Source organism: Lolium rigidum, chromosome 3 (genome assembly GCF_022539505.1).
Source record: "Lolium rigidum isolate FL_2022 chromosome 3, APGP_CSIRO_Lrig_0.1, whole genome shotgun sequence".
Taxonomy (NCBI): Eukaryota; Viridiplantae; Streptophyta; class Magnoliopsida; order Poales; family Poaceae; genus Lolium; species Lolium rigidum.
Window position 1 is genome coordinate 87,470,069 of NC_061510.1, and position 62,055 is coordinate 87,532,123.

At 45.2% G+C, this 62,055-nt stretch overlaps 2 protein-coding genes and 1 pseudogene across 4 annotated transcripts; 1 reads left to right on the top strand and 2 right to left on the bottom strand.

Annotated features, from left to right (window-relative positions):
- Positions 1-6,763: 6,763 nt before the first annotated feature.
- LOC124697332 (endo-1,4-beta-xylanase 5-like) lies at positions 6,764-10,044 on the bottom strand. 2 transcript variants are annotated; one of them, XM_047229940.1, is made up of 6 exons: positions 9,825-10,044; positions 9,668-9,699; positions 8,678-8,834; positions 8,314-8,588; positions 8,086-8,232; positions 6,764-7,738 (listed from the first exon to the last, which is right to left on the bottom strand). In XM_047229940.1, the coding sequence occupies exons 1-6, from the start codon at positions 9,922-9,924 to the stop codon at positions 6,764-6,766; spliced, it is 1,686 nt and encodes a 561-aa protein (XP_047085896.1). In that variant the 5' UTR covers positions 9,925-10,044. The 2 variants fall into 2 exon arrangements, with proteins under 2 accessions (XP_047085896.1, XP_047085895.1); XM_047229939.1 differs by having other exon boundaries at positions 9,798-10,044.
- Positions 10,045-37,603: 27,559 nt separating this feature from the next.
- Positions 37,604-44,386, bottom strand: LOC124695147 (annotated as a pseudogene).
- A 4,769-nt stretch (positions 44,387-49,155) lies between these two features.
- Positions 49,156-52,939, top strand: LOC124701909 (26S proteasome non-ATPase regulatory subunit 4 homolog). 2 transcript variants are annotated; one of them, XM_047234007.1, is made up of 11 exons: positions 49,156-49,260; positions 49,358-49,471; positions 49,572-49,677; positions 49,932-50,046; positions 50,126-50,335; positions 50,427-50,733; positions 51,217-51,346; positions 51,618-51,715; positions 51,808-51,876; positions 52,431-52,510; positions 52,713-52,939. In XM_047234007.1, the coding sequence occupies exons 1-10, from the start codon at positions 49,249-49,251 to the stop codon at positions 52,488-52,490; spliced, it is 1,221 nt and encodes a 406-aa protein (XP_047089963.1). In that variant the 5' UTR covers positions 49,156-49,248; the 3' UTR covers positions 52,491-52,510; positions 52,713-52,939. The 2 variants fall into 2 exon arrangements, with proteins under 2 accessions (XP_047089963.1, XP_047089964.1); XM_047234008.1 differs by having other exon boundaries at positions 52,434-52,510.
- The last annotated feature ends 9,116 nt before the right edge of the window (positions 52,940-62,055 follow it).

Sequence of the window (62,055 nt, forward strand, 5' to 3'; positions counted from 1 at the left end):
GTCCTATCTATAGTCCCTACTTAGGGACTAATGTGTGACTGTGCATATTTGTCCACAAAAAGAAGAACTGGCTCATTAATTGGGACATGAGTTCCAATTTATCCTTGTTCAATCAGCTCGGACTGCTGCACTATGTTTGATAACAGTTATTTTGAACACCTTTTTATAGTCAAGTAATTCTAACATTTTCTCCATCTTTTCCATGCTAGTAACAACCTCCATTCTTTCAATGCCTTTTCCCTTTTCCTTAACATAGTACATTGTACTTTCAATGTTATAAACATAGACAATGTGTTAGAGTACGTCATGGGCCTAGGCCCGTTAGTCTTATGGTTTGCTTAGGGGTCAAGTAAGTCTTGCTTGGGAGCCAAGTAAACCTCTCTATATATGGAGAGAAGATGTATCAATCTAATCAAGCAAGAATTAAGAAGGATATCCCTTCCCTCTTGCCACCGGCCGTGGGCAAAGCCCCCGGCCGGCCCTCTCGCGCCATCGCAGCCATCTCTCTCCCTCCCAAACCCTAGCAGCCACATAACACTTGGTATCAGCTTTCCCGGGTTCGATCATGTCCAGCCCTCCACCGAGTTCTTCCCACCCGCCGACGCTGCACTCCGACGTCCCCGCCGTTCTCTCCCCGGTGGAGATCACCGCAGCAATCCGCGATCTCACCACTGCTGTCCAGGAGATCCGCCTCTTCCTGGCCGGTCCCTACGGGCTGCCGTGGCAGCTGATGCACCAGGCGGCCTCCGCCGCGATCGCTGGGCCGCTGCTGCCGACGCTGCTGTTGTTGTCGCCGCCACCCGACGCCGGGCTGTTGCAGTCCCCGCTGCCGCTGTCCACCATCTCCGGGCTGGGCCCTACCTCGGCGCCATGGGTCCCTCTTCACCAGCAGTCGGCCGCCTTCTTCCCCACCGGGACGCTGCAGTAGCAACAGCAGCAGCTGTCGTCGCCGCCGCTGCAGCTGCTGTCCTCACCGACGCTGTCCCTGCCATTCGGTGGGCAGCTACAACAGCAGCAGCTGCCGTCGCCACCAACACCGCAGCAGCGGCTGCTGCCGCCACCGACGCCGTCCCTGCCTTTTGGCGGTGTGGGAGCGACCTTGGCCTCGGGCTCTACATCGACACCGCCCGGGATGCCCTTCCACCAGGTCTGTTTCCCTCCGTCGCCGTCACCGCTTCCGGCTTGGATCGCTATCCGCCACGTGTTGGCGGCGGTGAGGCTGCAAGCTGCTGCGCGCGGCCTCCTTGTGCGTCGGCGTGTGCGGGAGATGCGTGATCTGCAGCTGCAGCTCCTTCAAGTTGCGCTTCATTGCGCAACGGACCTCGATCTCGTCCGCTGTGTCGGGGATCTTGGGCGTACGGTTTCCCCCACGGGCGGCGGACATGCTGTTTTTCCCGCGGGCAGCGACCTCAAAGTCTGCGCCATCGACAGGTCATTCGGCGGGGAGAAGGCATGGTGTCACCGACAGGAGCGCACCGCGTAGCACCACCGCATTCCGCCACCGGCCGCCGCGCGGGCTCCTTTTGTCCCGCCGGTTTCCATGGGATCCGGGTGGTCATGCAGGTGCACGTCCGACGAGCGGACGGTGTCCACTTTATGTTCGGGGGTCAACAATAAAGCGTCCCAGTCCATTTCAGGTTGAGAGTAATAAAACAAGCCGAGATGTAAAAGGCTCGTTTTTAGGTGTTAGGTTTGTGTTGCGTCGAGTCATGGTTTGTTTAGGTTGCAGCTCGAGGACGAGCTGCGTGTCCAGGTGGGGTGTAGTGTTAGAGTACGTCATGGGCCTAGGCCCGTTAGTCTTATGGTTTGCTTAGGGGTCAAGTAAGTCTTGCTTGGGAGCCAAGTAAACCTCTCTATATATGGAGAGGACATGTATCAATCTAATCAAGCAAGAATTAAGAAGGAAATCTCTTTCCTCTTGCCACCGGCCGTGGGCAAGACCCCCGGCCGGCCCTCTCGTGCCATCCCTCTAGTAGCACCATAACACAATGCCATCAAATTCAGAACAGTGATATCGAAACTGCACATAGTTTTCTCTAGATTATCTTCACCAGAGAAATTAAATCTGATTTCCCGTATGTCATCATCCAAAGTGCACATACAATATTAATGGATAAGTACATTGAACAACCAAGCATTGATACATAGGACAACAGTTTTCAGTTAAGGAAGATAGAGTTCTTTGTACTCGCAAAAAAAAGGAAGATAGAGTTAATCCTAGCCCTACTGTTAGTTAATCAAGATAAATAAATTGGCTATATTCAGTTAAGCAAGATAGATACAGTGAAAATTTTCCTACTGTGAGGTAAGCACCATATTTTCTGCCACTTTCTTACAGTGTTGGGCACGTGTGTCTCAAGAATTATGTTGCAGAGTTTCACTATGAAAAAAATGAGTGAGAAAGTGAAAGGAGCATCTGCATGGTTTTCAGCTAGAAGAGCTTTTTTCTATTATTATTTTCATATGAAATTTGCTGCTGTTATGTTGAGTCTAGACTGCCTTCAATAATGGAGACAAAGATACAGTTAAGTGCCAATCTAAAGTACACTATTGTCACTCCTAGGCCATGTCCTATGCAATTCACTAATTTGTACACCACTGTTGGTATCCTTCCCAATAATATCTTCTTTCAAATGTATGATTTGTGTCCGTGTTTACTATTTGAACCCTTAAAGCCGGTATTTATCTAAGTAACTTCTGGATTGTGAACATTTCAACTATCCAAAACCACTAACATGAATTGGAACGATGATACACAAAGTTTATTTGGCCCATACATTAATGCTATTTTGAGGATAAATTAAGTGCTAATCTCAAGGGTGTGATGTGTCGTCACCTGTCACCTGTCATCCACCAATTCAGAGACCCTTTCTCTCCATTTACCACAACAGATAAAACTTCTTCACCTCAAAAATATATAGCACTTCCAGTCCAAGAGCATCACCAAAAAACATGTTATGAACGATAGCAACATAGCGGAACACATGTGCAAAATCGCCACGTCTACCACAGTAAAATCAAACGCTATGCAGCCGGCGTGGCGAAGCACACATATCTGTCTAGTAATATATAAAGTTGGGTCGTAGAAAAGAAACTCCCAAGTCCATACAATCATGTGCTTCAGTTAAATGGCCACATGCACCTAACAAAATATACGGTAGTACATTTCTTTGAATTCTACAGGTGAAGCGAGAGAAACGAGGGAATCCATTTCTTACTACTTGAGTATTTGTAGTTTCCATATAAATTAATTGTGATCCGGTGTTTGCCCCTATTGTTCAGAGATGCAAGCATCAAATTGCACTATTCATGCCTTTGAGAAGCATGAATCTCACCGTTCAATTGGACATGTACATTGTAACTTTTCCACGAAAGCATAGGAATAGAAATACATCCACTTGTGTAATTCTTTTTTCTCGTTGGGCCGCATAGGATTGACCCAAGTTGAGACACATTTGTAGTTTCCATATAAATTAATTGTGATCCGGTGTTTGCCCCTATTGTTCAGAGATGCAAGCATCAAATTGCACTATTCATGCCTTTGAGAAGCATGAATCTCACCGTTCAATTGGACATGTACATTGTAACTTTTCCACGAAAGCACAGGAATAGAAATACATCCACTTGTGTAATTCTTTTTTCTCGTTGGGCCGCATAGGATTGACCCAAGTCGAGTCACATCACGTATTCACGGGAGTTGCCATTGCGTTCTTCTTGATGAAATGACTCTTCTGAAATTGCTGCATGAGGAGGTGTGGGAAAGATCTGCAGCTTGCTAGATGTTTGATAAAATAAATTCCGCACCACCGCGGACGGCGGTGCCTTGTGGGGGGGGGGGGGGGTTCCATGGCGCATGCAAAATCATAGCATGGTGATCTTGTGTGTTTGTTCCCAAGTCTTTTACTGTTTCCTGCACTGCCTCCAGGATGGTTTTACGTCCATTTTTTTTACTCATTTGCTAAGATGCTAATCTAACTATGAAGGCTGAAACAATACATGTCACGCAGGGACGGAGCCGTCCATTAGCCTTGGAGGGGGCATAATCATGTTGGAGGGAGAAAAGCGGCTTAGAATTACTAAGTACGGGCATCATTCTTATGGAATTTATGAAGAAAATGAGATTGTTGGGGGTGGCTTAGCCCCCGCTCGTCCCCCTCCCCCTGCACCCCTTTCATCCGTCCCTGATTGTGCGGTAGCACCACCTACATATAACATATCGTGATGAAAAGATTAAAAAAGGAAGTTCAACAACTCTAAAAGCGTGCAAAATAGAAGATCTACGACCTACCACACAGTCTATAGTATATTGAACGGTAGCACCACCCACATATCGTGATCAAAATATAAAAGCATTTTAATCATGATGTTTTTTTCCCAATTTGGTGGATTTTTGTAGAGAAATAGACTTGGCCCTTTCTCTGGTGGCCCGTGTTGACTTGGGCCAACTACCCCACGATCCGTTCCCTTGCCTCTCTTCCCGGGGGATCCTATGCATCGCTTTGAGCGATGCTGACCCCAATCGCTCAAGGGAACGCTTCCTGGGCCAGGCCCATTTACCTTCGCCCGCACACTCCTTCCGTCCCTAGTAGATGATGTGCTCCGGTTTTCTTTAGGTTTTTATTTTAACAAATATTTAGATTCTGAAAAAATATTTAAATCGAACAGAATTAAAATTTGAACAAACAATTTTAAACGAACAAAATTGTTTTTTGAACAAAATTCAAATTTGAACAAATTTCGTATTTGAACAAATTTCAAATTTGAAAAAAATCGAATTTGAACAAATCTATAATGTGCACGTTTTTAAAATCTGAACAAAAAACTAATCTGAACAAAATTCGAAATCAGCAAAACCAACACAGCAAAAACCAAAAAGAAACAAACAAAAACGAAAAAACCTAAGACCCCCCGAAAAAATCAGAAAACAAAGGAAAAGCCCGTACGTACTAGCGCTAATGGGCCGGCCCACCCCGTCCGTCGCTTGAGCGGGAGCGATTCGCTCCCGCTATGAGCGGCGAATAGGGATCCCCTCTCTTCCCCTGGAAATCCTATACACCGGCCAGGTTGGTGCCTACCAGGCACCGCACACCCTGGTCGAGAGTATTGGGCCTGACCAATTTTCATCTTTTTTTTTTCGTTTTCTGTTTCTATTTCTATTTCTGTTTTTTCTTTTTTGTTTCCTTTCTTTTTTGTTTATTTTTCTTTTTGTTCAAAATTGAAAAAGTTCAAATTTGCAAATAGTTTAAATTCAAAAAAATTCAAATTTTGAAAAGTGTTCAAATGAAAATTGTTCAAAGCTAAAAAATTGTTCATATCCGAAAAATGTTCAAATTTTGGGAAAAATCGAATTTTGAAAAAATGTTCATTCTAAAAAATGTTCAAAATTTTTCCAATTTGAAAATTGTTCAATCTAAAAAATGTTCAAATTTTGAAAATATTTAAATTTCAGAAAAAACTAAAATATTTTAAAAAATCGGGTCTAAAAAGAATCAGCCGAAAAAAAAGAAAAAGAAACGAAAAAAGAAAAACTGTATTACATGATGTTATTGGGCCGCGGCCCATCTGGCTACTTTGGGCATGCGCGGGGTGTGCGGTACCCTGGAAACGCCGACCAGGTTGGTGAATATCACCTTCCCTCTTCCCCTCCTGATCAGTTTGTATGACCGAGCGAGAGAGCCAGAGAGACCGAACGATAGCCCCTGCTAGCGGCGGCCTGACCTTAAAGTATATGGGCTGGGCATGGCAGGTGAACGGCTGAACGATGCAGGGACTCCGGAGGTCGGCCAATTGTTGGGTGTCAGGCCTGCAGTGCGGCGCATTTCTCCAGCGGTCGGCTAACAACGGTGCATGGGAGGCTCGCCCATGATAAACTGCGACAGAGCGGCTAAAAGGCAGATTGAGATTGATCTAGAGACTTAAAATGAATATGAAGGGGAAAGGACCAGCAAAGGGGGAAGGTACGTTTTCTGATTTATTTTTTTGCATTTAGGTAGAACACTTGTGCTAATTGATGAATTGAGTAATTGGAAGCGTTACATCGATTTGTCCACAACAAGATGTCTGATGACACTTAATAACTTGATGATGGGCAACATCTTCAACTTTGTAGTTGCTAACCCCATATGCCACGAGGTAATGTTGCATCGAGTGAGGGATGTTTAGAAGTCCGGACATTCGCAAAATTAAGGAAGATTTTTAAAATGTGGGTAGAGATTTGACATTAGAATTGACTTCTTGACCACATTAACGCATTATTATCGGTACTTTTTAGGTTCTATTTTTATTTAAATATGTTCATATTTCTAATGTACCAAGAAAATTGTGTTTAGATAAGTCTACATATATATACTTGCTAGACTAGTTTTTTTGCATCAGATTGGTTAATGCTTTTGATTTCATCTGACTTTAATTTCTTTTGCTCACTGTTGAACTTGGTCGCGGTGGCGATGCTACAAAAACGGCAGGGAAGGTATCCATCGGGACGAAGAAACCGATGAGGTAGAGACGGCGATGCAGCTCCTATCACACAGATTTACAACTCGTTCTCGGCGATCAACTTCTTTGGCACCCGCACACGGCAGCACGTCGTGCCATGGGGAATTCACATGTTAGACGAGACGAGACAAGCTCCCAATGACATAATGATGGAAGCTATCATGCACATAACAACCACTACACTAGTATAATTAAGCGGCACTACCAAGCATGCAACTAGTAGAGGTAGAAGATGCTACCAACTGCAAGGTTGGACAGCTCCATGCAATCAAATCTGAACGGTGATGTGCCTGGTCTCGTCCCCCGGAGATAGCGAGAAGGTGGACTGTGCCGAGGTGTTGCCGTAGTTGACGGTGACTACGAACTCGCCGAGGTAGCCACTGAAACTGTAGGCGCCGTGCGCGTCGCTGAGCCCGGTCGCCTGGCCCGTCTGCCACTCCTGCAGCAGCCGGTCGACGACGTCCCCGACGGGTAGGTTGTTGAGGTTCCAGTCCGTGAGGCACATCTGGTAACACCCGCCCTGGTGCAGCGCCGTCCAGAGCATGACGCCACTCACCGCCGGGTGCGCGTACGCCTCCCTGAGCACCTGCTCCAGGTACACGGCCTGCGTCTGCGCATCGAACTTGTTGTTGATGTCGACCTCGGTGAACCAGATGGGGAGGTTAAGCGTGGCGAGCTTGTCAAGGACGGCCCTCATGTAAGGGATATTTGGTTTGGAGAAGTGGCCCTCGAGGCCGATCCCCTCGAGCACGGCGCCGGCGGCCCTGAGGTCCTTGAGCCTGGCGACGTAGGCGTCGACGGTGGAGGAGACGTCGTCGCAGGTCTCGACGACGTTGTACTCGTTCATGAAGAGCGTGGCGAGCGGGTCGGCGTCCTGCGCCACGCTGAAGAAGTCGGCCGTCGCGTTGGGGCCGAGGCGCTGCTCGTAGAAGTTGTAGTGCAGCATCTCGTTGTTGACGTCCCAGTGCGCGAACTCGCCGCGGTACCGGGTCATGAGGCTCTGGATGCGCGTGTTCACGGCGGAGCGGAGGTCCTCCGGGGAGAGGCCCTTCACCCACCGTGGCGTCGCGTCCTGGTTCTCCCAGAAGATGTTGTGGCCGCGCACCATGACCCGGTGGGAGCGCACGAACGCCAGCATCTGGTCCGGCACGTCGAAGCGTAGGAGCCCCGACGCCGGCTCCGTCGAGTACCACTTGAGCTCGTCCTCGAACACCGCCGCGTTGAAGCGGTCCACGAACCATTTCTGCACACACGTGATTAAATTGTTTCAGTGGCATTCTTAGTACAGTGACATGATTGCAGATTCAAATAAGCAAACTTGATAAACATTGTTTCAGTGAAAGAAAAGGTGTATTTCAGTCACAGGCTGAAAAATTCAGAACAAACTGAAACCATTAACTAGAATTCTCTCTCTTTTTTAGTTGCAGTAGTGAACGACTCTTAAATAGATATTATCTTGTCCTCACTTTTAATGATATAATAAAATTATTGTGGCTTTTATGCCTAATCCGTGTACTGGTAAACTCCAGACGTGAACATCATTATTATCCAAAGAGAAAGGTGTTTTAGTACAGATTCAGATATGCTGACCTGGTAAGCATCGTTTCCCAAGATGGTCGAGGCGATCGCCGACCCGAACGGGAAATCCTTGGCGGTCTGCTGCACAGACACCGTCGCGCCGACCACGCGGGTGCCGTGCGGATCGGCGACGTGGATGGTGGCCATCCGCTTCCTCCTCTGCTCCGACCAAAAACAGATCAAGCTTAGCTAGGGAGGTCAAGTTGGCACAACACAACAAGAACAACAAAAAAGAGGTACCTTCCGGATCGTATCCTTTTGGTGCATCGACCATTGATCCATGGTGAACGGCTGCAGCGAGCCGCTCGCGACCGTGATCTTCATAGGGGTCCTGTCAGCGTTCTGGAAGAAGATGACCGAGGTCTGCGTTGGCCAGTCCAGGGTGAAGCCACCCTTGAGGAAGGACCAGCAGTCGCTCCTGGCAAGAACCGTCCCGATGCACCTGGTGCCGGAGTTGTCCGGGGCCAGCCTCGCGGTGACCAGAGCCGAGGAAGAGCCTTCCAGTTTGATCCAGCCTGCATAACGAAACATGGAATAGGATTGAAGCCTGCATAATCGAGCTAGTTTTGGGCAGGAAAACTAAGGAGCTGGTTCTGGAGCTCACCTGAGAAGGTGTACATCGTGGTCTTGTTGAGGTCGTAGACCACAAACGCCGGGGACAGGACGCCGGTCTCCGTCGTCTTGTACCCCGTCGGGTCGTCGCTGTTACTGTACCTCAGAATCCCGCCGTTGTACTGCGCCGGCTCCGGCTGGCCTCTGCACTGAATGAACGACATGCACATCGATCGCGCAGTTTTAGTCACCATTAGCAACTTATTCTACGAATGCTGCATGGGGTTAACTAGTTTACTCCTCGTCAGAGGCAGAGCTAGCAGGCATATTTTACACACTGTAAGTTCACTGAACCCCTGACCCATTGTGCTACTAATTAATTAAGCATACGGTAGTTAGTCACGGATAGGACAGGGACAGAATGACACGGGGCACACATGAACTGCAGCTAAGCAAGCATGCAACTAATGATCACTAAGCGGCTCATTTGCCGTGTCAGTTGGTCGGCCTCATAACGTGCCTGGCTTCCAAACAAGAGCATCTATCGGGCAAGCATTCTGAACTAAATACTTATATTCATTTCAGTTAGTATACATGAATCATGGCACGAAGAGTGTAGTATAATACTAGTTGTCACTTGCTCCATGTGATAATTTTTTTTCTTTGCAGGTTGGTGCGAGTGGGCTTGTGGTCTCCCAACGCACACATGGAAACAAAACTACAATCACTGAAGAAAACGTCAGGTGCACACTGTGGAGAGGAATTAAACGTTGGTGGTCCAATGGCCGGCATCGACATCTCCCCCTCATTCTCTTCCGAGCTCTATATACACCATTTCTCTCTCAAAGAAAAGCTCGAAGCCCCATTAGTTTCCCGAAGAGCAATGACACCGTATCAAAGCAAGGAAGACGAGCTTAACATACTTGAGTGTCGGCCTGTTCTAAGAAGCTATACTCTAAGCTAAGACCTTGCAGAGTTGCAGTTACTGAAAGCTACTTCATGGAAAGAAAACAACAGCGGATCGGTCGGTAAAGAAACTTACGTCCGTGTAGGCAGAGTAATCGTACCAGCCAGCTGCAAGTCATCCAAGAGTTAAACAGCGTTACATAAATCCTCCGATAGACACAGCAGGGAACGAGAAGAATGCAAGAGAAGGAAGAAGCAGTGCACACTTTTTTGACGGGAGGAAGGGGACTGACCAGGAGGCCCGGCGGCAACGAGCTCATTGCCGCAGTGCGCCATCCATGACACGAGGAACAACGCCACCGCATGTTTCAGAGCAGAGCTACCGCTCCTCATCTTCCACCGGCGCTCTGTCAGCTCGCCCTGCAGCTTCGTCTGCTCAATCTTCTTCTATATAGCGGCTCCTCTCACAATGAGTACGAAGCTCTCACGGGCTGCTGAATGCCTGAAGATTAATGTATGTGTACCAGCTATATGATCGCAGTAAGTAGAGCTACTCGAAGGGTATATATAGCCAGAAGGCAGAAGCACAGAAGACGGCAAAGGCGGGGCATTTCGGCGTACCGTCGTATGCGCGCCACCGGGGTGGCCGCTCTCCCCGCACTTGGCGAGCCGCCATTGGCTGGCGGGTCACGGGCCGCCATGGGCACCTACCACGGAGCTACTCGAGGGAGAGCGGTGGCGTCGCGTCCTCGCGTGCGGGGTTTGGTGCAGTGCCCTTGTGGTGCTCCAACACCGGGCCTAGCCAGCAGCCAGCACGCCCTAGTGGGTTCACATGTCAAGATGATCACAGATTCACAGGACCTGTGAACAACGATCCTCGCCTCATTCCCTTGTCCGCTGCTGGTCCCGTGGGAGTTGTACCGCTGCGACAGTGCAGCCCTGGAAGTTTCTTCTGTTGCCTAGCTAGCTCCGGAGTTCAGTTTCCCGGCCCCGTGTGCGCGTTAAAATCCCAGTGCTGGCGGTATAGCTCACGGTTGCCGATAGCTTTGTCACGCTCCTCGCTGTGCCGTGCTCGCGAGTCAGGTGAGTAATGGGCTCAACTGTAGTTCGTCTTTCATCTTCACATTTCCCTGCAGGGCAAAGCTAAGGGTCCATGTCGAACTTACATTGCATTAACCACCTAGCTATCAACATGTGATGCACGCAAAACTGCGATAGAAACATGTGACATGTCCTTCCAGCCAGGGGAGGAAGATCGATCATTAGAGACATAATATATAACGACGAATTATTGTTAGGTTTGGTTTTGCCAACATTGTTATGCTGCGGCAGCTGATTCTCCATAATTCAGCTAACTACCTATACCACTGTCTTCTTCTAGTTCTTAACAAACTCGCGGCATTTGTCCATGAACGGCTAACAACCTATACCACGGCCATCCATCTATGTATCCATAATTCTTGTGTTACCCGAGTCAAGCAGGCCAGAGGCGGCGCTAGGGTTATTCCTAGATATTCAGTATTCAAGTGAATACCCGTAATTCAAAAGGGGCGGCTACATTGTGGAAATTGTGCGCTTTGCAATCAAGTCAAAGAGTCGTCCGCTCACCAAATTTTCAAATGTTGATTCGCCATCCGCATTTGGAATGCTATCCTACCTTGGTTCGGTAGACATGACATCGATACATCTCTTTGGATAAATGAAGCTTGTGTTGAAGATTGGTGGACGAGCATATCTTTGCGTCAAGATAGCATTACGAAGGACATGACTTCTATGCTTATGCTTGTATCTTGGGAAGTTCAGAAGGAGAGAAACGCTCGGGTCTTCTGGAATCATGCCTCAAGGACAAGGGTAGTTGTATATGGAACCTCCGAACTTCTTCTTAATTAATGGAAATGAAAAATATTCTGCCTTGTTTTTTTTTAAATTTTTTTTTTGACAAAACCGCAAGGATTTTGGCCAAATAAATAGTACTCCCTCCGATACTTTTAAATTAACTTGCATTTAGTACAATTTTATACTAAAACCGAGTCAATTAAAAAGGATTAGAGGAGGTAACTATTTTTGCAAAACGAATACCAAGTTGCAAATTGCTGGCTAGAGCTACCACGGAGTTCAAGCATCTTTCTCACACTATCTTCACTTGCCTTCTTCACCAAAAGAAATATATGTAGAGAAAACAAGGAAGGAATTTAAACCCAATAGCTGTTCCACATGAAAAATGGTCCAAACTTGAAAAGTACCGCACGCCACTGCGGTTGGTAGACTGACATTCTATCAACTAACTGAATAATGCCTGCGGTTATCTCTGCAAGCAAAATTATTGTCGAGCTTTCTGGACCGTGGCTGGCCAAAAAGGGAAAACTTTTGTAAGCCAGAGTACGCATCGACGCATGCACGCTGCTAGATCACTCAGTCCCAAGATACCCACGAGCTGACGAACACTGTTCATTGACTCCCTGCGCTATCTTGGCGGTTCTTTTCTATTTTTTTGAAATGGAAGAAAAAAACTTTGCTACATTCATTAGTTAAGAAGAGAGTGTCGCGGTTTTGCCACCATGCATGGCCGGAGCTCCCACTAGGGTAACGTAGGATGACCCTTAATTTTTGACAAAACATTTTAATTGCAAGTGTTTTTTTCTGGAAAAAAAAGTGGTTGTGGATTCTTTATTAGAAAGTTGTGCCTATTTTGGCGGACACTATGAAAAAATGATTCTAGGCCGAAAACATGAAGTAGGTCTAATCTAGTCACAAACCAACTCTATCTCCGCGGTTATGCCGTCATGCATGGCTAGAGCTCGCAGGCAGTAGGGCAACATAAAATGGCCATCCTACCTTGACTTTTGGCTAAACATTTAGATATACGAGTTATTTTCTAAAACCAATAAGTAGTTGCATGTCGAAAACGAGCTCTATATCAAAAAGTTATGCTTATTTTGACAAACACTATGCAAAAGCGACTCTTAACCAAAAACATGAATTAGGTCTAGTCTAGTCCAAACCAATTCTTTCTTTCTGAAATAGCTAGTTCTCGATTTAAAAAAACCACACTCTAAACAATGTGAACTATTTGGCCAGCTTATGGGGCAGCCGAAACTAATGGATTATGTTTTATGGTTTACTTTTTTTTAAACGGGCAAAAAAGATTTTGCCTTATATTGATATAGGAGAAGCAAACATGGTTATGGCAAGAGCCATAAAACAAAAAGAAAAGAAGGGCCGAACACCGCCCCTAAGCAAGGAAAAAGAAGATCAGCCTACAAGATCTGCCAGGTTTTTTGCACCGGCGAGAATACAGTCCTTGCCCTCTTCCCTAACTTTATGCATGACCACCGAAGACAGGGAGGACTTATTGTTGAAAACCCGTTTGTTCCTCTCTTTTCAGATTTCCCAAGCGACGAGCGTGATGGCCGATCGCAAGCCTTTTGGGGAGGAGGTGGTGGTCTTCGAAAGGGCTAGCCAGTAGTCCAGAACTTTAGGCCTACCCTCTCCGAGGCTACTGATGAGGTCCGGACAAGACAGCCAAGAGGCCGCGGCTGTCCAGATATGCCTGGAGAAGCGGCATTTGAAGAGCATGTGTCGTGCCGTCTCGGGGGAGGTACGGCAGAGCTGCTTTGTAAAAAAAATTGATCTAAAATTTAAATTGTAAAAGTACGGTTAATGCCTTTTGGTAAAAATGTGAGAAAATGCTTTCTCAATTCTAGAAATGATGGTTGTGGAAAAGTGTCAATTTGCGCAAAAACTAACACAACAATTCTAAGTATGGATGAATTGGTAACCAAATGTGGGAAACGAAGAAAAAGGGGAAGACACCAGATCATTGTTGATTGTTTTATAGTGTGGAACGTTTACAATAGACTCCATTGCCGCTGATTTGATCAATTGCCTTAATGAGCTATCTTCATAGTTGCCTAATAACATCTCTTGTATTGACTCAACAACATGATTTATAGGTTCGATGTAAATAAGCTTGGTCGTTTTACATGGATCTCCAATTATGGGCATGAGAATATGCAAGATAATGTTGATCTATTCATTATTCATAAAAAAGAAAACTGCTCCTGGTTCCCTCACGCCGGAGCGACACCGGAGCCTCATAACCCTAGCCAACCCTGACGAGGGAGCTCTTCGGCAATGCCCACCATGAGGGCTTAGGGTTGACGGAATCCTGCAGGTTCATACGAGACATCGGATACCAAACGAACATGGAGTGAGATTTACCCAGGTTCGGGGCCCTCGATGAGGCAAAACCCTTACTCATGTTTGTTTGATCTTGATTTATCGAGTAAAATAGGTTACAATGGGGCAGCCGATAGACTGCTATGGTGAACTCACCGAGAGGCAAGGTTTCTAGGGTTTGTGTATGCTAGATTATGCGGGTTTCGTGTGTTTCCATTCGGCAAGCCCTCTCCTGGCCTTTATATAAGAGGACAGATCCCGAGAGTCCTGTCCGAACTCGACTAGGTTACATCAAGATCTATTCTATTATTTTCTTTATTGACATCTTCTCGCCTTGTTCATCAAGAATCCGTCTTCTGGTAAGTCTCTCTGTTGTAACCGATGTATGGGCCCACCTTGGATCAGGGCAATCCTCATGGGCCCTTTGTTGGGCTAAGAGCATCTCTAACAGAGCCCGTAAATCCCACAAGAACTGAATTTTTCCGACGGATTTACGGGTTCGAGCCGAAAGCGGCGCAGAATGGAGCCCGAATCGGTGGGTCGGCCCGTATAATTTGTTCGGGGGCTCGAGAAACTGGAGCGTCGAACCGTATAAATACGGGCTGCAGAGGAGAGTAGGGTTCCAAAACCCTATTCCCGCCGCCGCGTCCGCTTCCTCTGTTGCGCGCACGGTTCGACTTCTGGCGAGCAATCGCAAAGCCACCGCCGCCGCTTCTCCACTATCTCCACTGCCACCGTGACCGCATGTCTGGGGCGAACAGCGGCGGCAGGGGAGGCGGGCGGATTGGCGGGAGCAACTCTCTGCCACGCCCCCTGTCTTCCAGTCCGAGCCCGAGCGGCGGAAATGGAACCGCTCGGAAGGCGCTAGGAAGTTCAGCGCGTGGCGTTGGACCAACTGGGGTCTCATGCCGCCGAGGAAGCTCGCGCGCTACGTGAATAGCTGCGAGGGGTCATCCTCGGGCGCGTCCGGCCGGGCGCTAGCGCGGCCCGTCACCGACAGCAGCAACGACGAGGAGGAGGAGGTGCCGGTGCTCAACCTCCAGTTGCAGTCGGGGGACTACGTCCTCAACGACGAGGAGGAGGTGACGGCGGTCCAGCAGGTGTCTTCCGCGGCACGCACAGTAGGTTGCCGCCGGCGAAATTAGTTTACTTTTGATGACCACCTCAAATGCAATGTATTTAGCGATCAAGACTATCGAATTATGCCCCTAATATGTTTGAATTTCTGTTTTTAAGCTTGTTTGCGATGGTCACTTTACCGGCATATTTAGAATTCGACGTTTTTTTGGTTCCGAATACGGGTGATGTTCTGCACCACCTCCAAAACCGCTTGCATTTTGTTTTTCGGGAGACTCAACTAACTTTTTTTTTGGTTCCGAAGAATAAGGGCTCTGCTAGAGATGCTCTAAAGGAGGTAGACTAATGTCGTGTACCCGAAGGGTAATGCTCACATCAGTAGCCTGATACGTCTCCAACGTATCTATAATTTCTGATGTTCCATGCTTGTTTTATGACAATACCGACATGTTTTGTTCACACTTTATGTCATTATTATGCGTTTTCCGGAACTAACCTATTGACGAGATGCCGAAAGGCCGATTGCTTTGTTTTCTGCCGTTTTTGGTTCCGAAAAGGCTGTTCGGGCAATATTCTCGGAATTGGACGAAATCAACGCCAAACCTCCTATTTTTCCCGAAGGCTCCGAACACCGAAGAAGAGTCGGAGAGGGGCCGGGGGCCACCACACCATAAGGCGGCGCGGGCCGGACCCCGGCCGCGCCAGCCTATGGTGGGGCCACCCTGCCAGCCCTCCTGCGCCGCCTCTTCGCCTATATAACCCCTTTCGACCTAAAAACGCAGTACCTTTTGACGAAACTCCAGAAAGACTCCAGGGGCGCCGCCACATCGCGAAACTCCAATTCGGGGGACAGAAGTCTCTGTTCCGGCACCCTGCCGGGACGGGGAATTGCCCCCGGAGTCATCTCCACCGCCGTCTCCACCGCCATCTTCACCGCCATCGTTGTCTCCATGATGAGGAGGGAGTAATTCACCCCGGGGCTGAGGGCTCCGCTGTAGCTATGTGGTTCATCTCTCTCTTTATGTGATCTAGTTGAATATTATCTATGTGCTACTCTAGTGATGTTATTAAAGTACTCTATTCCTCCTTCACGGTGTAACGGTGACGAGTGTGTGCATCCGTGTTAGTACTTGGCGTAGATTATGATCATAATCTCTTGTAGGTTATGGAGTTAATTATTACTATGATAGTGTTGATGTGATCTATGCCCCCTTCATGGTGTGATGGTGACAAGTGTGCACGCTATGTTAGTTCTTGGTGTAATTGTGTTGATCTATCTTGCACTCTAAGGTTATTTAAACATGAATATCGAATACTCTGGAGCTTGTTAACTCCGGCATTGAGGGTTCGTGTAATCCTACACAGTTAGTGGTGTTCATCATCCAACAAAAGAGTGTAGAGTAGTCCTATTATGTGATCATTGTTGAGAGTGTCCACTAGTGAAAGCAGGATCCCTAGGCCTTGCTTCCAAGCATCGAATCTCCGTTTGTTTACTCGTTTTGTTGCATGTTTACTCGCTGCCATATTTTATTCAGATTGCTATTACCACTCATATACATCCATATTACTTGTATTTCACTATCTCTTCGCCGAACTAGTGCACCTATACACCCGACAAGTGTATTTGGTGTGTTGGGGACACAAGAGACTTCTTGCTTTGTGATTACAGGGTTGCTTGAGAGGGATATCTTTGACCTCTTCCTCCCCGAGTTCGATAAACCTTGGGTAATCCACTTAAGGGAAACTTGCTCGCTGTTCTACAAACCTCTCGCTCTTGGAGGCCCAACACTCGTCTACAAGAATAGAAGCACCCGTAGACATCAAGCACTTTTCCGGCGCCGTTGTCGGGGAGGTAAGGTAAAAGGTATTCACATCCTCCGACTACTAAGCTATTTTCTAGCACCGTTGCCGGTGTGTGAGTGCTCGAAGCTATTTCCTTTAGATCCCGCAATTGCATCTTTTTGTTTCTTGTTTTTATTTTCACTAGTTAGGCATAATGGAAAACAACAACAAAATTGGTGAGCTTTTTAATCTTTTTCCTAATTTAGAATTGTTTGATGCGAAAATTAAAAAACCTATGGAACCTTATTTGCATGATAATAGCAATGTTATTGGTATGAATGCAATTACTGCTAATGCTATGAAGAAGTCTAAGCTTGGGGAAGCTAGTTTACATAAAAATAACCTTTTTTTGCTCCTCAACTTTGGAAGAAATATTTTGCTCTGATAATGCTTTATCTCCTATATGTGATAACTCTAATGATGCTTCTGATATTTTAAATCCACCTGCTGAAAGTATTCCGTATAAAATACCTATGAAAATTATTGAACGTGTTATGGATAACCACTATGAAGGGGATGGAACTGTCCATCCTGGAGATCATTTACTGTTTTTGCATGAATTATGCGGGTTATTCAAGTGTGCGAGTATTTCAATGGATGAAGTTAGAAAGAAATTATTTGTTATGTCGCTATCTGGTGAAGCGGCGCATTGGTATAAACTATTGAAGGACGGGCGCTCTCTTGATTGGAAGGATATTGTGCCTCTATTTTATTCCAAGTTCTATCCTCCAAGTGAAATTCACAAAGATCGAAACCATATATATAATTTTTGGCCTCATGATGGAGAGAGTATTGCCCAAGCATGGGAGAGATTGAAGACTTTAATGCTCAAATGCCCCAATCATGAGCTTCCAGGTAATATCATCATTGATAATTTCTATGCAAGACTTTCTTTTCAAGATAAGACCTTGCTGGATACTACTTGTTCTGGATCATTCACGAGCAACAAAGAAGAGTTTAAAAGGGACCTTCTTGATCGGATTAAGGAGAACGCTGAAGATTGGAAGAACGACAAAGGTAAAGAGTCAGGTATAAATTATGATTATGAATGCATTGAAACTTTTATGGATACCGATAAATTTCGAAATATGAGTGCTACTTATGGTCTTGACTCTCAAGTTGCTGCAAATCTTTATAAAGCCTTTGCTTCTCATTTTGAATTGCCTAAAAAGAATTTTGATAAGTATCATGAACCTTTTAAAGAGGCTTGCATGAAGAATGAAATTGTTGTTAATAAGCATGCTCAAACTCCTAAGAATGCTATTTCCTATAAGCATGTTAATTTTTGTGGAATACATAGACCTTGTGGAATTAATCAAATCAAAGATGAATATTGTATCCATCATGCTAATGAAAAAACTAGAAAGTGGTTTAGGGCTCTAGATGATCTTGGTAAAAAAGTTTGTGCCCTCTATCCTTTTATTTGTGAAGTTTGCCATGAAGTGGGTCATTTTAATTTTCAATGCCCCTCCAATGATAATTTGAACCCAATGAGTGCTGCAAATTTGTATTGTGATGATGAAATTACTCCTAATCAGCATGATGAACTTACTTTATTTTTGGGGTGTGAAGAACTGTCGAGAAAAATATCTTTGTTACATATGAGTGATCTTGATATTGATGATGTCCCGCATGGGTGTTTTTCTTATTGCATTGACAAAAGCCATACAAACACTTACATACAAAATATTTTAGAAGATGACACCTTGCCAAAATATGATAGGACCGCTGTGTGTTTTCAACTAATTAATGAAAAGGAGGGATCCTCCCAAGTTTCTTCTATTGTTTCTGAAAGTAAACCAGGTTATGCGGACAAGCCACCCTTCAAGCCTGTTCCTCCTAAAGAAGGGAATGAGGAGAAGGAAAAGAAGAAGAAGAAGGGAACGAAGAAGAAGAATAAGAAGAAAAAGGATAATAAAGAGAAAGAGGCAATGGCATATCCCCGCGTGTATGAGGTAACAATAGGTAACCGTAAGTATGTTGCGCCTAATGATTATTATGATAATGAATCTGAGTACGATGATCTTCCTATGCCCTGTACCCATGTTAGTGATCATGATTTGGATGAGCACATTACGTTTGATATTGGAAATCTCTTTGGTACTGATTATGAAAGTAATGATGATAGCATTATTCATGTCCCCTTAAACGATGATATTGAAAGCTCTAAGCTTGGGGATGTTGTGCTTGAAGATCCTGTATTTGAGACCTCTACTTTTAGTGAAAATGATGATATTACATATTCTCGGTTTAGATAATTGCTATAGAGATGTATATGACACATGTTACAATTATCCTTATGAAACTTGTCATAGTTATGATGGGCTTGCCAAAAACCATTCCCTTAGTATGCAACTTGTTTACCATGTTCAAATTCTTGATAATGATCCCGCTCCAATTACTATTAATGAGAAGAGTTTTTCTTATGACAAAAATAATGATACCTTTATACATATGAACCATGATAAGAATGTTTTAAGTGATGGTTATATTGTGGATTTCATCAATGATGCTACTGAAAGTTATTATGAGAGAGGGAAACATGGTTATATTCATCTTAATAATATTAAGTTTCCCCTCTTTATGTTGAGAATCTTGAAGTTACTCGTGTTTTATCCTCTTATGCTTGTCACTTTGTTCTTCATGAATTCATTTGTGTGCAAGATTCCTCTGCATAGGAAGCATGTTAGGCTTAAACGTGTTTTGAATTTGCCTCTTGAAGCTCTCTTTTGCTTCAAATACTATTTCTTGCGGGTGCATCACCAAAACTGCTAAGCCCATCTTAATGGCTATAAAGAAAGAACTTCTTGGGAGATAACCCATGTGTTTATTTTGCTACAGTACTTTGTTTTATATTTGTGTCTTGGAAGTTGTTTACTACTGTAGCAACCTTTCCTTATCTTAGTTTTGTGTTTTGTTGTGCCAAGTAAAGTCGTTGATAGCAAGGTTGATACTAGATTTGGATTACTGCGCAGAAACAGATTTCTTTGCTGTCACGAATCTGGGCCTAATTCTCTGTAGGAAACACAGAAAATTATGCCAATTTACGTGAGTGATCCTCAGATATGTACGCAACTTTCATTCAATTTGGGCATTTTCATCTGAGCAAGTCTGGTGCCATTTTAAAATTCATCTTTACGGACTGTTCTGTTTTGACAGATTCTGCCTTTTATTTCGCATTGCTTCTTTCGCTGTGTTGGGTGGATTTCTTTGTTCCATTACCTTCCAGTAGCTTTGAGCAATGTCCAGAAGTGTTAAGAATGATTGTGTCACCTCCGAACATGTGAATTTTTGATTATGCACTAACCCTCTAATGAGTTGCTTTGAGTTTGGTGTGAAGGAAGTTTTCAAGGGTCAAGAGAGGAGGATGATATACTACGATCAAGAAGAATGAAAAGTCTAAGCTTGGGGATGCCCCGGTGGTTCATCCCTGCATATTTTAAGAAGACTCAAGCATCTAAGCTTGGGGATGCCCAAGGCATCCCCTTCTTCATCGACAAAGTATCGGGTTCCTTCTCTTGAAACTATATTTTTATTCGGTCACATCTTATGTACTTTACTTGGAGCGTCTGTTTGTTTGTTTTTGTTTTAGTTTGAATAAATGCTTGTGTGGGAGAGAGACACGCTCCGCTGGTTCGTATGAACACATGTGTTCTTAGCTCAAAATATTCATGGCGAAGTTTCCTCTTCGTTAAATTGTTATATGGTTGGAATTGGAAAATGCTACATGTAGTAATTGGTAAAATGTCTTGGATAATGTGATACTTGGCAATTGTTGTGCTCATGTTTAAGCTCTTGCATCATATACTTTGCACCCATTAATGAAGAAATACATAGAGCTTGCTAAAATTTGGTTTGCATATTTGGTCTCTCTAAGGTCTAGATAATTTCTAGTATTGAGTTTTGAACAACAAGGAGGACGGTGTAGAGTTTTATAATGTTTACAATATGTCTTTTATGTGAGTTTTGCTGCACCAGTTCATCCTTGTGTTTGTTTCAAATAAACCTTGCTAGCCTAAACCTTGTATCGAGAGGGATTACTTCTCATGCATCCAAAATCCTTGAGCCAACCACTATGCCATTTGTGTCCACCATACCTACCTACTACATGGTATTTCTCCGCCATTCCAAAGTAAATTGCTTGAGTGCTACCTTTAAACAATTCAAAAGTTATTACCTCTTATTTGTGTCAATGTTTTATAGCTCATGAAGAAGTATGTGGTGTTTATCTTTCAATCTTGTTGGGCAACTTTCACCAATGGACTAGTGGCTTCATCCGCTTATCCAATAATTTTGCAAAAAGAGCCGGCAATGGGATTCCCGATCCCAAATTAATTAACAAAAATAGACACTCCTCCATGGTATGTGATTGTTGGACGGCACCCGAAGGATTCGGTTAGCCATGGCTTGAGAAAGCAAAGGTGGGGAGGAGTGTCATCATACTAAAACTAAAATAAAAAGGCACTCCTTCATGGTATGATATTGTTGGCAGGCACCCGAGGATTCGGTTAGCCATGGTTTGCGAAAGAAAGGTTGGAAGGAGTGCCACCCAAAAATAAAATAAAATGGGAGCCGCTCTTTGAAGGTTTGTCTGGCAAGGGGGTTAGAGTACCCGCTACCATTCGTTGACAACAACAAACACCTCTCAAAACTTTATGCTCTCTTGATGTTTTCAAAATCAAAGCTCTAGCACAAATATAGCAATCGATGCTTTCCTCTTTGAAGGACCATTCTTTTACCTTTATGTTGAGTCAGTTCACCTATTTCTCTCCATCCCAAGAAGCAAACACTTGTGTGAACTTTGCATTGATTCTTACATATTTGCATATTGCATTTGTTATATTGCTTTGCATTGACAATTATCCATGAGATATACATGTTATAAGTTGAAAGCAACCGCTGAAACTTCATCTTCCTTTGTGTTGCTTCAATGCCTCTACTTTGAATTATTGCTTTATGAGTTAACTCTTATGCAAGACTTATTGATGCTTGTCTTGAAGTACTATTCATGAAAAGTCTTTGCTTTATGATTCAGTTGTTTACTCATTGCATTAACATTGCTTCGAATCGCTGCATTCATCTCATATGCTTTACAATAGTATGATTAATATTATGTTGGTAGCATGTCACTTCAGAAATTATCTTATATCGTTTACCTACTCGAGGACGAGTAGGAACTAAGCTTGGGGATGCTGATACGTCTCCAACGTATCTATAATTTCTGATGTTCCATGCTTGTTTTATGACAATACCGACATGTTTTGTTCACACTTTATGTCATTATTATGCGTTTTCCGGAACTAACCTATTGACGAGATGCCGAAAGGCCAGTTGCTGTTTTCTCGCTGTTTTTGGTTCCAGAAAGGCTGTTCGGGCAATATTCTCGGAATTGGACGAAATCAACGCCAAACCTCCTATTTTTCCCGGAAGGCTCCAGAACACCAAAGAAGAGTCGGAGAGGGGCCAGGGGGCCACCACACCATAAGGCGGCGCGGGCCAGACCCTGGCCGCTCCGGCCTATGGTGGGGCCACCCTGCCAGCCCTCCTGCGCCGCCTCTTCGCCTATATAACCCCTTTCGACCTAAAAACGTAGTACCTTTTGACGAAACTCCAGAAAGACTCCAGGGGCGCCGCCACATCGCGAAACTCCAATTCGGGGGACAGAAGTCTCTGTTCCGGCACCCTGCCGGGACGGGGAATTGCCCCCGGAGTCATCTCCACCGCCGTCTCCACCGCCATCTTCACCGCCATCGCTGTCTCCATGATGAGGAGGGAGTAATTCACCCCGGGGCTGAGGGCTCCGCTGTAGCTATGTGGTTCATCTCTCTCTTTATGTGATCTAGTTGAATATTATCTATGTGCTACTCTAGTGATGTTATTAAAGTACTCTATTCCTCCTTCACGGTGTAACGGTGACAGTGTGTGCATCCGTGTTAGTACTTGGCGTAGATTATGATCATAATCTCTTGTAGGTTATGGAGTTAATTATTACTATGATAGTGTTGATGTGATCTATGCCCCCTTCATGGTGTGGTGGTGACAGTGTGCACGCTATGTTAGTTCTTGGTGTAATTGTGTTGATCTATCTTGCACTCTAAGGTTACTTAAACATGAATATCGAATACTGTGGAGCTTGTTAACTCCGGCATTGAGGGTTCGTGTAATCCTACACGAGTTAGTGGTGTTCATCATCCAACAAAAGAGTGTAGAGTAGTCCTATTATGTGATCATTGTTGAGAGTGTCCACTAGTGAAAGCAGGATCCCTAGGCCTTGCTTCCAAGCATCGAATCTCCGTTTGTTTACTTGTTTTGTTGCATGTTTACTCGCTGCCATATTTTATTCAGATTGCTATTACCACTCATATACATCCATATTACTTGTATTTCACTATCTCTTCGCCGAACTAGTGCACCTATACACCCGACAAGTGTATTTGGTGTGTTGGGGACACAGGAGACTTCTTGCTTTGTGATTACGGGGTTGCTTGAGAGGGATATCTTTGACCTCTTCCTCCCTGAGTTCGATAAACCTTGGGTAATCCACTTAAGGGAAACTTGCTGCTGTTCTACAAACCTCTGCTCTTGGAGGCCCAACACTGTCTACAAGAATAGAAGCACCCGTAGACATAATAGCCCCCGAGTGACTGGCCGAAGCAAAGTTTCGGGCAGGGACTAAAGTTGCCTTCATCCGAACATCTTGATAAGTCGAAGAAGATTGAGTCTTCATGCTTGTCGTAAAGTTGAAGTTGCTTGATATCGGGTGCGCATCCAGCGCTCCCGATGGGAGTAGCCCCTGAGTCTAGGGACGGATGTTTGTAACCGTACGTAGACTCAAGTTATACTACTCGAAGATCTTGCTGTCATTGTTTTTGAACTTTCTTCATCATCCGATACTTTTAGTATATCGGGTCCTCTGAGACTTCGGGTGAAGCCGAACTATTGATCGTACGTAAGGGATGAGAATAACGAGTCTAGTTTGATTCGGCAAACCGATAATGGTTAACTGCCGGAGGCAAAACAACTTACTCTACACAGATTCAAGTCCCCGGGCTTGAACCTGGATTTGCTGAAACCTTTGGGTCCGTTCTTCTTTGGATTCCTTCTTTCGTCAATGCATTTGTTGTTTTTATCTGGTGCGAGTCCAGCGCTCCTGATGGGAGTAGCCCCCGAGTTCAAGGACGGATGTTTACAACTGTGCGTAGACTCAAGTTGAGTAGCCGAAAGTTGTAGATTTCTTCGAGTTTACTTACATTTAGGTGCTCCGTCATAGGGGAGTCGATGACTTTGATGACATCAACAATGACGTGGCAACCGTAGGAGCGAAACTGATGGGACACGACCTAGCGAGCCCACCCCTTGTCTACGCAGCCAGTTTTGAAAATGATCGGGCATTGCGCGCTAACCAAAGCGTTTGCTCGATCCTTGCGCATAGTGGAGGTAATGGGCCTCCGGTTTACATCTTCTTGTGACACGTGTTTAGCCAGATATCCATCCATTCTTCAACGACGCGAATCTGTCGGCCCAATTCCAAAGTAATTTTTTCCTTTATAAAGAGGGTCTAGGGATTTACTCATTTCTCCCCTGCCATCATGTTCTTCTTCTTCCTTTGCTCTTGCGTCTCATTGCTGTTGCGCACAAAAACCAGAGCTCCCAAGAAACCTCCTACGAGATGGGCAAGAAGAAGGGCGCTGCAGCTGCTAGCGCTGCTACAGGCGCTACTGGTTCGAAGGCCATCGCGGCTGCACCGAAGAAGTCCACGCCAAGAGCCGCCACCGGCGCCGCCAGACATGCTCAATGCGATTGGACTGCGTCTACCATGACCGAGCGAGACAAAAAGAAGATGCGGAGCCTTGGACTGATCTCTGATGACGAGGGGGATGTCCGCCTGCCAGGTTCAGACTCCCGTCCTAATCCCCCTGCCGGATTTACTGTTATGTTCGCCGCTTTCCTGTTCCGAGGGTTATCTCTCCCAGCACACGAATTCCTTCGGGGACTCCTGTTCTCATACGGGATTCAGCTCTGGCAGCTGACACCGAATTACATTCTTCTCTCGGGATTTTCATTACTATATGTGAAGATTTTCTTGGTATCGATCCCTATTGGGGCCTATGGAAGAAGATCTTCTTTGTCAAACGCTACAGTGGTAGCAGCGGACCTTACATTACTAGTGGGGTGTTCCAGTGAAAGAATCTATCCAAGGCTGGAGGTCAAAGTGGTTCTATCTTAGGAATCAGTCGGCACCAGGGCACAACACCGGCCTGCCAAAGTTTGTTGATGTACTAGAGGCGACGCCGAGGAAGTCCTGGAGGAATATCCCGACTGCCAAAGAAAAAGTAGCAGCCGACGATTTGTATGAAAGGATCTTAGAAGTGAAGGATGCCGATGGTAAAACAATGATCGGCAGTGAGGTTGTTGTTGTGTTTTTGAAACATCGTATTCATCTAATAATGTCTAGAACCCATTAGATATGGTTATATTCGGGTCCCAAGGATGAGACCCGAATCAATGCCGAAGAATTGTCGGATAAGGAGTTGTTAGACGAAGTCAGACGCTTGACTTATTTCAGCCAAGAAGATTCTATCCCCCTAGTGGCCCTCCAAGATTTGTACGTACAAACTTACTCATCATCTAGCTGAGGTAATCCTGATTTTCCATACTTGTCATGATACTTGTGTCTAATAATTTTGCTTTGACCTATTAGGTTATTGCTTGCCTCAACAGGTCCCTGCAACTTCAAGGTATTACCCTGTTGTATCCGAGAATGAGGAAGAAACCCGAAGATGATGAGTCCACCGGTAATGTAGAAGCTCGTGTTGAAGTAGTCGAGGACAGCGAGGCCTGTGAAAATGAACAGGAAGAGAATAACCCTTTCGACCCCGAAGCCCTGGTGTCTACGCACGCTTCTATTCCTGTAGACAGTGTTGGGCCTCCAAGAGCACAGGTTCGTAGAACAGCAGCAAGTTTCTCTTAAGTGAATCACCCTAGGTTTATCGAACTCAGGGAGGTAGAGGTCAAAGATATCCCTCTCAAGCAACCCTGCAATTAAGATACAAGAAGTCTCTTGTGTCCCCAACACACCTAATACACTTGTCAGATGTATAGGTGCACTAGTTCGGCGAAGAGATAGTGAAATACAAGTAATGTGGATGATTATAAGTAGCAATTGCAATCTGAAATAAAAATGGCAGCAATCGAACATGTAGCAGAACTTGTTGGAAACGGTGTTTCAATGCTTAGAAACAAGGCCTAGGGATCATACTTTCACTAGTGGATACTCTCAACAATGATCACATAATTGAATAAATAAATGCTACTCTCAAACACTCTCTTGTTGGATAACAAACACCATTCATTGTGTAGGGCTGCAAAAGCACACCTCAAGCCGGAGTAAACAAGCTCCACAACGTCATAAAGGAATCACACACGATGCGCACACTCGTCACTATCACACCGTGGAGAGTGACTCCGGAGTTCATATTAAAGTAACCTCTAGAGTGCATAATAGACAAGAGTAACATCTACATATTCAACTAGATTACAAAGCTCATGATCACATAAAGATCACACCATGGGAGAGAGAGATGAACCACATAGCTACCGGTAGAGCCCTCAGCCTCGGGGGAGAACTACTCCCACCTCATCATGGGAGTCAGCAGCGGCGATGAAGATGGCGGTGGTATCGATGGAGATGACTCCGGGGGCAATTCCCCGTCCCGGTGGCGTGCCGGAACAGAGATTCTGTCCCCCGAAACTTGTCGTCGATGGCCGCGGCGCTGCGGAACCCTTGGTGGAATATGACTGGATTCTTTAGGGTTTTCGCATCTGGGGCAATATATAGGCGAAGGGGCAGCGTCGGTGGAGTCCCGAGGGCCCACCCCACCGGCGGCGCGGCGAGAAGGTGGGGCCGCGCCACCCTATGAGGTGGCCAGCTCGTGGCACCCCTTCGTCTCTCCTTCGGACTCCGTGAAGCTTCTGGAAAAATAGGGACGTGGCCTTTTGTTTCGCGCAATTCCAAGAATATTCGCAGAAGTAATTTTCTGGAACCAAAAACAGCAGAAAACAGGAACTGGCACTTCGGCATCTTGTTAATAGGTTAGTCCCGGAAAATGCATAAAAATGATATAAAATGTATATAAAACATGTAGCAATTGGTGTATAAGCATGGAACATCAGAAATTATAGATACGTTGGAGACATATCAAGCATCCCCAAGCTTAGTTCCTACTCGCCCTCGAGTAGGTAAACGATAAAAAGAATAATTTCTGAAGTGACATGCTACCAACATAATCTTGATCAATACTATTGTAAAGCATATGAGATGAATGAAGTGACTCAAAGTAATGGTCTATAGTTTGCTAACAAATAGATAATGACTAAACAACTGAATCATATAGCAAAAACTTTTCATGAATAGTACTTTCAAGACAAGCATCAAAAAGTCTTGCATAAGAGTTAACTCATAAAGCAATAGATTCTTAATACAAGTTTTTGAAGCAACACAAAGGAAGATTTAAGTTTCAGCAATTGCTTTCAACTTCAACATGCATATCTCATGGATAATTGTCAACACAAAGTAATACAATAAGTGCAATAAGTAAGCATCTAAGAATCAATGCACATAGTTGACACAAGTGTTTGTTTCTAAGATAGAAAGAAGTAGGTAAACTGACTCAACATAAAGTAAAAGAAAGGCCCTTCGCAGAGGGAAGCAGGGATTAAATCATGTGCTAGAGCTTTTCAAGTTTTGAAATCATATAGAGAGCATAAAAATAAAGTTTTGAGAGGTGTTTGTTGTTGTCAACGAATGGTAGTGGGCATTCTAACTCCCTTGTCAAACAGACTTTCAAAGAGCGGCTCCCATAAAGGACGTTATCTCTACCAGTAAGGTAGATCATCCCTCTTCTCTTTTGTTTACACATGTATTTTAGTTTTATTTATAGATGACACTCCTCCCAACCTTTTTCTTTCACAAGCCATGGCTAACCGAATCCTCGGGTGCCTTCCAACATTTCACATACCATGGAGGAGTGTCTATTGCAAAATTAAGTTGCTTAATGATAAATCAGGGCAAAACATGTGAAGAGAATTATTAATGAAAGTTAATTAATTGGGGATGGGCACCCCGATGCCAGCTCTTTTTGCAAAATTATTGGATAAGCGGATGTATATTCCACTAGTCCATTGGTGAAAGTCTGCCCAACAAGATTGAAAGATAAAACACCACATACTTCCTCATGAGCTCTAAAACATTGACACAAATAAGGAGTAATAAAGTTTTGAATTGTTTAAAGGTAGCACAAGAAGTATTTACTTGGAATGGCAGAAAAATACCACATAGTAGGTAGTTATGGTGGACACAAATGGCATAGGTTTTGGCTCAAGGTTTTGGATGCACGAGAAGCATTCCCTCTCAGTACAAGGTTTTGGCTAGCAAAGTTGTTTGAAGCAAACACAAGTATAAACCGATACTGCAAAACTTACACAAGAACATATTGCAAGCATTATAAGACTCTACACTGTCTTCCTTGTTTCTCAAACACTTTTACCAGAAAATATCTAGACCTTAGAGAGACCAATCATGCAAACCAAATTTTAACAAGCTCTACGGTAGTTCTCCACTAATAGGTTTAAACTACATGATGCAAGAGATTAAACATGATCTACTTGAGAGCTCAAAACAATTGCCAAGTATCAAATTATTCAAGATAATATACCAATTACCACATGAAGCATTTTCTGTTTCCAACCAAATAACAATAAGTGCTGCAGCTTTCAGCTTTCGCCATGAACATTAAAAGTAAAACGAAGAACACAAGTGTTCAAATGAAAAAGCGAAGCATGTCTCTCTCCCACACAAGCATGTTAGGATCTGATTTATTAAGAAAACTAAAATAACAGCACACAGACGCTCCAAGTAAAGCGCATAAGATGTGAAAGAATTAAAATATAGTTTCACTAGAGATGACCTGATAAGTTTGTTGATGAAGAAGGGGATGCCTTGGGAATCCCCAAGCTTAGACGCTTGAGTCTTCTTGAAATATGCAGGGATGAACCACGGGGGCATCCCAAGCTTAGGCTTTTAACTCTTCTTGATCATGTAATATCATCATTCTCTCTTGATTCTTGAAAACTTCCTTCACACCAAACTCGAAGTAATCTTATTAGCGGGTTAGTGCATAATAAAAAATTCACATGTTCTGCATGGACACAATCATTACCAATACTTCTGGACATTACCCATAGCTACTGAAATTTAATGGAGCAAAGAAATCCACTCAAACACAGTAAAAGAGGCAATGCAAAATAAAAGGCAGAATTTGTCAACACAGAACAGTCCGTAAAGACGAATTTTTTCGAGGCACTTAACATGCTCAGATCCGAAAACTTAAAACTAATGAAAGTTGCGTACATATCTAAGGATTACTCATGAATGTTTTTAGAATTTTTAGATTTTTCTGCAGAGAGAAAAGCTCAAAACCGTGACAGCTAAAAATCTGTTTCTGCGCAGAAATCCAAATCTAGTATCAACTTTCTATTAGAGACTTTACTTGGCACAACAATGCAAGAAAATAAAGATACAAAGGTATTGCTACAGAAGTAACAAGCACCTTGACTCAAAACAAAAAGAAAAGTAAAAAATAACAGAAAATAAAAACGATGGGTTGTCTCCCATAAGCGCTTTTCTTTAACGCCTTTTAGCTAGGCATAGTGATTTTTATGATGCTCACATAAAGATGAGAGTTGAAAAGAGAGCATCAAGAAGCATATATAAAACATGTTTAAATCTAACACTCTTCCTATGCATAGGAGCCTTGTAAGAAAACAAGTCAATGAAGAACAAAGTGAGTAGCATAGGAAGACAAAACAAGTGTAACTTCAAAATTTTCAACACAAGGAGAGGAGACTTAATATTATTGTGATATATGAAATCGTGTCTCCCTCTCTCATAAGGACCAGTAGGTCTTAAAGTACCCAGCAAATAAAAGCAAATCAAGAGGAAGCTCAAAACATTCATCATAAAGAGAAGAAATTTAGTAACATGAAGATTTCTATACCCATACTTTCCTCTCTCAAAATAATTTTCGGTGGTATCATGAATAAACTCAACAATATAGCTATCACATAAAGCATTCTTATCATGATCCACATGCATAAAAGTATCATTACTCTCCACATAAGCATAATCAATTTTATTAGTAATAGTGGGAGTAAAACTATCACAACCATCATTGTAATCATCATAAATTGCAGGCATGGTATAATCATAATAAACTTTATCCTCCATAGTAGGTGGCACCAAAATACCACTATCATTATAATCATCATAAATGGGAGGCAAAGTATCATCAAAGAAAATTTTCTCCTCAAAACTTGGGGGACTAAAAATATCACAACCAGCTTCCCCAAGCTTAAACTTTTCCATAGCATTAAAAATAATAGTGTTCAAAGAATTCATACTAAAAACATTGCTACAACTATTTTGCAAACAAAGTTCCATGGGTTTTTTAATTCTCTCTTCAAACACATCATGTCCTAATTCAATATAAAGTTCATAAAGATCACTAATTTTTTTGTTGTTTTCCAATAAGCCTAACTAGTGAAAATAAAAACAAGAGACAAAAAGATAAAATTGCAGAATCTAAAGGAGATACCTTCGAGCACTCACACACCGGCAACAGTGCTAGAAAATAGCTTAGTAGGCAGAGGATGTGAGTACCTTTTACCTTACCTCCCCGGCAACGGCGCCATAAAATAGCTTGATGTCTACGCATGCTTCTATTACTGTAGACAGTGTTGGGCCTCCAAGAGCAGAGGTTCGTAGAACAACAGCAAGTTTCCCTTAAGTGAATCACCCAAGGTTTATCGAACTCAGGGAGGTAGAGGTCAAAGATATCCCTCTCAAGCAACCCTACAATTAAGATACAAGAAGTCTCTTGTGTCCCCAACACACCTAATACACTTGTCAGATGTATAGGTGCACTAGTTCGGCGAAGAGATAATGAAATACAAGTAATATGGATGATTATAAGTAGCAATTGCAATCTGAAATAAAAATGGCAGCAAGCGAACATGTAGCAGAACTTGTTGGAAACGGTGTTTCAATGCTTAGAAACAAGGCCTAGGGATCATACTTTCACTAGTGGATACTCTCAACAATGATCACATAATTGAATAAATAAATGCTACTCTCAAACACTCTCTTGTTGGATAACAAACACCATTCATTGTGTAGGGCTGCAAAAGCACACCTCAAGCCGGAGTAAACAAGCTCCACAACGTCATAAAGGAATCACACACGATGCGCACACTGTCACCATCACACCGTGGAGAGTGACTCCGGAGTTCATATTAAAGTAACCTCTAGAGTGCATAATAGACAAGAGTAACATCTACATATTCAACTAGATTACAAAGTTCATGATCACATAAAGATCACACCATGGGAGAGAGAGATGAACCACATAGCTACCGGTAGAGCCCTCGGCCTCGGGGAGAACAACTCCCTCCTCATCATGGGAGTCGGCGGCGGCGATGAAGATGGCGGTGGTGTCGATGGAGATGACTCGGGGGCAATTCCCCGTCCGGCGGCGTGCCGGAACGAGAGATTCTGTCCCCGAAACTTGTCGTCGATGGCGGCGGCGGCTGCGGAACCTTGGTGGAATATGACTGGATTCTTTAGGGTTTTCGCATCCGGGGCAATATATAGGCGAAGGGGCAGCATCGGTGGAGTCCCGAGGGCCCGCCCCACCAGTGGCGCGGCGAGAAGGTGGGGCCGCGCCACCCTATGAGGTGGCCAGCTCGTGGCCCCCCTTCGTCTCTCCTTCGGACTCCGTGAAGCTTACGGAAAAATAGGGACGTGGCATTTTGTTTCGCGCAATTCCGAGAATATTCGCGAAGTAATTTTTCGGAACCAAAAACAACAGAAAACAGGAACTGGCACTTCGGCATCTTGTTAATAGGTTAGTCCCGGAAAATGCATAAAAATGATATAAAGTGTATATAAAACATGTAGCAATTGGTATAATATAAGCATGGAACATCAGAAATTATAGATACGTTGGAGACGTATCAAGCCCCTACTTCCAAATACCAAAAAACCCTTGATGACGAATTAACCGATACAACGGAGTCGAGTCCCTTTGGCCAATACGACAATGGTGCTGATAGTGTTCTCTTTGTTGGTGCAGCTCTCGAGACGCCTACTGCTCAGCTGCCAAAGAGGCCATCAGGCGGCTTTGCCGACGAGAATGTGCCGCTCTTCGACTCGTAAGTGTTTTTTCTCATGATCTTTTATTTTTGAACTTGACTGATATCTTTTCACACATATTACTGACGTAGCCAAATATGTTCATATAGTGACAAAGGATACCTAGAACCTCCTCCTCTGAAGAAGGCAAAGACCAGCTCCAGCAAGCAGATACCATCTGCGGCCGAAGAGCCATCTTTGCCGAAGGAAGTGTCAGCTGCTCCTTCTTTATTGAAGAGAAAAAAATCCCCTCGATAGTTGCTTCTTATCCTTCGGCTCCTGAAGGGCACGGAGAGGCGTCCGAGCCAAGTCCATGCTTGGTGTCGCAGTCAAGGCAGTAGTACAATGTCAGGTCCGGTGACTCGGAGTCATCAAACCCGACAGACATGGTGGACATGGTTCGACGCGATGACGATGATGCCGGAGAGGCCGGAGTCGACACCGACGGTGCAGCCGATAGGTCGACCGTGGTTGGTGATGAAGGAGTAGCCGTAGCTATCGATGAAGTCGCGGATGTCGCCGCGCCAGAAGCGATAGGGTCCGGGAGCCAAAGAACGCCACCAGAGTCGACGCGGAAGTGGACGCTCCCGAACATCATGCCCATCCCACCGCGCAGGCCTGAGAAGACCGAACACAATGCATCGGTGTGCGGAGTGAACTGGATGGACCCGAAGCGGATCGAGTTCCCTGAGTTTGGCAAAGATGGACCCGATGGTGGTGGTGATGTCGGCGAAGATGTAGCCAACACGATCGGAACAGCCGATGAAGTGCCTTGTACCAGCAGGTTTCCCATAGACGGCGCCAATTGACAAGGGAGCTCCTCAACAATGCCCACCATGAGGGGCTTAGGGTTGACGGAATCATGTAGGTTAACACGAGACATCGGATACCAAACGAACAGGGAGCGAGATTTACGCAGCTTCGGGGCCCTCGATGAGGTAAAACCCTTACTCCTGCTTGTTTGATCCTGATTTATCGAGTAAAATAGGTTACAATGAGGCAGCCAATAGAATGCTATGGTGAACTCGCCGAGAGGCAAGGTTTCTAGGGTTTGTGTATGCTAGATTATGCCGGTTTCGTGTGTTTCCGTTCAGCATGCCCTCTCCTGGCCTTTAAATAAGAGGCCAGGTCCCGAGAGTCATGTCCGAACTCGACTAGGTTACATCAAGATCTAATCTATTCTTTCTTTATCGACATCTTCTTGCCTTGTTCGTCAAGAATCCGTCGTCTTGTAAGTCTTCTCTGTTGTAACCGACGTATGGGCCTACCTTGGATCAGGGCAATCCTCATAGGCCCCTTGTTGGGCTAAATGAGGTAGACTAATGTCGGGTACCCGAAGGGTAATGCCCACATCAAACCCCTTCCCATATCGATTCCTCTAGCTAATGTCGCCACCGGAATCGTTGGCGGCGCCCGTCACGCTAAAGGCGGAGGAGAGGTGCGCATCTGCTGGGTTTCGGGGAGGATGTGTCGGGTGAATGTGCGAGGTCTGCGGGCGGCAGGGGGAGGTGGAGACGGCGGGGCTGGGCTGTGGTGGAGCGGGCGAGGCGTCAACCCTTGGAGGCTTTCTGGTGCATTGTTTCGTGGCGTGTGGGTGGTGGCGGCATGACCCGGGCCTGATCTAGGCCCAGAGGTTGTGGCTGTTGCGCGCATCGACCGGATCGGGACAACAATGGCGCTTGGGAGGCCTAACATGGGCCATTTTGGGCCCAATCTGGAACTATCAGACTATGTTGCATGCTTGTCCGTGTTTGCAGTCCCTGGTGACTTTGTATGTTGTGGATGGAAAGCCACGCGTCTAGGGTGTTCGTTCGAGTGCTCCGTATGTTCAACAGCGGAAGAGACCAGTGGCGGCATGGGTTGTCTTCGCCTCTGCAGCAGGCTGGTGGTGTGGGGGTTGTTGGCTTGGTCTGAATAAAGGTGGTTTGGCCCTACTCTTCTTCTTGTGCCAAGTAGTCGATCTACTTGATGTGGACCTCCACGATCAGATTCCTGTCAAGTTTTGGTCTTCCTGGCGAAGATCTACGAAGATTGGCGCCTAGCCACTGGATATCTATATTGGAATTGATCTTGTCATGCAGGCATTTACCTTTAGCTAGTGAGCCTTCATGAGGGCGTGGCGCGAAGCTTCGCTTTCTCGTGGGTGTCATGGACATGTCTAAGTAAATATTTCCATGATACTGACAGAGGTGGTGAAAGTCACGGTGAATGTGATTGGAAGTTTAGAAGTTGTAGCGGAGAAGTGTTTTGGTTGCGGTGAAGATTATGCTACACATGATCTTCCTGTGTGTCGGGTGTTTGGTGATTAGTACACCTGGGCATTCCTCATGTCGGGTCGGGTTTCGGGCTAGGCCTGAAAAAGCCCGAACCTAATTTCGCAAGCCCAAGCCTAGCCCGGCCCGACATTCGGGCTTGCAAATCATGCCCGAACCCGGTCCGAACTGACAAAATCCTGACCCGTTCCGACAAGCCCGCACAAACTAGGATAAATCCTTTTTTCTACAAGCCCAGCCCGGCCCGGCCCAACGTTCAGGCTCCAAATCCAGGCCCGAACCTGGCCCAGGATTTTCGGGCCAGGTAGGGTCGGGCCATCCGGGCCGGGCTGCCATGCCCAGCTGTAGTGACTAGCAACAACGTCTTTAGCATTGCTTTTTTCTTGGATGTATCGCCTTGCTGAAGGCATTGTTTTGTGAAATCAGACTCTCTGGTGTGAAAACCCAAGATCTTCGACCCGACGACCACAACGCTTGTGCATTGTTTTCTTCTTGGATGTGTCGCCTTCGGAGAATCTCTTTGTTTGTAGTCCCGGTGTTATCTTCGATGGTGGTTGAAGTGTTTTTATTGCGGGTGTTCCCTCACCGCGATGGGGTCTTTGTGTTTTATTCCTTTTTTTTGTTGGTTTGGATTGCTCATCAAGCATATCGCTCGATTTTATTCCTTGTGTACATCCTTGATGTTTTTGGACATTGTGTTGGTGATGCAGAGGCTAAGTGTAATTGATATCTTTACGGTATTAAGAGCATGTCTAACAGGCCTCGTATTTTTTCGCCCCGTAAAACGCGACTAGAGGGCCTTGTATCCACTTTTCGCCGGCCGAAAACTCGGGCGAGCTAGCAGAACCCGTAAGAATATTCTGTTTTACGGGGTGGGGATACGGGTTCTGCTAGCTCGCCTGAGTTTTCAACCCCTCAAAACAGGGTTTTAGACAACAATTTGCACAACAATTTTAGATCAAACATAGCACATCCAAAATATGTGATGCATAATTCATAGTTTTTAACATCACAACACGATCATAGGCAATGTTCAAGCCACGGAATTTCCCAAATGTGATCAACCATCGACACCGGCGCCACCACTCGCCGGAGACTCACCTTGAGCACTTGCATCACGAGCTTCACGCGCAGCCTTCTTCCTCGCCATGATGTCCGCCTTCGTCTCCTTCCACCAAGCCAGCTGATCCTCGTCCATGCCGTCGGTGCGCATCATCATGATATCCCTCTCCTCGGCCAAGAGCTCCTTCATGGCCTTGGCTTGTTTGAGGTCGAGCATCTTCAAGTCGAGCTCGGCCTTCCGCTTGGCATCTTCCCTCCTTGCTTCCACCTTGGCAAGCTTCACTTCCTTCTTCTTCTCGGTGATGAGGAGCTTGGTCTCCAATGTCTTCATCGTCAATGTCTCCTTGGACTTCATGAGTTGATCCAACTTCTCCCGGAAGCTAGCTGCTTCGGCTTCCACCTTCACCCTCTCCTTGGCTTTCTTGTTGCCCTCGGGCTTGCCGGCGTTTCTCGCACTCATGTCCTCCGCTTCATCATCCATGGTGAGCAGTGCCTCCTTCTTGCACTTTGGTTCGTTGTCCCTCAAGTTCCACTTAGCAAGATGTTGAAGAATGGAAAAGTAATGTTGAAATTGAAACTCCTTGTTCTTGGAGCCGGCAATGTCCTTGTACCGGGCTTGAGCATACTTGGGCTGCACAACAATATTATGTGATGTTTGCACATGATCAACACATATGGATAGCCACAAACAAGGAAACTTACATAGTCCTCCGGCACGGTTCCACTAGGGGGGTTGTCGGCCACTTGATCCATGGCAGCACTCCAACGAGAACAAGCTGGCTTGATGATGTTCCATCGGCCTTCAAGGGAGCGGTAGGATCTGTCGGCCATGCTCTTGGTGCGAGGCTTGAGCTGGTGGTAGAGATCCTCAATGCGATGCCAATAGCACTTGCCGCCTTGGTCCACTCCGGTGCACGCATCCATCCCCACCTTGCTCCAAGCACGGACCAAAGTAGCTTCTTCGATCTCAGTGTAGTTGGCGGTGCGTGGCTTTGGCGTCGATGATGAACCGGCGGCAGCCGGATCAACCTCAACCACCTCCTCCTCGTCACCCTCATCCTCTTCCCCGTCATCAATATCTTCGACGTTGCACTCTCCATCGAACCCATCGATGCCGGCGTCCAAATCCACCGCCGAGTCGTTGAGCATGTCCATGTACGATGTTGTGGACTCAATGTCGAACACCTTGTCTACGTCCATGGCGGGTGGCGGCGGCGCGGGCATCGCATCGGACGGAGGAGGGGCCGTGGCCTTGGACGACGGTGGAGGCGCGAGGCCGATGCGGGCGACACCGCTTGGTCTTCAACTTGGGCTGCGGAGCACCCCTCGGCCCGGCCGCCTTCGTCTTCATCCTCACTTTCTTGGCCGCCGGCGGGGCTGCGGCCGAGGGAGCAGCGGCCGGCGGAGCTGCGGCCGGCGAAGGGCCTTCGAAGAATTGCTTCGGAAACCTCTTCCTCTTCGACGGGATGGTAGCGGAGATCATGGCCGACACGTCGCCGGCGTTGGGCGGGCCCACGATGGGACATCAACCACCGCGGCCGTCGGAGATGGACCGCCGGCGGATGGCGGACCTTGCGGAGGATCCATGGCAGCGGGATCCGGCCGCGACGTGGCCGGGAAGGGCGGGGCGGAGGAGATCGAGCGGCGGCGGCGGCGATTGGGTTTCGCTGAAACCGTTCGCGCGCAGTGGAAGGAGGGATACTGGTTTCGCCCTCTATTCCCCCTCCCACCCGCACAAGTAGGGGGCGGAAGCCCGTCCCATAATCGAAAACAGCAAAAATCGATGCGGGGGCCGGTTTTACGGGGTGTGCTAGACGGCCGGTAGAGCCGAAACCCGTATAACGGTGGTTATTATACGGGTTTGCCCCTTTTAAGGGTCTGTTAGACATGCTCTAATATATTCTCTTTATTAGAAAAATATGCAGATAACTGAGGAATCACAAACTCTCCCCCGTGCTTTCATGGCCGTGTACACGGTACAACCACCATATGCAAAAGAAAAGAAAAAGCGCATCCCTGGGCGGCGCCGTATAATATGCGTCGTCCACCGATCGATACGAGTCCGTGCCCGCCAGCACCATGCGCCTTGTTGCAGGCGTGCCTGTACGTTTTGGCGTGGGTCTTGTAGCGGTGGTTCACGGGCGTGCGCCGGCCGGACACGGCCATGGCCACGGGCTACCTTTGACTCGCCGTGAAGCACTCTTCGCCATTGTCCTGTGAAACATGTGACTCGTGCAGCTCGGTTGTGCGCGAGAGCGCCGCAGCATACGGCCACCAACATACTGCGAGTTCCTCCGACGTGTCGAAGCTCCACTTAGCCACGCCGACTCGTGCCGTCCTTGTGTCCCAAACATGTCGCGAGTGCTGTCATCGCACGGTCCATGCCAAGCATTTACGCCAGAGATACGAGCACTCGTGACCATGGTCTCACAATCGGCAAGCCGACCCCCTTCTCCGTCAGGCGGCGCAAAAATCCATCTGCCGGTCCAGGCGTCCAGCCAAAGCCCACGGGACCATGCTGTCCGCACGAGAGCCCATTCCGCTTCGGAAAATGATGCAACGCCAACGACGACTGCGACAAGTAACGTGCAGCATCGTTATCACACAAGAAGATGAAATACTCTTCTTCAACTGTCCAACTATCCACACAAGATAGGGTGAAAGTTACGGGGAAATCAAACGGAAGAAGGATGAAAGTTACGGAGGAAATCCAACTGAAGATAGGGGCTAAAGTTATGGGGGAAAGGAAGCATGCCATACAGACTATACAGTCATACAGAAGATGTGATTTCAGTCTTCACAAAAGATTGAGATGATTTCAGTTGGAGACCTAAATGATCTTTTTTCTTCCAGCCACTTAATTTCTCGTTCCAAACAGGGAGACGACGTACAATTACCACTTACCACAGGTAAGTCACACAGACTAAACCCCAGTTACTACAGTACTAGCCAAATATACAGGCAGGAGGAGCGGTCGTTATGGGAGGGATATATACAGTCATATACGTACGTACACGTGCCAACACCCATTACAGCACTAATATTAGCACAACCACAGCCACTGTACAAATCTAATCTTATGAGGAGTGCATCCATGGAGATCTCAGCAATGGGCTGATATCACCGATGCGATAAATACTTGACAAGTGTTACCTTCATTCAGCAGGGATGTCACAACTCTTGCCTGAAAATTAACAGGGTTGGCTGAATTAATAAACCAGGATTAAGTATGCAAACAGAAAAATAAACTAACTCAAGTGAAAGGTCCAGATTCAGTTAGTTTGTTAGTTACTGTCATTATGGTGACTTCAAAATCAACAGCCAGAAATATTTATTACTACGGACAGCTATCAGGAATTTTAATATCACTTGAACGAACTGCAGCATACATTCTTCCCTAGGAACATGTCAAATATTATATGCGAAGCATGTACCTTTTTCTGGGTTAGGAGGACTTGTTAGTGGACCTTCGTCTATGCTAGTACTACCTTCATTCCTGTCAAGAAATTCATCGACAGCACCAAGTTATGGGCATAAACCATTGTTGAAAGACATGAACCAGGGTTACGATACCACATCAGTGTACATACTGCCATTGTAAACAACTGGTACGACTACGGTGCTGGAATTTTCATGCAATATATTCTTATACCAGCACCAATAGATACCAGTCAATATGGCAAGTACAACACTGATACGTAACCCTGCTAAGCTCCATAATTCCACGCTTCAGTAATTAGTAATTTACCCTCGAAAGGCCTGCGGGTCGCTTGTGTGACCAGTCATTGTTACGGCGGCCCCTTCAGAATCAACATCACCTTCATGTCTCTTTGTGCTCTATATTATAATAATATATACATAAATCGTTAGCTTTGTTCTCTGGTTTAAACTTAGCAAGGAAGCAAATGGTTACGTGGAAGAAAACCTAAGTATACACTTTGACCCAAGAAAAGCTTACAGAGGTTTTGTCTCCCATCCATCTAGGAATAACTTCCGACAAAAGATCCATGTATTTTCCCATAGCAATCTCAGGATGCATGTTTCCTAGCTTTTGCCAAGAGACCCTGACAGAACAACAAATGGTTGTTATTAGTTAGGAATAGGTCCAGCTAAGCATGGGTATACCTACATAGAACCCATCGCGAATATAAAACATGAATTTATTGCTAACAACTGGCAGCTCATCATTGTCGAATAATGATACCAATAGATATTATCCATTATCCAACCATTTTTTTTAATGTTAAGGTGTTTCAGACTCAACACGATAAGTCCAAAATAGTAGGATGATTGTCAAGTCAAAATCATGACATGATTATATATCTCTAATCGTATAAAGCGCGTGTGACTGTGTATTCCTCATGTCTATTTCTTGCTCATACTTTTCGAATACTTAGATGTAGACTCAACAGAGTTGTTGAAAACAGAATACATGCATTTTTTTTCAAAAAGGAAGGTTAAACCTCCCGGCCTCTGCATATAGTATTATTAAAGCTGATGCAAGGCAATGTGACTAAAGTCATCAACAAGCAGAGCACATTAGATGGTCAACAATGGCAGAACCATAAAAAGATATGAAAAAACACCCAGCATAAATGTATGTATCAGATTCCAAATTATTATAAGTACAACTTCAGCATCAGTTGCAGGCAAATAAACATGATTAGCAGATCACACATCAGAAAGGTACAAGATATATGTCCTGTGATGTAGATCAGTTAGGCGTGTGTTAGAGTTGTCGAAATCTCAATAATACACTTTTGACCAGCATTCCATATTTTAACATCTATAAACCAGAAAATCCAAACAGAGCCTTTAAAAAAATTAAACAAAATTTTAAGTTTCAAAAAAATCTGAAAAAAAATACTACTTAGATGTAAATAATGTTTTACTTTACCAACGTGCAAACCTCAACTCGAAATAACTTATATTCGGGGAATCAGGGCTCAAAAATGAAAAAAAAAGCTGAAAACTTTGAGAGATTTGAAATTTTACACTGTTCGCTACTTTAGATGTCTGATTTTGTCATTTTTGTCTACCCTGAATATAATTTATTTTGAGTTGAGGTTTTGCACATTGGTAAAGTACAACATTATCTATATCTATGTATTTCTTTTCAGATTTCTGAATTTTCAAAATGTTGTTTTTGAATTTTCAAAAAAAAGGCTCCATGGAGCCCATGCTCCATTTGTCCACACCCATCTATAAACTCTTTATATTCCAAAAATAGGTAAGTTTGGCCGTTAGATAGCTAAATGCCTACCCCCACTGGTTGCTAGTAGTCCATTTAACTAACCAATATATAAGGCTTGTAGATAAATGGCCAACAAAAAAGATGCAATGGCTCAAAATGTGCATAAAAATATGAGCATGTCATTGTACTTGTGGATCATAAAAAATTGCAGGAGTCAGCCAACAAGTGGCACATCCCAATTCACGATGTCCTAGTTCTTAACTCTGAAGCCAAATCAACAGCTAGCAATTTGTTTGATCTGTCTGTTTTAAGCATATGCTACGTTTGTTACCACCAGAATCTCATTCTGCAATATATGATTTATTACTCATAACTCTTAAGGTGGTGGCTACCAGGATACAATACCTCACAACTTATTTCAAAGGGAAAAATAAATAAACGCCCATGGATAACAATGGCCTACGATATCATCACAGGTGGGTTCAAGACTTAGGATCACAGGCAGCAACGGCGGAGCTTTCCATGAAAATCTGGGCGAGGCAGTAGGTTAAAGAAGACAAAAAAAAAATAGGCTGTCCGTGGGCTAAAAATTTACAAGTTCATAGGCATGGGCGGGCCACAGCCAGGAGGCAGTATTCGCAACTTCAAAACAGGCTACTTGTGTCATGTTCATGCTATTTTTTTGCGATAAATGGTCATGCTAACACGTAACCAAAGGTATCTTTCAATTGAACTGGACTATATCACACCAGTTCACCGAAAGCTAAACATACAGATGAATGTTTGCGAACAGGCTTCCCATGTTATGAGGCCGTTCGGAAGATATGGCCACAGAGCCACCGGCTAAACTTGCACAAGAATCTCTCTAATATATACTGTGGAATCCTTTTACTGCTGTTCCTTACCCAAAAACAAACTTGGGCAGGAGTCCAGTACCTACTTGCTGTCGATTATGCCAGATTAGAGAAAAGAAGGTAAATCACTTGATGTAGAATTGTCAATTCACTTTACACAGGAAATTACACCAGATAAACCTAAGATTTTGAGTTACTGTGGGGACCCACCGGTATGTGTCATTGCGGTATATGATTTATAATCGTACATGGTCCCAAACTAAATGGTGGTAAAATCATTTTTTATCAAAAATGTGTAAAATTGTCTGCCAAAATATGAAGCACATGTGGTAAAATGACGACTATCGGAGTACAGGTGGTTATCAGCAATGGGTATCTCCAGTCCAATTTCCTCCATTCTGTGGGTATGGCTATAATCCTTTTACAATCTATTCCTTATATACAGCCTTGCCACCAAAAAGGATCTGGGGTTTTTACGAGGACAGACTAGTGTATAAGGTTTTTCTATGAGCAGAGCATTCTACGATCTCAATTGATCGGTTGCTCATGTGCCACGAGCGCATGGATCCTGCCTGTCAAGTACAGGAGGTGAAGATAGATGCGGACATGGACAGGTGAGTCCTTGCTGTCAGCTCACTATTTCGAATGGTATCCAACTGATGAGGTCCCCTAAGATGTTTTAACAAACAATTTGTACGCCAAAATATTAATTAAATGTGTAGGATTCTATGTTTAAGCAATTAATTCAGAGATATCAATTATGTCAAACTAGAACATAACATGTCTTATGTCTATATCCCGAAAACTGCCTCAACTAAGAACTAAATTTAGTACTACAAAACGTTATGTTTGCCCATCTTTGGTTTATTGAATTCCTAATAACAACAAGAATCTCTTCAGAATTAACAATAAAACTATTTGTGCAAGCACTGAATCATATATATCAACTAAAGTAAGAATATATTATATGTGTGTCTTGCTAAATATGTGTGTGGTAGTTATGCTTGATTCATGTTTATATACATACAAGTGTTTCACCTGTTTTTATTACTGACTGAACTGCACTCTGTCAAATACGGAGTAATATTGAAATCATACCTCTAATATGGTTTCCCTTTTATATGCATTACTTTAACTTCGTGTGTGATTTACTTAAAGATTCCTGTAAATCAGGCAATCGCATGGTGAGACGTCCTTAAACACTACTCAGTTAGTACTTATTTAAGTGTGCCATGTTTGAACTAGCTTAACAATCAGAGTAGCCCCCACAAGAAGTAATAGACACAGTACCAGATAATTTCGTTGCCATTATGGTGTGCCTACCTATTTTTGGTCTTATCCCAACTTAGGACAGCAAAGGACCAAACAATCCAGTTGTTCCTGTTATTTCTTCCTTATTGATACTACCACTACATCTCACTCTCCTTGACGAAAACACAGCAAGGGTCCAGTGTTAATAATATTCTTATAGGCCATGATGCATATAATACCATTTATCGCACATGGGGTGTTGGGGTCCTCAAATGTGTTTTGTGATCATCAAGTAATAATATAACTTAGAGCATCATACTGAAGATAAGTTGAGGCAAGTACCATTTTGCACGAGATGAAGGCCTCAGTGTAAGCGGCTGCGCGGAGTCATAGCAGGGACCATCAACGGCAACCTTGAGAAGCCCCTGCAGCTGCAGCTGCACATCGCTATCCAGCTTCGACAGAGCGGCCGCCCCTGCGTCGCTAGCTGCAAATGCCGCTGCTGCGCCGAACCTCTTCTCCACTTCACTCCTCTCAATCCCTTCCCACTCCTCGAAGTCCAAGTTTGCTGTACCCTCATCTTCCGGCGTCTCTAGCAATGTGGCCTCCTTCTCTGGTAACTGAACGGGTGCTTTTTCATTGGAGCTGCCTTCTTGGCTGACATTCAGACCATCAGCCTTTGGCACTAGCAATTCCTCCTTAGGAACCGGTTTCTCTGGTTGACCAACCGGAGTAGCCTCACATTGAGCTTCATGTTTGTTGTGAACTTGTTCGTCTTGACCAGCAACTTCTTCCACGGATTGTTCTTTTAGCTCCTCCTCCATGTCCAGCACATCGGGAATCGGAGCTACCTCTGCAGCCGATTCCCTTTCCCCTTCATTGGAGATCTCTCTTGGAGCCACCTCTGCAGGCAATTCCATTGCCACTTCATCGGGGACCTCTCTTGGAGCCACCTCGGCAGCCAATTCCCTTGCCACTTCATCGGGGACCTCTCTTGGAGCCACATCTGCAGCCAATTCGTGCTGATCCACTTGAGTAACCTGCTCCTCCTGCTGCCTCTGGAGTACCACGGCAGGAACCTCTCCAGGTACGGTATCAGAAGCCAGTTCCCGCGGAATCGCTTCAGCAGCTTGCACTCCCGCTAGTCCTGCATCAGTAACCTCTGCAGGAGCAGCCTCGGCAACAAGGTGACGCTGCTCCACTACAACAGCTTCAGTGGGTTGGACTTCCCGCTTCTGCAATTCCGCGTCATCAGGGACTTCAGTCTGGACAACTCCAGCACCCGAATCATGCTGCTGGGTCCTGTCTTCCTCTAGCTCCACGCCAAGAACCTCCCTGGGAACAGTGGTTTGAGCGCCCAAATCCCGCAGCTCCACTTGGGCGGCCACCTCCACCTGGGCGGTCAAATCGCTGGTCCTCTTGCCAACCTCGCCCTCCTCCTTGCGCTCCTCCAGCACGGTGCCGAGGAACAGCTCCGGGGCGAGCGCGGCCGGAACGCCCAGCTCTTCGACGGCCACCCACGCGGCCTCCTTGCCCTCCGCCGTGGCCGGGGCCTTCTCGACCTCGACCCAGCCTTCGGACAGCGCGGGCGCCCGCTCCACCTTGACCTCGTCGACCTCGATGATCTTCTCCTCCTCGACCGCGATCACAGCGGCGGCTGGCCCCACCGCCGTGCGATGGTGTCGGGGCTGGTCCGCGGTGGCGGCGGCGAAGAGGTTGGCGAGCAGGAGGGCGACGAGGAGCGTGGCGGCGGCCGTGAGGAGCAGCTCGAAGAGCAGCTCCATGGATCCCGGGTGGGGGAGGGGAGGGAAGGGAAGGGATGATGACGAAGAGAGGCAGCGGGTTCGGTTGGGTCGGCCGGGGAAGCAAGGGGGGAAGAAAGGGAAAGGGAAAGCGGAAAGACAAGAATGGGAGGGAGATGAGACGAGATAGTAATTGGGGGTGGGGGCGGCAACGGCGGTTGAGGGAGGGCGAGGCATATTCGGGCGGATAGATACGACCGCCACGACGGCTGGTGCGGCGGGCGGGCGGAAAAGGTCTCTCTCATCCACCGGCAGCGAGTTGCTCGGGTTGGGGTTGGGGCGACGTCGATGCCGCCAGGGGCTTTCGTTTGATCGTTTCCTGCCCTTTCCCCCTCGGCACGGTGGTAGGCGACGAGGGGGAGTCACCAGCAGGAAGGGCGGCCACGGAGACGGACAGCGAGTGCCGGGCTGCCGAAATTTGGAGATTTTGTGGGTCGCCGTCCTTCGTTGCTTTGGGTGTGTCGCGCGCTTTCGGTGGAGATCGCTCCGGATATTCGCCCTCACCTAGCCCGCATCAACTCTACTAAGCCTTTTTTTTCAAACAAAGTTTAAACGCAGACGCTCACATACATGTGCATACACTTACCCCTACGAACGCACACACGTACACCCTACACCTACAAGCATCTCCGAAAGACTGAGCCGGCTGTTCGGATCTTGAAATTGATGAAGTCACCACAGGTGCCTCGCTGTCGACGGAAACGTCGTCTCCCACTAAATGAATATTCCGCTTTCACACAGTTATCAAACCTAGGGTTTAAACTCTGGTGGGTTAGGGTATAACCACCATCCTAACCATCCAACCTCAAGTTGATTCTCGCTCTACGAAGGCATCTCCGTCTCCAACCGCTCGAGGCATTTTAAACATCATCAAGTGTGTTTATTTCAGTCCGTTCATGTCAACCACGCACAAAAAATCGGCCACGCCGCATCTCTTGTTCGTTTGGGTCGAAGCCTATCCAGCGGTCCAACTTTTTTTAAATAAATTTTATTGACAGAAAGCCAACATAATTTACCAAATGGAAAAAAGAAAACATTCCTCTAAGACCTTGATGGCGAGCATGAACTACTCCTTTTCCTTGGCTTTCTCCGCCAAGTAGGTGAGGTAGTCGGAGGTGTTGTCTCGTTCCTCCTTGCCTGGGACCTGGCCACCGTGCTCGGGAGCTGGCGGCTCCTCCTCGTCCTCCTCGTACCCCTCCTCCACCTACAACTTCAACGCAATTGTGCAGCTTCTTGGCCTTCGCAGCCAGCAGCCCCACCTCGTGATCGTGCTTGGCCTACCTGAATGGCCACCACTTGCCCATGGTCATGATGTTATGTGTACTCCGTGGATCAAAAACAGTAATGGTAGGGGCGCGTTGCGGGCGACAACATGGCGAGGTTGTTGCCCTTAAAATGGTCAGATAGACGGTGGATTCCAAGTGGCGGCACAAAAGACGAGCCTCGGCCAGGTAAACCTGGTGTGCCCGCTAAATCTTGGCCCATTGACAGAACAATAATGCCGCTCGATCACACCGGAGTTTGTCTACTAATAAGTGGATGAAATTAGTTTTTCCTTAAAATAAAGCACATTACATTTGTGTACTAGATAATGGCCTAGGCCTCGCTACACATAGTCCTCATCGTCCTTCCGGTCGAGGTAGCCTACCTAGTTGGATGAACCGGACTTGTTGGTTCTCTTTGTGGGTGCCTTCCTCCTTGTCGCCCTAGCGGTGCAATGTGTATCCTTCCTAGCATATACGTTCGCGCGTTGGCCTCTGCGACTTGGCGTGTTGGCCATCCCCTTTTCGCGCACTCGCGCGTTCTACCGCAGGCACCCCAAGCGTTCCGTCTGGCCCTGCTTCACATCCTGCAACTCGAGATCGACTACGATGTGTGTGCCCTCCAGCTGGAGTAGGCGCCTAGCGTGTTGCACGACGGTGAGCTCCGGCCGCCGTGCGAGCAGGTCCCCGATGGCCTACTGCTCGGCTTCCCATGCCCACTCGATTTGTCCCACCGAGACATAATGGCGAGAGGTCTCCTTCGCGCACTCCTAGATGGCAGAGTTTTCACCCCCTCGAGCGGTCTCGTGTCGCCTCTTCCTGGGCGGTTTCAAAGGAGGCGAGCAGGGTGGCTTGCTCGCCGCTCGTTGGCGGGTGGCCGAACTCCTCGTCGTCATCCCACCCCTTGATGTCCTTGTCGTCCTTGTCGTCCTCTTCAACAAAATCGTTCATCTCCTCCTACTCCGCCGGCTAATACTCCTCGGCAATCTGCGGGAACCACTCGCGAGCGGCAAAGGTGAGCTTGGCCCACGTGGTCTGCAGTCGGCGAGGCATGACTTTTGAGAATGGGGATGGGGACGGTTGTGTCTTTGTTGTGGGTGAGAGGGCGAGGCCGCACGGCATGACCTTTTAAAGTCGATGGCCAATTCCAACGTGCGGGAGCCCCCTCCCCCCGCGAGGAGCATCTAGTTATTTCCCCTCACGGACCAAATGGGCGTTAGTGCACCTACAAGCCCAACGCGTACATGGGCCGGATGGTTGTCCACACGGCCACCCGAACAGATCAAATTAGACACAAAAGATGTAATAATGCATGCAGTTGTCGATCAACATCAAACTAGTATTAAAAGTACACTCGACTTCGTCCAAAGAGAATCTTGTCTGAGAGCTTTATTGGTACTCTCTATAACTTCTCTCTGTGATGACCCAACTAATCGAATATACTTGTCTTTAGCGGGAAGTGAGATTTGATTAATCAACAACCAAGTGTACACAATCAGTGGGGAAACATATACAAGCAAATGTGATTATCCCACGCACCATAATCCTCCATCTCGCAAGTTGGGTTAACTTCTTGGCTTGGCTAGTAGTTGCATCATCGATGATCATTATACTTCAGCCTGTTTCGTATATATCTGGTTGTTGAGGGCATTAATTACGAGCAAAGGATCAGATACGAGAGTGACAGATTGAGGATGGGTATGATTACCCAAAGAAAGTCCCTCCAAGCAAGCATACGGTTCAGCTTCTTCCACACATAGATATCAATATTTTGCGAGATAGGTAGGACAACTCAATTGCACTTGTACCTTAACCTTGATTCTTGTATTCCTCCCTATAACATAATATGCAAAGCTGCACATATTGGAATCGACGTCGAAGACCCTGTCAACATCGGTAATGAAAACATAGTCGCAGTTCATTTGATGAATCGATGACAATGTTTCAACAACGATTTGCTAGTTTCGAGCGAGAGTAGCACCTCCAACTCCATAATTGAAATCACCTTCGTCGTAAATCTACCGAGTCATGCTGCTTCAGATATTTCAAATTGTTACAAGGACAACATATTTTTATATGAACACGATTTCGTTTGGTAAAATCATTCGATTCTTTCATAGTAGGCTTAGCTAGTGTTTCAGACCAATCTTCAATAAATTCAATCCTTTCTTGAATGGTTATCAATATTTTTAATTAATTTAATTTCCCTGTACATATCGATAACATCAGGTCTTAACCAAGAGTGTTCATAGAAAAAAAGATAAGTACCACGTCAGCTCCAACAGATAAACCCGGTGCAGATATGTGTGGAAATAAATCTTGAAACTCAAAAGTTACAAAAAAAAAAAACTCGGCTCAAACCCACATTCTAACTGGTAGAGTTGGGTATGACCTCCTTAACATAACAAGACTAAGAAGACCAGCGGGGATGATAGACGATGACAATTAAACTAAATCTTTGATTATTACATGGGTATATAGTGATGAAACTAGAAAACATCAAGCAAGTTTGGCACACTTTACATCACACACCGCAACTGAACAAATATGACATACTCATTTCCTCTACCAGAGAAGAATGACTAACTCATTTAAGTAAGTAGACTAGATCACCTAGAGACACTTTCTTTACCTCCAGTCCACTCGATGGACAGAGATCAGGTGACATGCCATAGGCATGTCACCGATGAACAGTGCCGTAACATGCGCTTTAGGCCGTTGGATCGAAAATGAATAGACAAGATCAAACACTGTAGCGATGCACTGTAGATGACCCTGTAGCAGATGTACTGTAGCGACGCACTGTAGATTTGTCCCTGTAGCGATGCACTGTAGATTGTTCCTATAGCGGCTACTGTTCATGTTCATCTGGCCATCCATTTTCAATCCAACGATCAGAACATGGTTGCATGTCACAACACTGTTCATCGGTGACATGCCTATTGCATGTCACCTGATCTCTGTCCCCACTCGATACTACTGACATCGTCCTCTCTTCTCCCGACCTTCGTGCAATGGAGAAACAATGAAGTAAGTGTCGTATAGAAGCAATCAAGATATGTTGTTCCCTTTTGCAATGATCTAGAGGAGTTAATCAAGTAAACTCACACGAGATGTACCTAGTTTGTGTCTGGACTCGGTATTTAACGAGTTTAGTAATGCCATCTTAATACCTTATCAAGTTCTACAAATTTTGAGTAGCTGTATGTACTATCGACCCATGTAAGTAGCATGGAGAAGACAAAAAGAACACATATAAGTAGCTTCGGGATGACATAAAGCAGCACCGTCAAATAACATGATAAGTATTTTTTTTGCAGTCAGATAGTGAGAAGGTGTAATTGATATCGTTGCGATATTTATATATATTTTTTATAAAAACTCTCTCCGAGATGTATTTTGACGCATTTTTGTTAGTGGGCATGGCAAAAAACAAATCCCTAACTATGGGCCTTCTGCCCTTCTTCCGCTAAGGCCCAGCTGACCACAATGGTATCCAATACCACCACGGGCCGGACCGACGCGTACAGGGTCTCGAATCTGTTACCTGTTCGGAAAGCAATCCACGCCCACGCCCGCAAATAAGAGCTCACCTCTCCCCTCTTCCCTGGATCAGCTTGTTCCCCAAACCCAACCCTCGAGTCCTCGACCGCAGCACGCAGAGCGGCGCAGCCATGGTGCTCGAGGTCCGTACACCCCGCCCCGCGCCCCCAGATCGCTTCTCGCCGGCGTCTGATCCTCACCGATTTCTCACCGCCTGTTTGTTTCCCCCCCTTTTTGCAGTCGACGATGATCTGCATAGACAACTCGGAGTGGATGCGGAACGGCGACTACTCGCCGTCCCGGTTCCAGGCGCAGGCCGACGCCGTCAACCTCATCTGCGGCGCCAAGACCCAGGTGCGAGCCGTCTCGCGCCCCATCGGATCCGATCCGATCGGTTGAGCTAGGGTTTTGGGTTCCGGATCTGACTTTCTTGTTTGTTTGTTGCCGAGTGTAGTCGAACCCGGAGAATACGGTCGGCGTCATGACCATGGCCGGCAAGGGCGTGCGCGTGCTCGTCACGCCCACCAGCGACCTTGGCAAGATCCTCGCCTGTATGCACGGTAAGCTCCCCATCAATCCCGAATTCCGCCTTTACTAGAGTGGCTTATTGCTCGAACCAGCGGAGAACTTGTGGACCTAGTAGTAGTTAGTTTAAGGCGCCAGTGTGTAAGCTCGTTGGCTTAGGTTAGGATATATAATGCTCTAGCCCTGTGGATGGCTCTTGGTCATAGTATGTTTGCCTTCGGTTTAGGATTCTTATTACGTGAACTACATAGCTGTACACCACCTTGATGCCCAACAATTTAACGTGCAGGCCTGGAGGTTGGAGCTGAAGCGAACCTGGCTGCAGCCATCCAGGTCGCTCAACTGGCGCTGAAGCATCGCCAGAACAAGAGGCAGCAGCAGAGAATTATAGTGTTCATCGGAAGGTATGTTGAGCAAAGATAAACTTCCCTGTCTCTTTCTGTATCTGAACCATGGCTAACGAAAGTGTTCCTCATCTCTCAGCCCTGTGACATACGACAAGAAGATGTTGGAGCAAATAGGGAAGAAGCTCAAGAAGAACAACGTTGCTCTTGACGTTGTTGATTTTGGTGAAGCTGATGACGAGAAGCCCGAGAAGCTGGAAGCGCTGATTGCTGCTTGTAACAGCAGTGACAGCAGCCACATCGTCCATGTTCCTCCGGGTGAACATGCCCTTTCTGATGTTCTTATAAGGTAATGAACTTTGTTTCGAGTTCTCAGGGCTCTATCTAGGTTAATGTGATAACCTTCTTGTGTAGACACCTTATTGTTCTTCTTTTCGCAGCACTCCTATCTTTACCGGTGAAGAAGGTGGAAGTGGTTTTGCTGCTTCTGCAGCTGCCGCTGCAGCTACTGGAGCTACTGGATATGATTTTGGCGTTGACCCAAATGTGGATCCAGAGTTGGCGCTTGCCTTGCGGTTGTCTATGGAAGAAGAGCGGGCAAGGCAAGAGGCTATCGCGAAAAAGGCTGCTGAAGAATCTTCTGGTGCTGACAATAAGGAGGCCTCAAGCTCAAACACCGATTCTGTTATGGCTGATGCAGAACCTGCCTCAAATGCTTCTGCTGATGATAAGGGAGATCAACCAAAGGTATTTTCATTATCCAACATCTGTTACATGTTGTGAGCTTTCTGATCTTGGATGCTTATATCATAGTAAACTAAACCAGTTTTAGCTTCAAACTATGCTCATTGACTACAGTACTTTCTCTAAAATTGTGACTTGCATAATTCCTTGTCATGTGCATGGACACATTAGTGAGTAATGTTCATATAGAAGCAACACAAAATGCAAATAAAGGTCCACGTTTTGATTAGGTAGTCTTGTAACTATATGCTTTGCATGGATTACAATGGAGTATCACTGATGCAACTTCTTGCCTAGTTCTTTCTTGGTTTGTAACATACAACAAGGTTAACACCATTGTTTGCACCAAAACAAACAATGGTGTATATGCTTTGCATGAATCTCTCGGTGGCATCTAAGGACCTGTTTCGGCTCTATTGTATCCTATGGATGTTTATATTAGTGGTGATACCAGATGGCTAATATAGTTGGAGTTGTGGTTTGCAGGATGATGATGATGCTGATCTACTACAGAAGGCTCTAGCAATGTCAATGGACGAGGGAGCTTCAGGAGCTGCAGCTGTGGCTGATGCCGCTATGGCTGAAGCTGCTGCAGATGACCAGGATTTGGCATTGGGTAGGTCACATATTGTTTCTTAGCTCAGTTGGATTATTATATTATGAAGTTTATTTAAAATCATGGAGAAGAATATGATTACTCGTTTAGAGACATTAGCTAGTCCCATATTTATCCTTGTGTAGGTCAATGTTTACTTCTATCACTGATACTCATAAAAAGCTCACCTTGAAATTTTGTGTTATGCATATGTTGCATACTTGAACAGCTTCTGTTTTGACCTCAGATTGGAATTAGTATGTTCTTATATGTATTTTTTATTTGTATGCAGCTCTTCAAATGTCTGTCCAGGATGCAGAAATGCCTGGTCAATCTGATATGAGCAAAGTGTTTGAAGACAGATCATTTGTGACATCCATCCTTAATTCGGTAAAGCCATCTCTTAGAGAACCGATTACATGTAATAATGAATATAGCATTAGTTTTTTTAATAATGTGCCCCCTTGTCCCTCCTTTTTCAGCTTCCTGGTGTTGACCCCAATGATCCATCCGTGAAAGATCTGCTGGCATCATTGCATGGCCAAGCAGAGGTAAAAATCCTCTTATTGTTCTTATGTGTTCCTTTTGTTAGAGGGAGGGTCTTCTAGTGTAGCGATGCCATGATGTAACAATGTTCTTGTCCTTGTTGACGTCCCTTTACCTCTTGAGGTTGCAACTTACACTACACTTTGTGTTATGCATCTCAGTTTCTATTGATGGAATTTGTACCTTGTTGTTTATCTGCTGTAATTTTCCATCTTGCTTACGCTGGAGTGATCTAGTTTCTCATGGAGATTCACAACTAAAATTAGCACCGAATGTCAAAATTAAATAATGAGTATATTTAGATCTCGTCATCTTTAGGTAAGGGAACCCGAAAATGTTAAGGAGTGTAGCCACATGTTTGTTACCATGAAAAATGCCGTGAAATGAGATTTCAGTTTTATTAAGTACTAGCTAATTAAGAAAATTTAGCTTAGTTGATAGGTTTATTAATGCCGATGGGTATTATGAAATTTTTACTAGCAACCACCGTTACTTTCTGATGCATCTTTATCTTTTCTTGTTTTTTTTGTACCAAATCTGACTAATGTTCGCCTGGCAGCAAGAGGAGAATAAAGATAAGTCGGACAAGGCTGACAAGCCTGAAGATGGAAAGAACTAAACTCCCTTCGTAGCTTTGATGTAAGATTCCATTATTGGTGCATCTTTTCACCATTGTTGAAAAGAATATGTTTCAGAGGCTGCATTAGTTTTTTTGATATGTTCTGAACTTTGAACTTGGTCACATTATTGCTTTGATGAATAACACATATTACCTGCTATACTATATTTATTATTGGAACTGCACCGCCAGTCAATTAACATCTATTTTCTGATCTTTCAGGTGCATGAAGAATTGAGGGTTGCATGCATTGGCTGCTTTTACACTTGGCTATGAATTTACTTATCCTCTTGTAACCGTGTTGACGATAACTTAAATGCTGAGAGAATTTGTATTATGCCTGCCCGCACAAACGCACATGTATGTTTAAGTGATTCAATGTTGCAAATTCTTTTTGTAGACAATGTTGTGGTCAACATCTTTTGCTGCAGCAGTGATCGTTCGTTAAAGCCAGGTGTTGTTTGATATGTTGGTGGTGGTATGTAATATGTTTTGTGTGTGTGTGTTTTCTTTGGGCATTTCATCCTGGCAATGTGGAGTAGCAGATTGCCCTTGAAACTGTGTCTTAGGATCATACGGTCACCATACCAATACTCCCTTTCCTCTTTGGTTTATACGGAATAGGTTGGGTCTGAAGTCTGAACATGTGCTGCGCCTCCTTAGGACTCCTTTGATCCATATGATAGGAAAATTATAGGAACAATAGCTGCTTAAATTCTATGAGAAAATGAAGTGTGTTTGATTGTAGCAAAGGAAATTTTCTATGTGGTATAACCTCATATTTTTTCCCTATAGGACTTACACTACAAGATTCTTATAGGATTAGTTCCTATATGATGTTTCTATGAATCAAACAATATGTATAGAAATTTTTTCTATAAAATTCAAATCCTACACTATTCTTATGCTCTTTGGTTTATACGGAATAGATTGGGTCCGAACATGTGCTACGCCTCCTTAGGAGTTAGGACTCCATTGATTCATATGATAGGAAAATCATAGGAATAAGAAAAATATATGATTTAAATGTCATAGCTACTTAAATCGTATGAGAAAATAAAATGTTCGATTGTAGCAAAGAAAATTTTCTATGAACCTCATGTTTTTTCCTATAGGATTTACACTACAAGAACAAGATTCTTATATGATTAGTTCCTATATGATATGTTTCTATGAATCAAACAATATATATATGAAATTTTCTATAAAATTCAATTCCTACACTATTCTTATACAATTTCTATGAACCAAAGGGGCTCTTAGTTTTATGAAACTCCACTTGAATCCCTCACGGATCTTGATAAGATTGCAGCTAAACTTTAAATCCTTATCGATGAAATAGCGCTCCAAGATGCAAATTGATAGTTTAGACATATATGTTGTCAAAATTTAAAACATTCTCTACCAATTGGGTGCCATGTGCATAAAATCTCATATTATTGTAGTTTTGCTACATCTTATTTATGTATATTTTAAAATATGAGTTTTTTTTTTCGACAAGACGGAGGCTAGTGGTTGAATTAATATTTTATGTATAAATTAAAAGAAGTCATATTCTCTAGCCTGCGTATATGGCGATAACTGAAGTTTGATACAACATACTTAGTTGCAACATCGGCTTGCCAAAGAAAACAAGATTAGCTTAGGTGCCATCACTGGAACCATCCCTCATGTCATCCATTGTAATACTGCATCATCTATACCAATTTAATCACCAGAGAGGCTAAAATCCACGGTCACAACAATATTGGACCAGTGAAGAGTACGACAGTCTATGACATCACCTTCATGAGGAGATAGCTGCATGCAACCCCTCTCTAGGTCACAAAGTCCTTTGTTATGTCTAGATCAATCTGAGCGAACAAGCGACCATGCAACAACGACTTTCATCTTACATGATCGAACCATAAGAATAGCAGAACTTCTACCGGCTTGCCTAGGTGTGAATATCATTGCATCTTTTGTTGTAACTTCTTCACCATTGGCATATTCTGTTGCAGCGGCAATTTTCAGCTCCCCCTTAATTTCAACGCAAACAACATGCCGTGAAAGAGCGATCATACCATCAGCAGTAACCGGCAGCTTGCCACCTTCAAGAGAGAGGAGGGTAACTTTCATGTCATCTAGACTAATGGTACTTGCGCTGAATATACCTCGACAACCATCTGGCCATGCCCCATGAATCACTTGTATACTGATAGTAGCCTCCACGGATTTAGCAAGGTAGCCGATTGTCCACTCTAGTTTGGAAAGCTTGCTAGCGACAACAAAGCTAAGGGCACATGAACGCTTCGTTTCGTAGTATATCCTGTACTTCGTAGCTAAGAAGCTCAAATCTTTATCTTCCGATTCATTAGTGGCGCTCTTCACTTTTAGCACAACCTCAAATCTTACAGAATAAAACATATCGGCTAGCACGGCTGCACGAGTTGGACCCACCAGTGTTAAATATGGATCCTACATGCACCGGTTAATTAAAATAAATATTAGTATGATATATTATATGTTGGAAAATATGAAATATAGCTAAAATCCACATAAATGGATAGAAAAGATAGTATGCGTCCATTTGTGACACAACTCATTTACCCAAGTATGAATGAAATTGCAATAACATGAATAAAAATACATATGTTAGTGAATAATAAGTAGAAAAAGGCAACACACGACGATGAGAAATTGCTAAGAAAGTAAAGTTTTCTTCCCATTCCACGATCTAAAACTTAAAGAAGAAACTAGCACCCTACCGAGCAAACAAACGACAACAACTATTAGAAATGTACAGAAGAATTTGTTATTTAATTTAAGGCACAATAGTGGAAAAATGGCATAATGATTAGGTGCATGCCATAACGAGTGGTAAATAAAGACATTGGTTTGATGGTTTAGTAAAGGAGAACAAAGTGTATATTGGTAGAGGTGTGTGCACATTTAGTCCAAGCTAGTCCAGTCTAATACAACTTTGAAGCGACAAAAAAATATGAGTAGGCAGAGACAATGCATACCTGAGATGTGATAGTTTGGCAGTTATCCCTGGAGCGTGCAAAGATAATGTTGCGCCGACGGTCCACGTAGTCTCTTATGGCGATCAAGCCATACACATCCAGTGGCCATCTCAACTCCTCAGCTATCGCCGCGACTTTGAAGGAAAAGATCTGCAGAGTTCCAGTCAGGCCAACGGTCCGATGCTTGGCTCCACTGGTATCGTTGGTGTAAGGCATGGCAGGGATAGCCGCTGTATTGCGGATCATCGTGATGACTCAATATTCATCCATGGAAAAAGAGAGACAAAGAAAGCGTCTGAAAATTGGAATGGAACTCCCAATCAAGGGGACTTACTGGTGTCGTCGTAGGAGCCGCCACGGTAATATGAGTGCAAGGATTTCCATTTGCTGCGATATTCACGAGCCTCGCGGGCCTCCATGTCGCCGTCCGACCGGCCCTCGCTCTTGACCTGTCTCTCCTCCTTCTCCGTCCTCAGGTACATCTCTGTCAGCTTGTCGTCCAGCTGCTCCCGGCACGCCGCTGCCTTGGGGTCCTTGGTCTTGGCCCATCTGCTCACCGCCGTCAGCTCGTCGTGCAGCCGATCCATCCTGCGCGCCTCCTCGGCCGCCACTCGGAGCACCTCCGGGTCTCTCCTCCTGCCGATCCACCGCATCAGCTGACCCTTCCGCAAAGCCTCCGCCGCCTCCAATCTGAGCGTCGCCTCCGCTACGTCTGCACGTATCCTCGCTTCCTTGGCATCCATGGGAATTGAGTATGTCGTCCTCATCGCCTGCAGCGCGTCCAGCCACCATGCCCATGACTTGTACGAGTCGCCGTCGACCTCCATCGGTGAATCGTACGTGGGGTTGTAGCCTTGTGGGCAAGCTCGAGACCCGTCGCCCTATTTTTTTGTGTGTGCTCGGCGATCGCAAGGAGTATCCGGATCAGATTATGGAGTATCAAATTCGCTGTGTTCGGTTAGGATACGTCTCTCCTAACCCTAAGCTCAGGTATTTGTAAAAAAAAAAAAAAATCTTTGAAGGACATGTATTTGTGTAATGCTAATTGTCAAAGGAAAAGGAAAACGCTTCGGATCCCGATCGCGCGCCAGGGATCGGTCGTCCTTGCTCGCTCCCGCGCGGTCCTATATGAACCTGTTTTTTTGGCTCAACACTGGAGAGTGTTATCTTTTTTTAAAGAAACCTACAATGTTGTTTTCCAAACTGTAACAATTAGATAAAAATTTATTGTAAAATCACCCGACAGATTTTTTAAGATTTTTCTAAGCGATATGTTACAAAAATGTGTGTTTCTTAATATGTTGTAAACGTATGATTTTTTGTTGTAATTATTTGTGATTTTTGGTGTAATTGTTTTAGTCATGGACACCTTTCAATGTACCATAGGCTCGTTAATTTTGTAAGAATTGCGTATAAATTTTGTAGTGAAATCATCTCAAAGATGTTGTGATGCTTTACATGACGTTTTCCACAAGTTTGTGATTATTGTTGTAATGATCTATATTATTTGTTCAAATAGATGTTGATTTTGTTGTAATTAAATATGTAGTGAGTTTGTTATTGCTTAACCAAATTTTCATAGCAACACATATGTATTTTTTTGCAATTTTTTTGCTGATTTTTTGTTGTAAATATTGTTGATTTTTGTTGTAACCAACCTGTAGCAAAATAGTTGTTGTTTAACCTTTTTTTGAAACATTATTATTTTAACAAAATTGTAACATTTTTTTGTTGTTGTAATAGTGTATTTTGTTGTGGTGGGGTGAGAGATTTTTGTTGTTACTCTACAAATCATCGTGGCGGCATTTTTGTTGTAAATACCTGGAAGGGCAGGACCGAAGTGGGGTATATCATTCTAGTTTTAGTGAAGACGCTCGGTACTGCAGGTTGATTTTCCAAACATGGAGGGGGGAAATGCAAAACTATGTTTAGACTAATTGTGGTTGTGCGATCTTGGTCCGACAACGCAGAGAACAACCGATTTTAGGTCCTCCGGTCGGCCGACCGATGCCTAGCGTCGCCCAAAAGGGTGCTTGTAATTTTTGATTACTTGAGCTACGATCTGGAACTGGTTAGAATTATCATTACGTGCTAGATTATGAGTGGTCTTACTCTTTTGGGTTGCATAGCCGTCGTGGCTCCATATGGGTCTAGCAACAACGCCGAATCCAGCCTATGGGGAGCACTGACACAGTGTGGCACCTATGGTGGACGCTTCTTCCTAGACCCGTCCTCAATATGACGCGCCCAATAGGTTTCATATTTTTTTTCATAGTTTTATAAAAAGTTTGAACACATAAATAAATAAATAGGAAGTTAGGGCTATAGTAATGAAAGTGGAACAATTCATATAAAATAAAGTTCAACTAGATCAAGACTTAGGTGTCGTCTCCTTTCAGCGTCCATAGATGCTCTACCAGATCATTTTGTATTGCATGATGAACAAATTCATCATTGATCTCCTAGTGGATGGCGAGAAAATCAACAAACTCCGCATGCACTTGGTGATAAGGAGAGGCGAAAAAGGACAATGTTGATCGAGACTGGAAATTTAAAATAGAAATTAAGCCTACCAAGACAAATGGCCGATCACTTTGTGGACACCCGGTGTTGTCTTGTGTGGTGGCTTGCACTGTAACTGCGAGGATCTGATCATTGTGGCGGGACATCTATTTTTTCTTCTTATTCTTTTTATGTTTTGGGTGTGTGACATCCGTAATATCTATTGGACATTTGGTTGGTGTAGATACTAGGTTTAATGGGTATCTCCGCAATATCCATGTATTCCCTTTGTCAAAGAAAAAACCCAAACGATTTGCAATTAGCCGAGAAGCAAATTTTAGGCAACCGAACGAATAGGCTTGGTTTCTCTTATTTTATAGAAAAGGCCTGGATTCTATTCTGATGCAAAAAAAAACAATATTGACAACGAAACTAGTGATAGAACTCTATTCGCCCACACAACTTAGCTAAAGGCAAGGTCCGCACATTTTTTTGTTGAGAAATCACCGCCTTCATTAAACATTAATAGTCATAGGAATAGAACATCCATCAGGCGGACTTAGAAACCAAACATTGCGACCTTGGTTGTCATAAACTACACTCCTAGCCAAATCATGAGTTTCTTTATTTGTTCCTCGTAGCAAAACGAGACTATGAGAGTTCAATAAAGTCACTTCTGAACTCTCCACGATCTCGCGTGTGATGTGAGCATAGCTCCCCCTTTTTTTTGAAACGCGGGCAAAAGTTTTGCCCATTCTATTGATTAACGAGAAGTTTTAAAAGAAAGTAAAAGGTCTTAGAACTTATTACACCATCACTCTACCAGCATCAAACAACCCAAATTCTTTGCACCCGCTAACACCCATAGCTTAGCCTCGGTCATTCCAGGACGACATGTCGACGACCGGCCGCACGACGCGGCGACGTTGCGAGCCCGATGCGGCGAGAACCCTAAAGCGACCCGAGACGATGCGGGAGAGACCAAGCCGACCCAAGCGTTTGGGTCTGGTCGGAATGGCAGCTCTCGACCAACTCGGCCCGAGTTACTCGGGTGAGATGGAGCTGCCTCACGGCCATCTACCATGTCGGCGGAACGCACAGGCTAATTCGACATCTCCTGAAGTTTTGCGCAATCTGTTGCTACCTACCCTAGGAATGGTACTGACATAAAAAAATACCAAAAATTGTACTTTTTTGCGGGGATACCAAAGATGGTACTAACCCGTCCACTTCGTCTCAGTTGTGGTAGTTCCTTGTAATTTACTTGGCCTCCGTGGATGCTAATGCTTCCAACACCTCCGCGTCCAAGCGTCCCGGCAAAACCTATACACCGACCAGGTCGGTGGCTACCGGCCACCGCACACCCCCGTGTCGGGTGTGGGCCAGGCCCATTTGTGTCTGTTTAGCCTCTAGCAGTTCGTTTTTCCTTTTCTTTTTTTTCTTTTCTGGTTTATTTTTCTGTTTTTCTTTTCTATTTTCTGTTTTCGGTTTTGTTTATATTTTTTCAGATTCGAAAATTTTAATTTTTAAAAATTATTTAAATTGACAAAATGTTTAAATTAAAAATGTTCAAATTTGAAAACCGTTCAAATCTGAAAACCTTTCAAATCCGAAAACCGTTCAAATTTGAAATCTGTTAAAAATATTTTCAAATGCAAAAATATAAACAAAATGTTTAAATTCAAAAATGTTCAAATTTGAAAACCGTTCAAATTTGAAATCTATTCAAAATATTTCAAATGCGAAAATATTGAAATTCGAAAAAATTTCAGATTCTAAATTTGTTCAAATTTTCAGAAAGTTTAGATTCAAATTTTGTTCATATTCAGCAAAACATAAATGAAATAGCAGAAGAAAAAGGAAAGAAAAGAGAGAAAAGTTACCGGGCTGGCCCAGTGCCTCCCGCCTGGATGTGCGGACGATCAGCTTACCAACGTCCCGGGAAGAGAATCGCAGATGCTAAAGTCGGTGCGGGCAAGCAAACAGGCCCATACAGTCTTCTTTAGTAGCCTCCCGTCAACATATTAACTCTATTCTGAGGAAATTCTGGTGGGGCCGCCGAGAGGGGGAGCGAAAACCTTCGTGGGTTTCTTGGCGGGAAATGTGTAAGCCAAAATATATGGGTGGCCTTGGATTCAGGGACATCGAGCTGTTTAACCTGGCACTCCTCGCCCGTCAAGGCTGGCGCATGTTGCAGAATCCCGACTCACTGAGTGCGCGAGGGTCTTGAAAGCAAGGTACTACCCCAGTTCCGATCTACTTCATGCAGAGATTGGCTCATCTCCTTCACAGGTGTGGAGGGCAATCGTTGAAGGGCTGAAGGTTCTGAAACAAGGGCTAGTGAGGCGAATTGGCACCGGCGAGCATACAGACCCGTGGAATGACCAGTGGATTCCCAGGGATGGCATGCTTCGGCCGGTAGCATGCATCAAGTCTGGGGCACCGTTGCGTGTATCAGATTTTATTGAGCCAACATTGGCTGTGTGGAAGGAGGAAAAACTCAGAGAGTTTCTACTGCCGATGGATGTTGATCTCATCCTGCAGATCCCCCTCAGTGGACGTAGACAAGAGGATTTTTGGGCCTGGCATTATGACCGTAGAGGAATTTTCTCAGTGCGGTCAGCGTACAAGATGTTGGTATGTACAAGGGAGAAGAGAGAAGCTTGGCTAGACGGTACAGCGTCAGGCTCAAATGGGGTGACTATTGAGAAGCAATGGGCATCCTTGTGGAGAATTCAGGTGCCATCGAAAATTAAAAATTTTCTGTGGAGACTGGCAAAACAATCACTGCCGACGAACGATGTGCGCAACCACCGCGGTATGGCGGACGATGATCGCTGCAACCTTTGTGGGGGCGCGAGACTCGTGGAGACATGCTCTCATTGAGTGTGCCATGTCACGGCTGTGTATGGGCACTAGTTGATGAAGAGATAACTCGAACATATGTGTGGACTAGACGAAGGGGATGCACGCAAGTGGCTCGCGGTAATGATCGAAACACTTCGACATGACGATCGAGATAACGGTGTTTGTGACGGCGCGGACATCCGGCACGCGAGAAGGAAGGCGATCCACGAGCGGATTTGCACGAGCCCTCTCTCGGTGCATCATTTTATTGAGAGTTTTATGGCTGACCTGAGCTGGCGAGGGGACGGCAAGCGGAGCTCGCCGACGCGCACACTTGCACCTGCTAGTGCGTGTACGCCGCGGTGGATACCACCACCGGGCCGGGGTGGTAAAGGTGAATGTCGATGCCGCGGTAAGCAAGAACACGGGGCTGCGGATCGGTGGCAGCGGTGGCTAGGAGCGATCAAGGGGTATTCCTGGGCGCCTCAACGAGGGTTTTCCTGGCAAAACGGAGGCGGAGACGTTGGAAGCAATGGCCTGCCGTGAAGCCGTCGATCTCGCCCGCGACATTGGTGCTCAGAAGGTGTTGGTGGCAAGTGATTGTCGCAACGTCGTCGCCAATCTGGAGCAAGGCACGATGGGGGCGTATGCACATATTGTCGACGAGATTAAAGCCTCGACGACGAGTTTTCAGAATCTTGATTTTTGTTATGAGAATAGGCTGTCAAATAAAGAGGCGCATAACCTCGCTAGAAGTGTAGTTCGTGATACTCAAGGCCGCCGTTTGTGGCTGCTTCAGCCCCCTGAAGGCGTTTCTATCCCTGTTGTAATTGAAGTTTAATAAAGTGCGGCAGGGATTCCACCCCTCAAAAAAAAAAAGTAGCCTCCCTTTTCTTTCCCTCCAAAAAAATAAGTACTGCCCCAGTTATTATCGACGATCTGATCAGTGATATTTTACAGGCGCAGTGCACTGCACATCTCCAACGATGTAAGGGCATCTCCAACCGCGCGACCCAAACCGCGCCCGCGCGTCCGTTTGGGTCGAGCCGGACTAAAACGCGGCCCAACGCGGGGACGCACCGCAAAGCGGACGGCCGCGGCGTCCGGAGCGAGCGCAAACCCGGCCCAAATGCGGGCTAGGTTTGCGTGGCCGCGGATGGCACGCGCCGTCCGCTCGCGTCCGCCGGCGGTCGCCTCGTCTCCCTTGGACC

What these genes read in the sequence shown, in the direction of transcription:
- LOC124697332 (XM_047229939.1), bottom strand. Translation starts at nt 9,924, where the DNA reads ATGAGGAGCGGTAGCTCTGCTCTGAAACATGCGGTGGCGTTGTTCCTC. An exon ending in ATTACTCTGCCTACACGGAC is followed by an intron (nt 8,835 to 9,667) that starts GTAAGTTTCTTT and finishes TCGTTCATTCAG; the next exon opens with TGCAGAGGCCAGCCGGAGCC. An exon ending in TGGGAAACGATGCTTACCAG is followed by an intron (nt 7,739 to 8,085) that starts GTCAGCATATCT and finishes ACGTGTGTGCAG; the next exon opens with AAATGGTTCGTGGACCGCTT.
- LOC124701909 (XM_047234007.1), top strand. An exon ending in ATTATAGTGTTCATCGGAAG is followed by an intron (nt 50,047 to 50,125) that starts GTATGTTGAGCA and finishes CTCATCTCTCAG; the next exon opens with CCCTGTGACATACGACAAGA. An exon ending in ATAAGGGAGATCAACCAAAG is followed by an intron (nt 50,734 to 51,216) that starts GTATTTTCATTA and finishes TGTGGTTTGCAG; the next exon opens with GATGATGATGATGCTGATCT.